Source organism: Vicia villosa, linkage group LG1 (assembly GCF_029867415.1).
Source record: "Vicia villosa cultivar HV-30 ecotype Madison, WI linkage group LG1, Vvil1.0, whole genome shotgun sequence".
NCBI lineage: Eukaryota > Viridiplantae > Streptophyta > Magnoliopsida > Fabales > Fabaceae > Vicia > Vicia villosa.
This window is the reverse complement of record NC_081180.1, coordinates 21,566,328-21,638,416: the sequence shown is the minus strand read 5'-3', so window position 1 is coordinate 21,638,416 and position 72,089 is coordinate 21,566,328. Positions and strand designations below refer to the sequence as shown.

Sequence of the window (72,089 nt, the reverse complement as noted above, 5' to 3'; positions counted from 1 at the left end):
TTTAAAATTCAAAAATGCAGTTTCAAACGCATTTCAAATACATTGAATTTATGCCTAAGTGACACACACCCTTATTTTGTCAAAAAAATATAGTTCAAAAATATAATTTTGGAAAGTATATTTTTCCGTAGGATGTGTTTTTCACAATATCCTAACTTGAAAAGTATTAATATTTGATAAAAGTTCAGAAACTTTCAAAAATTGAATAAAATTTAGATTATAAATCCTGGATTTCATTTATATTTTATCAACCACAATTCAAAAATCTGGCCTTGTATGTATCTAACATGCTGCCAGATTTGCCTGTTATTTTCAACTACTTAATTGTTCATATTTTACTAACTCGAAAGGTCATCAATTTAGGCAGCAAGAAACTTTTCCTTTGACAAATTTTCTGTTTGCTTCCAATCAAATCTAAAACAAGTAGGCGCGCAGTGTGGTATGGTGGTAACCGTTTTACAAGTAAAAAATCTACGAAAGTATATTTCAGGATTTGTTTTAAAAGTATATTTTTAGTTTTCTTTCTTCTTCTTCGTGAAATAAAGATGTGATTCACGTATGAAAGGATGTGGTATGTATAAAGTACATCTAAAAATACATTTTCAAATTTGAAGGCCGATTTCAAATTTTTATTGGACGACTCTCCACCACTTACGGTGGAAGGAGCAATTCCCTTCCAAAATTAGAATGAACTTTAATATAATTAGGAACCTCTTCTATCCAAACCATATAAGTAGGGATATGGAATTTCTCATTGCACCCTGATGGATTGGGGCGCACTTTGAAATCCCTAAAATATTCTTGGATTTATTTGGAGATAGATCTCCTAACACACCAAATACTATTTTTAAATAAAATTGAGTTCAGATATGCAACTTCGAATATTTATGAGGTTAATTCGAAGATATAAATCCAAAGTCACCTTTCCTCGTTAGTAAACCAAGCAATCACCCCATTTATGAAAAAATAGTTCAGAGATGCATCCGCGAATATTTCTGGAGTAAATTCGGAGATACATCTCCGAAGTCTTGCCTGCATGTTTCTTGTGTAAAAACATTGTACCGAGTTTGTAGTATTTTTAATCCAAAGTTATTTTAATTCGATTAACATTGCCATTATAAGTATCAAAGATTAATAAACATGGATATCATAGAATAGTGTAATGTGTTAATTAAAAAGAAAGACAATCATAGTACAAAAGTTATTCTCAAAGTATGAAAAAATATACAAAAACATCACAAAATACAATCAAATGCATAATCTACTGAGTATGCTTAATCCTAACATCCTGACTCCTCCTCTGCCTACGGTAACCCAATGAATTTCGTGTCTAGGTAAGAATGGAACATGTTAGGGAAATTGTGTCATCGTCATCTCTCTCGAATAGTCCAAACTCTATGCTCTTTCTTGTCATCCGCATAATGTTTTGACAAACCGACAACACATAAATGACATAGTCATCCATGATCTGCCCATTCTCCAGGATCTCCTCATGAGCATACTTAGGTGGATGTGCAAGAGCGTCTGGTGTCATGACAGGGTGTGACACATAATGGAACCAAGTCATGTAATCGTCCACATATGACCATTGAGTTATGGCTGGCATACTCTGATACTCCTCCGATACTAGATGACTCTCAAAATCTGCCATATTGTCATCCAGATGTCTGTAGACAATGGTATCAGGAGAAGCCTGAAATGGGGACCTTGGAATGATCTGCACATACCCAAACTGTCGTATATCTTCAAGCCAAATCATCACATACTAAATCACCAAAGGGAAAAATTGGAATTAGGGTTAGAAAACCCTAATCCAATTGAGTATAACAATTTATCAATTGAGACCAATGAAAGGAGGAAGATAAAGAGGGATTCAGCTACCATCTTGGATTGCTCTCTCTCTGAGAAAAGAAAAAGATAACAAAAAAAAAACGGCAGCGCCTTCTTCTCCACGAGAAGAAGAAAACACACTTCCTCACATATAAAACAACTCTCAAATTTCTTCTCAATTTCCCTTTCAATCTACGAACAACAACAAACTCAATCATAATATCAAGTTCAGAAGGAGAAGGAGAAGAAAAACATCTCCTCAAAGTCCTTATTATCGGCGAAACCATCGTCGAAAAATCGAATCAACTTTCAAGATACACTTGTAATGAGTTCAATCGTTATTCCAAAGCAACAACCAGAGTTGAATCTAAAACTCAAAGCTTAGAATTTGATTCTTTATGGCTCAGATTTGGGATGCCGCCAGTCAAGAACGATTTTGCATTATTACGTCGACATCCACACAAGTGCCATTGGTGCTCTCACTGTCTATGATATTAGCCGGAGAACTACCTTTGATAGCATCAGTAGATGGCTCAATGAACTCAAGAGTTGGTATATTCTTCCACTACTTCAATTTCTAGATTTAATCTTGTAGTTTACTCACTGCTATTTGATGCTTTTCATTTTGGATCCGTGTGAAGGTGCGTGAAACACAAGAAAAGGGATTTTGAATTGGGTTTCAAGGTTTAAAAACAATTTCTTCCCAAATTAAAACACGAGAACAAAAATAAATAACATAATCATTTTGATCTTGGTTCATTGTTAACAGATTTACTCTAGCCCACCCGCCAAAGTTATTTCGCCTTATCAACAAGGACTTAATCCACTATAACCTAATTGATTACAAAACCAAAATAAAGACTACCTGTCAATATTGCAAATCACAACAAAGACTAACTGTCAATGTCTTCTTGAGAATTCTGACTAAAGCCCTAGTCTCTCAAAGAACTATCAACTTCACTCGTTGAATACAAAGGTTTCATGTTTACAAAGTTGCTTCTTGAAAACATATTACACAAGCTTGAAATACAATCAAATAACACAAAAGTGTTAAGCAAGTATCGAACAAAAGCTCACTTGCTGCAAGTTAACGAACAAAAGTTCACTTGCTTACAAAATTATACAAAGAAATGATCAGAGTAATTTTATCAGCGTTGATCTCACGGCGGCGGAGGATGTTTTCAAGGGTGACGTTAAGGATCCGGAGAGTGATCCCGTCGTGCAAATGGAACGGTGCCGTAAACCTATAATCGGTGCTATTAAAGGATTTGCAGTTACTGCTGGATTCGAGATTGCGCTTGCTTGTGATATTTTGGTTGCTGCTAAGGGAGCTAAATTCATGGACACACATGCTAGGTTATTAACATTACTTTCCTTTTTTGTTTAGTTTTTTTTTTTTTTAAATTTAACCGTCATAATTTTTGGAGATTCTGTATAGGTTAGTCATGGTTTAATATAACAAAATATTTAGTAAAATTAGTAATAGTTTAATTGTAAAAAATTTGAGGCCATGTGCGGTAGCCTGAATTGCATACCCTCAAAGATGATCGTGATCATTGGTGTTATTTGTTACATGCAGATTTGGGATATTCCCATCGTGGGGTTTGTCTCAGAAGCTTTCACGCATTGTAGGAGTAAATAAAGCTCGGGAGGTTTCGCTTACAGCCACGCCTTTGACAGCAGAGGTAGCTGAAAAGTTGGGTTTGGTGAACCATGTTGTTGAGGAGGGTGAATTGATGAAGAAAAGCAAAGAAATTGCGGAAGCTATTGTGAAAAATAACCAAGACTTGGTGTTGAAGTACAAGTCAGTGATAAATGATGGCATTAAGCTTGATCTTGGCCATGCTCTTTCTCTTGAAAAGGTTAGTGCTATAGCATTTGTGTGTCTTAAATTGTATAATATGGATTCTGTTATGTTATATTATGGTATAGGTATAGTTTGATTCTTGTAGTCGTCCTTAATGAAATAGTAAGACTTGATAGTTGTTGTTATCTGGATTCAATTATTATGCATATCAAAACTTGCGGGTTGAGTGCCAAAGAAGTTTCAATTGCGTGCCGCCATTAATCATTCCATGTCAATTTTGTGAGCTTTATAATTGTACTTAGGCATTAGGCATTTGGCATATATACATTTGCATGAGGACTATATATATGCAAGTGTTACTTAAGCATAGTTGAAGTGGTTGATCTAGGATACTTACTGGAAGGAGGTTGAGAATGAGACCCAATGTTCGGGGGTCTTATGTTTTTAGAGTCTTTGGTTAGTTAAATACTTAAATATAATTCAATCTTGACAAAATAAATAGGGATCCTATTAATTATGATTTAGCTATGGCAGATCTATTACGAGCCTCTATTTTTCCACAATTTTATACTAAATCTATTTGAGGCTCTATTACGAGCCTCTATTTTTCCACAATTTTATACTAAATCTATTTGAGGCTCTGTGCTATAAATATAATTCATCTTGCACACCCTCAAACACGGCTCTCCCAATGTTCCAACCTGACAACCTATATAACATATTAACAACTAAGATTTGCTTGTAAAAAAACCTAGTTGATAAAAATGCAGGGAGCTTAGAACCAAATCTCAGTATCTATAGTTCACTGTGTATGTTGCAGTTGTAATGACTCTAGTAACAAGACTTGTAAGCATTGTTTTGCATATCTTCATCCTTAATTTTGCATTTGAATTTTGAATTGATGAGCAGTTCAAACCATGTTTATGTAATTTTGATGAGTTCTCTATTTGTGTACGGAATGCAGGAGAGGGGCCATGATCTATGAAGCACGGACACCCCCAAACCCGACTCTGACACTAACACATTGACATCAAAAATAATAATCTGAAAAAAAAAAAAAATAATAATAATAATAATAATCTGAAAAAATAATAAATTAAATGTAATCACAAGTGTCGGCGCAGATATCCAACACCGACACGTCTTTTTCAAAAGAGTCGGTGCTATATAGGCCATGATTATTATAATGGAATGACCAAGGAGCAATTCAAGAAAATGCAGGAATTCATAGCAGGAAGAAGTTCCAAGAAACAGTCCAAACTATAGGTCTTTATTTTCACCAATCTCTCAAACTGTAAAGTTACGTATTGTTTTGTTTCTCATTGTTGAGGTTTTATGAGTTAGCTGTAGTAAAAATCTGCACACACACACACTGTTTATTATAATGAATTATATCCCCAGATAAAAGTTCCTTAATATCAAACTAAATATCTTTAATTGGTTCATGTGTTTTTAATTCCTTTAAACACAATTTTTTTTTGTGTTTGCCCTCCTATGAGGACAATAATGAACAACTGCATTCTTTCAGGGCTAGGCGATGTTCACACTTTGGTGAAAAATCAAAACTATTTTAAAATTCCAAAATGCAGTTTCAAACGCATTTCAAATGAATTAAATTTATGCCTAAGTGACACACACCCTTATTTTGTCAAAAAATATAGATCAAAAATATAATTTTGGAAACTAAAATATATTTTCCGTAGGATGTGTTTTTCACAATATATCCTAACTTGAAAAGTATTAATTTTGAGGGTTGCTATGCTAACACCAAAAATATTTACACCCTATAAAATACAAAATTGCTATGTGTTTCTTTGTATAAAAAAAATAAAAAAATAATGATAAAAGATTTTAGAAAATCAAATGATAAAAGATTTTAGAAAATCAAAACCGTATAAGAATATGGTGTAGGTGTTACTTTTAGTGTAAAAGAAACATCTCATTAATATTTGATAAAAGTTCAGAAACTTTCAAAAATTTAATAAAATTTAGATTATAAATCCTGGATTTCATTTATATTTTATCAACCACAATTCAAAAATCTGGCTGGTATGTATCTAACATGCTGCCAGATTTGCCTATTATTTTCAACAACTTAATTGTTCATATTTTACTAATAGCATGTTTGGATTGACTTTTGAAAGAGTTAGAATCAATTTTAGAGATGTAGAATTGATTCTGGATGATTTTGAGATGTTTGTTTTATTAAAAGTAGAATTGATTATGCCTCCAGAATTGATTCTACTTCAAACTAGAATTTGTAGCTTCTATCTCCAAAATTGATTCTGGGTGATTTTTACTCTGAAATTTATTGTTTAAATCACTTTAACATATAGGTATCCAAATATAAATCAATCCTGTTAAAATCAATTCTACTAAACTCAATTCTGTTAGAATCAATTCTGTTCACCGTCAATCCAAACCCACTAAAAAGGTCATCAATTTTGTGTCATCGTCATCTCTCTCGAATAGTCCAGACTCTATGCTCTTTCTTGTCATCCGCATAATGTTTTGACAAACCGACAACACATCAATGACATGGTCATCCATGATCTGTCCATTCTCCAGGATCTCCTCATGAGCAGACCTAGGTGGATGTCCAAGAGCATCTCGTGTCATGACAGGGTGTGACACATAATGGAATCAAGTCATGTAATCGTCCACATATGACCATTGAGTTATGGATGACATACTCTGATAATCCTCCAGTACTAGATGACTCTCAAAATCTGCCATATTGTCATCCAGATGTCTGCAGACAATGGTATCAGGAGCAGCCTGAAATGAGGACCTTGAAATAATCTGCACATACCCAAACTGTCGTATATCTTCAAGCCAAATCATCACATACTAAATCATCAAAGGGAAAATTTGGAATTAGGGTTAGAAAACCCTAATCCAATTGAGTATAAAAGTTTATCAATTGAGACCAATGAAAGGAGGAAGATAAATAGGGAGTCAGCTACCATCTTGGATTGCGCTCTCTCTCTCTCTCTCTGAGAAAAGAAAAAGATAACAAACAAAAAAACGGAAGCGCCTTCTTCTCCATGAGAAGAAGAAAACACACTTCCTCACAAATAAAACAACTCTCAAATTTCTTCTCAATTTCCCTTTCAATCTACGAACAACAACAAACTCAATCATAATATCAAGTTCAGAAGGCGAAGGAGAAGAAAAACATCTCTTCAAAGTCCTCATTATCGGCAAAACCTGTAACACCCCTTTTATTCCCAAAACAGTTAACATATAACCAGAGAGAATAATCATGCATATAAACAAAAGGGCGTCACATCGACGTTTTCAAAAACTAAAAGCTTTTAAAAACCGACAGCATTCATCCACAAATTACAACACACCTGGTCATTTCAAATAACACCTCTCATTTAATCATAATTCATCCAGAATATGCATTCACAGCGGAAAAATACTAAAATACTCATGTATTCCATTAAATGATTCATGTCCCATACCATGATCATATCTCAATAATCATCTCAACATAAAATAAACCATAATCAAAATATTTTGCTTAAAAGCCTCTCAAACAACAAGTAGCCAAATAACAAGTTCTCAAGTCATAACATAATACATAACCAAATAGAAACATGAGTTCAACACGACTAGTCTACCCAGTGTTACATGACCAGAGCATTGACTCGCTACTTAATCATCAAACAAACTCGGAAGCTCTCCGACTAAATCTCGTACGGACTACTAATCGCCAGAACATGCATGTCGCCAAACGAGGGCAACATTAAAACATAAGGGTGAGAATACGAATCATTATGAAGAAAGTATAATAAGATACAATGATTCAATCAACAGTTATAGGAATTCATCACACTTATATAACCATGTAAATAATACTAACCAACATTTATTTCATATGTTACAAGCATACATCAAAACTCAAGGAGTATAATATTAAATTCCAATACTATATTCCCAAATAATACACATAACTATAATTATCACATAATCATATATTTTACCAAGTCATGTGTTCAAACATCACCAAATCCAATTATCACATCTCATGTACACATAACAATCACATAAATGCATATATTCAAACATCACATAACCTCAATGTGACTCAATGCAAAACATGTGACTCAATGCATGTGGTACCCAATGTGGACCCAAAAATCCACCGCTTCCAATTCATATAGAATCTAGCCACGCTTCAGATCCGGACAAGATCGAAGCCACCAAATGTAAACATATAGTTTACCGCTTTCCGAATTCACTCTAGAATCCAAGCCGCTTCCGATCCGGACAAGATCAAAGCCACTACGCATGTTTCCAATTAAGGATCAACGTAATATACGTCTATTTTCATTCAAGGATCACCGTCTAATACCATGTGAACCCACAGTTTCACTGCTTCCACAATAAAGCCGACTATGCCATGAATGAATGTACAATTACCAACCAATTATGCAATTAAGATCATCTCTACCATCTTAACATTCCGCATATCACAATTGAAGGATAGAAAAACACTTAGAAAGGGGGGGTTTGAATAAGTGTAGCTTTAAAAACTTGACAGATAAAAATAAATTGCACAGTTATTTTTATCCTGGTTCGTTGTTAACTAAACTACTCCAGTCCACCCCCGCAGAGATGATTTACCTCAACTGAGGATTTAATCCACTAATCGCACGGATTACAATGGTTTTCCACTTAGTCAGCAACTAAGTCTTCCAGAGTCTTCTGATCACACACTGATCACTCCAGGAATAACTGCTTAGATACCCTCTAAGACTTCTCTAGAGTATACTGATCCACACGATCACTCTAGTTACAACCTGCTTAGATCACTTCTAAGACTTCCTAGAGTATTCTGATCCACACGATCACTCTAGTTCCTTACAACTTAATGTAATCAATTCTAAGAGTATTACAAATGCTTCTTGAAAGCAATAATCACAAACTGTGATATTTCTCTTAATCGTTTAAGCTTAATCTCACTAATATATTACAACAGCAATGTAGTGAGCTTTGATGAAGATGAAGATTCTGAGCTTTGGATTTGAACAGAGTTTCAGCAAGTTAATAGGCGTTGTTTTGTTCAGGATCGTTAACCTTGCTTCTCATCAGAACTTCATATTTATAGGCGTTGGAGAAGATGACCGTTGAGTGCATTTAATGCTTTGCGTGTTCCGTACAGCATCGCATTTAATGTTATACGCTTTTGTCAACTACCTCGAGCCTTGTTCACGCTGTGTCTACTGACGTAGCCTTTAGTAGCTTTTAACGTTCCTTTTGTCAGTCAGCGTAGCTTGCCACTTGTACTTTCTTCTGATCTGATGTTTGTGAATACAACGTTTGAATATCATCAGAGTCAAACAGCTTGGTGCAAAGCATCTTCTGATCTTCTGACCTTGAAGTGCTTCTGAGCGTGATACCATCAGAACTTCAGTGCTTCTGTTCTCTTGTTCTTCTGATGCTTCCATAGACCCATGTTCTGATTCTGCTTCGACCATCTTCTGATGTCTTGCCAGACCATGTTCTGATGTTGCATGCTGAACCCTTTGAGACAAAGCTTCTGAGCGCTGAATTATGCGTACTCTTTATATATTTCCTGAAAAGGAAATTGCATTGGATTAGAGTACCATATAATCTTAAGCAAAATTCATATTATTGTTATCATCAAAACTAAGATAATTGATCAAAACAAATCTTGTTCTAACAATCTCCCCCTTTTTGATGATGACAAAAACATATATAAATGATATGAATTTGCGATCAGAAAGAACAGACGGCAAAAGACAAATTACACAGTTATAGCATAAGCATATGAATATGTCTCCCCCTGAGATTAACAATCTCCCCCTGAGATAAATAATCTCCCCCTGAAATAAATACTCGAAGAACTTTAATAAAAGACTTCCCTGATTATTTCGGTAGAGACGATCATATAAGCTTTTGTCTTCAGAGAATTCATAGCTTCTGACTTCTGCTTCCATAGGACAGCTTCAGAACTAGAATTTCCTTAGATCCTTAGAACACTCACAGCTTCTGATTTCTGCTTCCATTCAGGACAGCTTCAGAACTTGAATTTCTTTGATCTTCTGAACATTCACAGCTTCTGATTTCTGCTTCCATTCAGGACAGCTTCAGAACTTGAATTTCTTTGATCTTCAGAACATTCACAGCTTCTGATTTCTGCTTCCATCTAGGACAGCTTCAGAACTTGAGTTTTCTGGATCTTTAGGACATTCGCAGCTTCTGATTTCTGCTTCCCTCGGATAGCTTCAGAGCTTTGAATTTCTATCAATCATCACTTCATGCTAGATTTGTATCAGAACATTGTTGAATGTACCAGAGCATCATCAGAGCATCTCTACATCCTGAAATGTTACAGAACAAAAAACTAAACGACAAAAGTCAGCATGAACGAGTTAGAACATAAAATGTATATTCGAACACATAATATGTATCAGAGCTATAACATTATATGTATCAGAGCAAATAGAATTTTGTCAGATCAAATAGACAAATATGGATCAAATTCTATTATCAGTGCTTCTGATTTCTGAAGCTTGACAGCACTCAGCTTGCTTCAGTTTCCATGTTTGCTTTGAAGATTTTCTTCACTCCTTTATACCTGCAAAACACTTAAACCATATAGAACTTGCAGTTCTTGTTAGAAAATGTGTGGGAGCTTTACCCAGCAACTGATAGATTAATCAATTCATTTATCATTTATCTTCTCCCCCTTTTTGTCATAACATCAAAAAGAATATTTCAAAAAATTCAGATGATTAAAACGACAAATAAAATCACTGGAATGAAAAAAAAACAAAGAAACTTTTCATTGATAATCAAAAGATATTACAAAAGGTTCCTATGTTTAACAAGATGAGAAACATTCCTAGCAAATACATAAAAAGTCATCCCAAGAGGAAATGACTACAAAAATTAAAAACAGCACCCTAGCAGGACACGCTCGGTGTCAACCCATCAAGAATCCCTGTGGACTCTTGTCTTCCAGACTAGAACCTCCACTGTAGGAGAGATCCAAGTGACCAAAGAGGAAGAGAGGGACAGTTCACAGACAGAGAGCTAATGTTGCAAACGGGGCTTTCCCTTAACATAGAAGTTAAGAATATCATTCTTAACCTCCTCCCATAACTCAAGAAAGTCTTCTGTCTTTGGGTGAAAGTTGATAACATCATCAAAGAAGAGGTCTGACTTGAGAGGTATTAGGAGAGCCATCCCGAGATATGCAGAGATCTGTCGCCTTTGAGTCATAGATCTTCAACAGGCTAAGGGTGAACGCTAGGTTTGAGCTAGGATTTTAAAAAAATTGTTTGAGCAAGAGACGAAAACGGAAGAGAGAGAGAGAAAAAAACTTGATGAGGAATGCAAAGAGATAGAGAAAGAGAACACAGATAGAGTGTAAAAAAAATATGAGGGAAGGAGAAGCGTTTGAAGAGTATTTAAAAGGAAATAAAATGAAACGAATGATGAATAGCATTTAATGTTACGTGACATGAGGAGAGATAATAAAGACAAATGAGGTGACTAGCACAGTTACCTATGGTCGGTGTCCCTTCAACTGCACGCGCTCTTATCCATGAATAGTAACGACAGGTTTACCATCCCGAGATAAAACGTTACAGCTGTTTTGCTTTAAAAGAGGTTCTGAATCAACTTAGACAATGAAACGTTAGTAATAACCGAATCATAATTTCTAAAAGATTTCAATCAGAACTTCTGATTAGAAAATAATCCATTTTTATTTCAGAAGATACTCATACATAAGAACTTCTCATCTTCTCATTCTGGGCATAAATCCATACTGATGTTCTTCAGAATGAACTTAAACCTATCTTCAGCCAGGGGTTTTGTAAAGATATCAGCCCATTGATGGTCTGTATCAACAAAGTTTAAAGATATAACGCCCTTCTGAACATAGTCCCTTATGAAATGATGTTTAATCTCAATATGTTTAGCTTTTGAATGAAGAATAGGATTCTTAGATAAACATATAGCAGAAGTATTATCACAGAATATAGGAATGTTACTCTCAAATATCTGATAATCTTCTAACTGACTCTTCATCCAGAGCATCTGTGTACTACAACCAGCAGCAGCGACATATTCTGCTTCTGCTGTTGATAGAGCAATAGTTGCTTGCTTCTTGCTATACCAGGAGATTAAATGACTTCCAAGAAATTGGCAACTTCCTGAAGTACTTTTTCTTTCAATTCTGTCTCCAGCATAATCAGCATCGCAGAATCCTACTAAGTTGTATTCTTTAGATTTTCTGTAAACTAAGCCAACATTAGTAGTACCTTTCAGATACCTTAGAATTCTCTTAACAGCAGTTAAATGAGATTCTCTAGGATCTGATTGGAATCTAGCACACAAACAAACACTGAACAGAATGTCAGGTCTAGAAGCAGTCAAATATAGAAGAGATCCAATCATACCTCTGTATAACTTCTGATCTACCTTCTTACTTACCTCATCCTTACCTAGGATGCATGTTGGATGCATAGGAGTTTTGGCTTCTTTGCAGTCTAGAAGATTAAACTTCTTCAGAAGTTCCTTCACATACTTGGTTTGGTGAACATACGTTCCTTCTGATGTTTGATTTATTTGTATTCCAAGGAAATACTTGAGTTCTCCCATCATGCTCATTTCAAACTCAGCCTGCATAGACTCAGCAAACTCCTTTCCAAGTGTAGCATTAGATGTTCCAAAAATAATATCATCTACATATATTTGACAAATTAAAATATCCCTTTTAAAGGTTTTACAAAAGAGAGTAGTGTCCACTTTTCCTCTAGTGAAACCATTATCCAGAAGGAAAGAACTTAAGCGTTCATACCAAGCTCTGGGAGCTTGTTTCAATCCATATAACGATTTCTTTAATTTAAAAACATGATTAGGAGACATAGAGTCTTCGAAACCAGGAGGTTGATGGACATAAACTTCTTCATCTATATAACCATTTAAGAAGGCACTCTTAACATCCATTTGATAGAGAGTGATGTTATGTTGAGTGGCAAATGAAATTAATAGACGAATAGATTCTAACCTGGCCACTGGTGCAAAGGTTTCTGTATAGTCAATCCCTTCTTGCTGACTATAACCCTGAGCCACCAGTCTGGCTTTGTTCCTTACCACTTCACCTTTCTCACTGAGCTTGTTTCTGAAGACCCATTTTGTACCAATTATATTGAATCCATCTGGTCTAGGAACAAGATCCCAAACATCATTCCTTGTAAACTGATTTAGTTCTTCTTGCATAGCAATTATCCAGTCTGGATCTTCTAGAGCATGATCAACAGAAGTTGGCTCGATCAAAGATACAAGACCTAATTGACAGTCTGCATTGTTCTTAAGGAATGCTCTTGTTCTGATTGGATCATCCTTCTTTACAAGAATGACATCTTCTGAATGACCAGAAATGAGTCTGGATGATCTTCTGACAGATGGTTCTTCAGATATGCTTAGATTCTCCAGAGAAGCTGATACTTGATCTTCAGATTCTTTGCTTCTGAGAAGCTCTGCTTCTGATGCGTTGCTTCTTGGCTCAACAACTTCTGATATATCAATATCACAATCTGCAAAATTATCAAACTGCTTTGGTTTTTCAGAACCAAGCTTATCATCAAACCTGATATTGATTGATTCTTCTACAATCAATGTTTCAGTATTGTATACTCTGTAGCCTTTTGAGCGTTCAGAATATCCAAGAAGGAAACATTTTTGTGCTTTGGAATCAAACTTACCAAGATGATCTTTAGTGTTCAGAATAAAGCATACACATCCAAAAGGATGGAAATATGAAATGTTGGGCTTTCTATTCTTCCACAGTTCATAAGGAGTCTTATTTAGAATAGTTCTGATAGAGATTCTATTCTGAATATAGCATGCAGTGTTTATTGCTTCTGCCCAGAAATGCTTAGCCATATTGGTTTCATTGATCATGGTTCTGGCCATTTCTTGCAGAGTCCTATTCTTTCGTTCTACAACCCCATTTTGCTGTGGAGTTCTAGGACAAGAGAAATCATGGGCAATACCATTTTCTTTGAAGAATTCTTCAAAGGATCTATTCTCAAATTCACCACCATGATCACTTCTAACCTTTATGATTTTACACTCTTTTTCAGATTGAATCTGAATGCAGAAATCAAAGAACACTGAATGAGTCTCATCCTTGTGTTTCAAGAATTTTACCCATGTCCAGCGGCTATAATCATCTACGATGACTAATCCATATTTCTTCCCTCTGACGGATGCTGTTTTGACTGGGCCAAACAGATCAATGTGCAAGAGTTCTAATGGCCTTGAGGTAGAAACAACATTCTTGGACTTGAATGCAGGTTTGGAGAACTTGCCCTTCTGACATGCTTCACAAAGAGCATCTGATTTGAATTTCAGATTAGGGAGTCCTCTGACCAGATTCAGTTTGTTAATCTGAGAAATCTTTCTCAAACTAGCATGACCTAATCTTCTGTGCCAGACCCACTGCTCTTCAGAAACAGACATAAGACAAGTCACCTTCTGACTCATAAGATCTTGCAGATCTGTCTTATAAATGTTATTCTTCCTCTTGCCTGTAAATAGGATTGAGCCATCCTTCTGATTTACAGCCTTGCAAGACTCTTGATTAAAGATTATATCATAACCATTGTCACTCAATTGACTGATAGATAAGAGGTTATGTGTTAATCCTTCTACAAGAAGTACATTAGAAATGGAAGGAGAGTTACCAAACTTTATAGTTCCAGAGCCAATTATCTTGCCCTTCTGATCTCCTCCAAACTTGACTTCTCCTCCAGACTTAAGCACCAGGTCTTGGAACATAGACCTTCTTCCTGTCATGTGTCGTGAGCATCCAGAGTCCAGGTACCATGACATGTTGTGCTTTGTCCTTTTTGCAGTCAAGGATATCTGTAATAGGAATAATCTTATCCTTAGGTACCCACATCTTTTTGGGTCCTTTCTTGTTAGATTTTCTCAAGTTCTGATTGAACTTGGGTTTAACATTGTAAGCAATAGGAGGAACAGCATGATAATTTTTAATGTGAGTTTCATGATATTTCCTAGGTTGTGTTACATGCTTTTTGGTGTGTGCAATGTGAAAACTTTGAGCATGTGAGGTGTGCCTAATATCATGGGAGTGGCCATACTTGAACTGATCATACAATGGCTTGTATGTGAGTTTCATTTCATCAACAGGTTCAAGTTTGTATGGGGTTTCACCCTCAAAACCAATGCCGACTCTTTTGTTTCCAGACACAGCATATATCATAGAAGCTAGCTGACTTCTGCCAATACTTCTAGATAAGAACTTCCTGAAACTTAAATCATATTCTTTCAGAATATGGTTTAGACTGGGAGTGGATTGTTCTGAATCAGAAGGAGATCCAACATTATTGGATAATTTTAAAAGTTTTTCTTTTAATTCAGAATTTTCCAACTCAAGCTTCTTTGTTTCAAATTCAAATAGCTTTTTCAGCTTTTTGTATTTGAGACTGATCTGAGACTTGAGTTCCAGAAGTTCAGTTAGACCAGAAACTAACTCATCTCTAGTAAGTTCAGAAAATACCTCTTCAGAATCTGATTCTGATGTAGATTCTGATCCGTCATCTTCTGTCGCCATCAGCGCACAATTAGCCTGCTCATCTTCAGAGTCTGAATCATCTTCTGACTCATCCCAGGTTGCCATAAGACCTTTCTTCTTATGAAACTTCTTCTTGGGATTTTCCTTCTGAAGATTTGGACATTCATTCTTGAAGTGTCCAGGCTCATTGCATTCATAGCACATGACCTTCTTCTTGTCAAATCTTCTGTCATCAGAAGATTCTCCACGTTCAAATTTCTTTGAACTTCTGAAGCCTCTGAACTTCCTTTGCTTGGTCTTCCAGAGTTGATTTAGCCTTCTGGAGATCAAAGACAGTTCATCTTCTTCTTCAGATTCTGATTCTTCAGGATCTTCTTCTCTAGCCTGAAAAGCGTTAGTGCATTTCTTGATATTGGATTTTAATGCAATAGACTTACCTTTCTTTTGAGGCTCATTTGCGTCCAGCTCTATTTCATGACTTCTCAAGGCACTGATAAGCTCTTCCAGAGAAACTTCATTCAGATTCTTTGCAATCTTGAATGCAGTCACCATAGGACCCCATCTTCTGGGTAAGCTTCTGATGATCTTCTTTACGTGATCAGCCTTGGTGTATCCCTTGTCAAGAACTCTCAATCCAGCAGTAAGAGTTTGAAATCTTGAAAACATCTTTTCAATGTCTTCATCATCCTCCATCTTGAAGGCTTCATACTTCTGGATTAAAGCTAGAGCTTTAGTCTCCTTGACTTGAGCATTTCCTTCATGAGTCATTTTCAAGGACTCATATATGTCATAGGCCGTTTCCCTGTTAGATATCTTCTCATACTCAGCATGAGAGATAGCATTCAGCAAAACAGTTCTGCATTTATGATGATTTCTGAAAAGCTTTTTCTGATCATCATTCATTTCTTGCCTTGTCAGCTTTACGCCTCTGGCATTTACTGGATGTTTGTAACCATCCATCAGAAGATCCCATAGATCACCATCTAGACCAAGAAAGTAACTTTCCAGTTTATCTTTCCAGTATTCAAAGTTTTCACCATCAAATACCGGCGGTCTAGTATAACCATTGTTACCGTTATATTGCTCAGCAGAGCCAGATGTAGATGCAGGTGTAGACTTTTCACTTTCATCAACCATCTTTTACTGAAGCGTTTTTCTCTTCCTGAATCTTTTCTAAACACGGTTAAGTGCTTGCACCTTAGAACCGGCGCTCTGATGCCAATTGAAGGATAGAAAAACACTTAGAAAGGGGGGGTTTGAATAAGTGTAGCTTTAAAAACTTGACAGATAAAAATAAATTGCACAGTTATTTTTATCCTGGTTCGTTGTTAACTAAACTACTCCAGTCCACCCCCGCAGAGATGATTTACCTCAACTGAGGATTTAATCCACTAATCGCACGGATTACAATGGTTTTCCACTTAGTCAGCAACTAAGTCTTCCAGAGTCTTCTGATCACACACTGATCACTCCAGGAACAACTGCTTAGATACCCTCTAAGACTTCTCTAGAGTATACTGATCCACACGATCACTCTAGTTACAACCTGCTTAGATCACTTCTAAGACTTCCTAGAGTATTCTGATCCACACGATCACTCTAGTTCCTTACAACTTAATGTAATCAATTCTAAGAGTATTACAAATGCTTCTTGAAAGCAATAATCACAAACTGTGATATTTCTCTTAATCGTTTAAGCTTAATCTCACTAATATATTACAACAGCAATGTAGTGAGCTTTGATGAAGATGAAGATTTTGAGCTTTGGATTTGAACAGAGTTTCAGCAAGTTAATAGGCGTTGTTTTGTTCAGGATCGTTAACCTTGCTTCTCATCAGAACTTCATATTTATAGGCGTTGGAGAAGATGACCGTTGAGTGCATTTAATGCTTTGCGTGTTCCGTACAGCATCGCATTTAATGTTATACGCTTTTGTCAACTACCTCGAGCCTTGTTCACGCTGTGTCTACTGACGTAGCCTTTAGTAGCTTTTAACGTTCCTTTTGTCAGTCAGCGTAGCTTGCCACTTGTACTTTCTTCTGATCTGATGTTTGTGAATACAACGTTTGAATATCATCAGAGTCAAACAGCTTGGTGCAAAGCATCTTCTGATCTTCTGACCTTGAAGTGCTTCTGAGCGTGATACCATCAGAACTTCAGTGCTTCTGTTCTCTTGTTCTTCTGATGCTTCCATAGACCCATGTTCTGATTCTGCTTCGACCATCTTCTGATGTCTTGCCAGACCATGTTCTGATGTTGCATGCTGAACCCTTTGAGACAAAGCTTCTGAGCGCTGAATTATGCGTACTCTTTATATATTTCCTGAAAAGGAAATTGCATTGGATTAGAGTACCATATAATCTTAAGCAAAATTCATATTATTGTTATCATCAAAACTAAGATAATTGATCAGAACAAATCTTGACAATTTTATTGACAACTCTATTGATAACTCTATCGGAATTGAAACTAACTAGTTAACCAAATAACTCGATATTTATCTCTAACCCAAAACTCCTAAAAGTATTATACTTAATAATATTAATTATTAATAATCATATTATTATTATACTAATAAAATATATATATATATATATATATATATATATATATATATATATATATATATATATATATATATATATATATATATATATATATATATATATATATATATATATATATATATATATAGGGTTAATGAACTTTTAGTCCCTCCAAAATTTTCCTTTAAGAAATCGTCCCTTCAAAAATTTTCTTATGAACTATTGGTCCCTAACGTCAAATTTCGTAGCTAATCGGTGGCCAAAGTCGTAGCTAATCTCTAGCAAATTTGACGTTAGGGACCAATAGTTTAGACGAAAATTTTTTAAGAGACGATTTCTTAAAGAAAAATTTTAGAGGGACTAAAAACGAAATCTGCAATATTTAGAGGGACCAAAAAGTTCATTAACCCTATATATATATATATATATATATATATATATATATATATATATATATATATATATATATATATATATATATATATATATATATATATATATATATATATATATATATATATATATATATATATATATATATATATTATTTGTAAACATGAAACAATTTCTATCCCGCTACTGTACAAAACATTTTTCTCAATTGTCATTCTCAGTTCAACTATATACATATATGCCAATACAATACAAATAGGTATATAATAATGATACAGTATATATGCATACAATATTAGAAGTTCTCAGTGTATGTACACATGCACTTTCATTAATAACAATGAATTAATTCAATAAATTGATACAGGAACATCCTAAAACATTTATCAAGTATTTATGTTATATAATTGGTAAACTAGAAAGTGATTATAGTATCCAAAAGTACCAAAACGTAGCTACAGTATATACCAGAAGTCTTGAACCCACACGCTGAATTTTTCCTAACACCATCTAATTCATTCTATTCCTAAAATCAATTCTTCTATGCATATAATTTCATCACTATAAACTCTTATAATCATAACCCTTTGCTATATAGACAAAACACTAACATGTCAAAACCTAAAAATTGAAGAACAAAATCCCTAAATCATGTTAATCTACCCATTGACCCAATCATACTAACCCATAATAATAAGGATTCTCCCCCTTACCTCTTCAATTTCTTCAAACCTAGCTTTTCTCTTTATTCCTCTTTTGCTCCTCTTCTCCTCATTTCCTCTCTTCTCTTCTCTTGAAATGAACAAATGAATGATATCTCTACTCTCCCCTTACTAATTAATGTCTTAATGGGCTTAAGAAAATAACACCCAATTACTTCTATTTCTAATAAATAGGCCCAATTAGATATAATCTCTAATAACTCAATTAACTCATTAAACCAAATAAACATAATTATACACAAATTTAATTAATTAAATTAATTAATATATCACATAACAATTAAATAAATAATTAACACACAAATGAGCCTAATAAAATATACCCCTTATTACTCAATGTCTCATATTTCCGGTCTAATCTTAATTACTCGGAAAATTTCCAAAACGCTAAATATTAACTGATTAATATTTCTAATACTAAAAATATTAAAATTTTCGATATACAATACTTCAATTTCTAGATTTAATCTTGTAGTTTACTCACTGCTATTTGATGCTTTTCATTTTGGATCCGTCTGAAGGTGCGTGAAACACAAGAGAAGGGGTTTTGAATTGGGCTTCAAGGTTTAAAAACAATTTCTTCCCAAATCAAAACACGAGAACAAAAATAAATAACATAATTATTTTTATCCTGGTTCATTGTTAACAGATTAACTCTAGTCCACCCGCCAAAGTTATTTCGCCTTATCAACAAGGACTTAATCCACTATAACCTAATTGATTAAAAAACCAAAATAAAGACTACCTATCAATATTGCAAATCACAACAAAGACTAACTATCACTTGTTGTAAACCACAAAGACTAATTGTCAATGTCTTCTTGAGAATTCTGACTAAAGCCCTAGTCTCTCAAGGACATATCAACTTCACTCGTTGAATACAAAGGTTTCATGTTTACAAAGTTGCTTCTTGAAAACATATTACACAAGCTTGAAATACAATTAAATAACACAAAAGTGTAAAGCAAGTATCAAACAAAAGCTCACTTGCTGCAAGTTAACGAACAAAAGTTCACCTGCTTACAAAATTATACAAAGAAATGATCAGAGTAATTTTATCAGCGTTTCAACATTAGTTTTATAATCTCCCGAGTTGTTCAGAGTAACAACTTCATTTGAATTCTTCTTCTAAGTCTTCTTTTATAGCCGGCGAAGAGAAGTTCGTTGAAGGGTAATATTGGAATACGTAATATCAGCAGTATAGTTCCAACGGTCAGTGGGGAAATGGTAGACAATATTGTACAATAGTACTGATCTAGTGCCACCCTAAAAGAGTAGACACCACTTATTATTTTCTTACGTGAATCCAAATTTGATCTTGTATCTTCCAATCTTCGGAGACTTCAGATAATAGTTGTTGAAGCATGTTTAGAAGGATCAAAATATTGAGTCACCAAAACCTAAGTCTTCAGAGTCTTCGGAATTTGTTCAAACAAAACTTTGTTTTCAGAGTCTCCAGCACTTGATCTTTTGAAACTTTAGAACCCAAGTCTTCAGAACTTGTTCACTCAGAACTTTGTCTTTAAAACTTTAGCACTTGGTCTTCAAATCTTCAGAGCCTAAGTCATCAGAATCTTCATAATTTGTTCAATCAGAACCTTATCTTTAGAACTTCAGCACTTGGTCTTCAAAAGCTTTGTCTTTAGAATCTTCAGAACTTGTTCTTCTATAACCTTGTCTTCAAAATCTTCAAAACTTGGAAAACATAATATTAGAGCTAGGGGAGGCCCCAAAAGCTCTTTCATGAGAATCTCGATCAGAAGCTCTATTACTAACGTTCATCAGAACCGTTATAGAAGTATTCTCGAACTTGACTGAATCTATAAACACGCTTGTTTCTTCCATAGTCGAAATATGTTGTGTTCAGAACCTAATGACGTCACATGCATTTTCTTCAGAGTTAGAACCTGTTAGGAAAAGCTACACAAAAGACAAAAATTATTAGAGTACTAAATTGTTCTCTAAAATATCATGTAATGTTAACATTAAGATCTAAGGTCAGATGCATAAGCAAATCTTATTCTTACAGTGTCGTTTTTGCTTTAATTTGCTCCTTTATCATATCTTCAAACATCAGTAATTCTTCATGTTGCTTATTATGTAAGTTAATTTCTTGTATTGTGTGAAACTTTCTATTTCATTACGTTTAGGTGCATTATAATGAATGTGTATTGTTAGGTTATAGTATTTTTTTATCATTATTATTTTAAAATCTTGCCTTAATTATGATCTTCTCTAGTTAGGGTTATGTTAATTTGATTATGCTATGTGAAATTGATGGTTCAAATTATATTAATCCTAATTGGACAAGAATCTATTAATCTCACACTCTAAAGGAAAAGAAATGAATTAAGTGGAAAGATATAATGATAAAAATTAAACCTATATGTATCTTTTAGAAGAAAATTTGATTACATAGAAGTAGTTATCTCATATCTATTTGATTACATGGTTTGAAATTGTTGCCATAATCATGGTAGTTAAAGTTCCGATTTGAATGGTAAAATTCCACGATTTTTGCAATTATGCTTGCCCTTAGCAATTAAAAGTATATGCATAATCCTATTCTTGTGGAATGAGATTGAATTCACGATCCAATCTTTATCGATTTAGATTTCAATCCATATGTAGCTCTCGCATCTCTTTTCATTTATACACAACCTTTAAGAAACTTTAAGGTTAGATGCATTAATAATATCATATTCAAATAATTTCTTTTTCCTTGGATTAAAAAGAGAAGGGGTGGATCAACATCCACTAGCTCCTCAAGTAAACGGGTGGTTGGCGCATGCCTTATTGCTTCGAGTATTTGTATTTTGTCTGAAAAACAAATTAATCAAACTTGGATGAAAAAGGATTAATGAATGTACATCCATCTTATCCTCGAATAATCGAACGCGAGATGTACATGTTGTTTAAGGTCAATTATTCGTTTTACTTCGAATTTCATAATGTAAATTTGGATAAAAAGGATGATTAGATGCACATTTGTTTTGTCCTCGAATAATCGGACTCAAGATGTACATCTTTTTTTAAAGCCGAGTATTCATCTTCCATCGATTTTCTTAAATAAAACTTTGATTAAAAGGGATTATTGAATGTACATCTACTTTGTTCTCGAATAATCGGACGCAAGGTGTACACTTTTATTTTAGGTCGATTATTTTCTTCTATTTAAAATCTATTAATCAAAACTAGGATGTACATCCATCTTATCCTCAAATAATCAGACACAAGATGTACATATTATTTAGGTTGATTATTCATCTTCTGTCGAAGATATTTTATCTAAACCTTGGATGAAAAAGGGTGAGTGAATGTACATCCATCTTATCCTCGAACGCTCGTACGCAAAATGTACATCTTGTTTAAGGTCGGGTATTGGTCATCCACTTAAAAACAACTTCAACCAATAAAACTTACTTTTTTCCGCCTTGGGTGACGAAAACTTTTTCATAAATGAACAATGTTTTATCCATTCCTACGGATAGCACAAACAAATGCTTCAATCCTTCCATGCACGGAAAACAAGCAACGCTTAACCGCTTGAATGCGACCCAAACATCGTTTACTAAAATCAACCAAAAAAACAAATATTTGCTACCCAGAAATACATAGCTTTGAATTTTCCATCCCACTAGGAGATACATAGGAGCAAGATTTACAATCTTGTCAAGCACCCTAATAAAAAATCTAATTTGTCCCTTTTATAAATACGTCATATTAATTAGAATAAATTGAAAATACTTTAAGCTAACTCTCTTATACGTAAAACTAACTAAACATTTCTCGTTGAGTACAACAGATGTGCGGGGTGCTAATACCTTCCCCACGCATAACCGACTCCAGAACCTAAATTTGGTTGCGATGACCATATTTTTGTTCTTCAAGGGTTTTATCCACGCTTCCCTTTTAAAAATAAAACTTCGGTGACAACTCTTGTTGATTTTGACCTTTCGTTCACTCGGGTATTTTTTGTGTCCTGATAGTTGTCGACTCTGCTAGGGACCCTTGAGAGTCAAGCCTAGTTTAGTTAGCTATTCATTAGGTGTTAGAACTGTTTATTTGCTTTTTTCTGCTTTCTTTTATTCTTATGTTTCATTTTTATGGATGGTTTGTTCTGAATATCACTTTGGGTTGATCTTGTGTTTAAATTCGCTTACATACTTTTGAGTTAGGATCTACACCTGACCTTTGAGAAAAAAACGTAAGTTTAAGTTTGGTGGTTGCGTAGTATTGGCCTTCGGGATGTACATCTAGTTTAGTTAGTACGAAGACCCCACTTAGAGGAAATTCTTATAAAAAATATTGTCGTATAATGGCTCTGCCGTTACTATGAAAAAATTTAGATTAGAATCCATGACTCTAGGCACCCTTTCACAACCCTAAAGCCGACGTTTGTGAATGGTTTGGGTAGAATAACTTAGAAATATCCTATCATAAGTAACCTTCCTAAATAGGTTATTCTGTTATCCTGTTACCCATGTTATTCCATGTCCACGTCTCCTTGAGCCCACACATGACATAGTATTGCATTCATACATGACATTAGATTTTCATAAAAAAGTCATTTTCCATTACAATTTTTTTTCATGCATTTGCATTCATCAGCATGCATATTTTGTCGCAAAAAAACTCATTCCATTTTCCCATTCTCAGAAACACCAAACCATTAACAAAGCAAGCTGGTTCCCCGACAGTCATATGAAACATGCACTAATTCCAGGAGTAGAATGGAAGACTTCGAACGAGGATAGAAAATTCTTAAAGAAGATGTCGATGCACTCAAAGGCACAGTGAGTAAGATCCTAGAGGATTTGCAAGCAATAACATGTAAAATAGACAAGGAACATCATCCATAGTCGATTAAGCATGTAGAAATTGGCATTCCTTCATTCACGGAACATCAACACACTCATGAAGAGATCGTTCAGTTCCCACTGTATGGTCTACCCCGAGTTATACTCCACCTTTCAAAAATGTATCCACGATGGTCCATGTACTCAGCAGTCAATGCAGATCCTGGTAGTCACTGAAGCATATCATATTGTTCATTTGATACGCCAAGGGCCTTATGAAGATTATCTTCTTGCATACCATGTAGCTGGTCCCTAAAACACATATCCATAGTTGATAACAGAGGATGATGATGAATATGAGGAAAAGTATAAGTCTTAGAGAAAAGGTTAAGAGCCATTGAAGGATTAATGTATTCGGCCTAGGTGCTATAGACATGTGTTTGGTCCCTAATGTGATCATCCACCAAAATTCAATGAACAAAAATTTGAAAAGTACAAAGGCCTTAGTTGCCCAAAAAGTCACCTGGTAATGTATTGCAGAAAAGTGGTGGCTCAAGCTCATAATGATAAGCTGATGATTCATTATTTTCAAGATAGCTTAAGTGAGACATCGCTGAAGTGGTACATGAATCCAGTCATGGAGGGACCTGACAGAAGGCTTCTTGAAGCAGTATAAGTACAACATAAACATGGCTCTATGTCGCACCCCAATTTTTGACCTAGTCTTTTTCATATAATCATACCGCATTTCGTCTGCATGCAAATCATGGCATCGTTGCATATTTTAGAAAAAAATTGACTCTTTTATTAAAGTCAACAAAAATACCTTGTATTTTGTATATTTGTATATTTTTTTCATTAAGGTTAAGTATTTATTCAAAAATTTACTTTTAGACGGTAAATGTATATATGTGTTTATTACTATTATCATTTGTTTCTTTTGTAAATCTCAAAAAAAATTGTGTTCTAATTTATAATCTAACTTTGTTCATTTATCACAAGTAGTAGCATTATATATTAATTTTTAAGGTTTATTGTTGTCTTTAATTAGTTTTAAAATATATAAAAAAAAAAAAGAAGCAAAAGAAGAGATTCTTCATTAAACTCAAAAAATTGGTTTTATTCTCCATTTTTGTTGTAACACTTTATTATTATTAGTATTATTATTATTATTATTATTATTATTATTATTATTATTATTATTATTATTATTATCTTTATTATTATTTTATTATTATTATCTTTATTATCATTAGTATTATTATGATTTAATTTTTATTATCATTATTTATCCTTTTTCTGTAAAATGTACATAAAATATATATATAACACAAAAAAGAGTTTTTTACAATTGAGGCCCAATTTGTGTTTTTTTTCTTAAGCCCATTTTACACAAAAATAATACAGAAGTCAAACAAAAAACAACATATTTTGTCTCCTTTCTTCCTCTATCCCACGCCTATGTCCTCTGCATCCACCCACTATGCTGCACAACACTGCAAACCAAAACACTCCAAGCTGCTGCTCCAATCTTGCACCAAAAAGACCATGACAAAACCTGCACACAATAAAACAAGGACTCAGTATACCAAATTTGTTCAAATTTCCCCCCTAAATCAATTCTATCTCTCTATATAACAGAGGAGAAACGATTCATAAAAAGGGGAGCCACCTAGAAAAATCATAACCAAAGCTCTGCATAATTTCCAGAAAATTCCACCATCAACATACTACACACAAACTTCACTTAATCACTACAAAACTTCTGCCAAAATACCCTCCAAACACCGCAAAACCTCACGCAACCCACATAACGACAACACACTCAACCTCACAGCACCGTGTCGAACAACAACAACAAATGAAAGCGAGCTCAGAAGTACAGTGAAACTCAGAAGAAAGAGATTTGAGCAGAGTAAATAGTACTTACTTTTTTTTTTTTTTTGGTTTTATGCTTGCAACACCATGTAATATTCATGTAATTGCCTCTGAAAATCTTAATAGATGGAGATTAGGGTTATGTTGGGGATTTAGGGTTGCTGTGTGTTTGAACTTGTTGTTGTTTTTGCTTGAATAATCTTGTTGATTGATGCATTCGCGAGAGAGCTGACGCGAGTGCGAGAGTTGAGTTGAGAGAGAGGAACGGTGTCTTTGAATCCGCGAGAGGAACCGGGAGTGAGATATCGTGAGATCGCGAGAGATACAGAAGGGAGAGGAGGGATGATATGTTATCGTTGTGTTGTTCACGAATCGAGAGAGAACCCATCGAGAGATTGAGGGAGCGGTCGCGAGAAAGAAGGGGAAAAAGTTTTTTCACGTTTTTTTTCTGAAAGGAGGCGCTGAGAAACGATTTAGGGTTCTAAACCCAATTGTGAGGTTTAATTGGGTTTGGGCTTATGCCCGACCCGGTTCCGAACCTGGCTTAGAGCTCTAGTTGTTTTTTTTTTGTTTTGTTAGTTTTCATGGGCCTTAGATCACTATACGGGTTTACTACGCTCCTGGCCCATTAGGTTGTTTCTTTTATTCTTTCTAATCCTTTTTTCTTTAAATTTTTGTTACTAGTTTTTTCTTAGAAAAATTTTACATTCACAAAAAGATCAAAAATAATCTTTTTTTTAGATGTATGTTTAGGATCCATCCAAAATATTTTAAAAATGATACAAAAATAGCCTTTTTTTAATTAATTGAATCGAGTCTTGAGTTTTAATTGGAGAAGAAGGGTTTGTACGTACTTATACAAATTGTTCTTAAACATTTAGGCGATGGCCGTTAAGCCTTTGTTTGGATGTTTAGACTTCATTAAAGACTCTTTCAAACTCGATTTAATTCACCTTTTTTTAACAAAAAAAAACGCTTTTCTTTTAACATTCAAATCATTTTATCTATAATGGAAAGAAGAGTTTGTACGTACTTGTACAATTTGTTCTTTAAACATCTAGGCGATGGCCGTTAAGCCTTTGTTTGGATGTTTAAACTCCATTAAAGACTTCTAAAAACCCGATTTAGCAAATACTCTTTCAAGTATTTTAAGCGATGGCCGTTAAGCTTTTGTTTAAATACTTGAATCCAATTTAAAAATACTTCAAACTCAATCCATTTCTTTTACAAAACAATTTCAAATTCATCAAACCATCTTTCTCTCGCCTTAGCACGCATCCTTTTCATCACCTACGAGGGGGTTGTACGTACTTATACAATTTCCTCTTTCAAGCATTTAGACGATGGCCGTTAAGCTTTTGTTTAAATGTTTGATTTCTCTTAACAAACAAACTTTCAATTCATTCACACCCCTTTACATTCTAAAACACTTTTTTTCATAAAACGAGACACTTATTCAATTTCAATACGAACATACTTCCACATGTGAAGATCTAACATCTTCCACTCGAATGCGATGATGGCCAAAATCATGTCTTATCTTGATTTAGTTATCCATTCTTGTAGTGATATCATACCCATGTGCGCGTAGTATTTCCATTTGAATGCAATCGAGTACCTCTCGCTAAAATCAACCAACAAACATTTCGTGGTTTTTTGTCCCGAACTACGATTGCTCTGACTTTCCCATTGCACTAGGGAATACGTAGGCACAAGATACAAATGTCTTGGCGAGCACAATAATAAAAAACCTTTTTTTGTTCCTTACTTCTTTCCAACCTAATAAATAACGCAAGTAGATAATAAGCTAACAATAAATCACAAGAATAACTAAATGGGTCCCATCGAGTACGATGGAGGTGAGGGGTGCTAATACCTTCCCCTTGCTTAACCGACTCCCGAACCCTAATTTGGTTGCGATGACCATCTTATCCTTTCTTTTTTATTCGTGGGTTTTATCGATATTTTCCCTTTCCTTCTTGGAATAAATAAAGTTCGGTGGCGACTCTGTTGTACTTCGAATGCGTGAAAGCGCGTCGAGTCACATTTTTACCGCTACACTCTAGATAAAAGATAATCGCAAAACATGAACAAGAAGGATAAAAAATCTTTCAAGGAATAAGCCCAGTGGTGGATGGTGTTACAACCTACTTTTAAAATTTACGTTTAAACAGGATAGTCGCCACCCACTACTTGTTTTATCCTAATGAAAAGACAGAGAAAGTGGGAAACCCATAAAAATAAAATATATCTGGATAAGTAGGTAAATTAGGCAAAGAGAAGGTGTTAGACACCCTTTACCTCCCTGGATAAGTAGGTAAATGAGGTTTTAAAATTTTTATTGTGTTATCATATTTATCTATCAATATTGTCATATTAAACAAAACAAAAGAAGTTTTAAATAATGGTGGAAAATAAAATTGAAAATAAAAGCCGGCCTCATATCAAAGATTTAATCATTGGTCCAAAAGAAAAGAAAAACCAAAGGATTTTGGAAAAAACAAGATTTTGATAAATAAAAAAAGGGAGGCCTCATATTGAAATAATTGGCCGAAAATCGTAGAAAGTTTGAAAGGTTTGAAAAAAAGTGTGAATTGAAAAAATTGTGGTTATTTGTTGGTCTTTGTCTATTAAAGACAACAACAAGGTTTATGTTTAAGACAAAAACCCTGAAATAACCAAAAGTAAAAAAGAAAGTTTGTAAGAGAGAGATTGAAAAATTGTTGATCTTGAAAGTGTGTAGAGAAATTATAGGTTTTGTAGATGATCAATTAGGGTGAAGAGAGCCCTATTTATAGAACCAAAAATTAGGTTAAAATCCCAAAAAGGAAATAACTCACACCAAGGAAATCCCAAATTTTGATATTTTCAAAAAGGAAAGAAAATTAGTAACAAAAACCAAAAAATGTTAAATTGTGCGATGATGGGATTCAAACCCGTGACGTTATGCTTACAAGCTCTGCTCCCTTACCAATTGTAATATGTTATTTATTCGGAATAAAATGCCAATTGAAAGTATATGAAGTGTAAGTAAGTATTTACTATTTAAGAAATACAAATAATTTTAAATTAACTATTATAAATTTTTAAATAGACAAAATAAATTTAAAATGAATATCTATAAAACCCAAAATGTTAGTGTAAATAAACCAAAGAATTTTACGAAACCTAATTTTAAGATCATTTGACTTTTTGAAATGGGGTGGGCAAATTTTGGGTATGACAACTGCCCCTATTTTATCACTCTTCGATTGAAGGGTGCGAGAATACGTAGTTCTCACACATTCAAATTGGAGGGTCATTAAATAATGGAAGACCCCAAAATTTAACCAAAGACTTGAAAATATTTGAAAAACAGTTTGATGGTAAGTAAAAAATGTGAAAAGGGGCAATGATGACGCAGATAACTCATCAATGCCTGAGTAAAGCGAATGCAAACAGCCTAGATATGATGACGTGGATAACTCGTACATATAGTAGGTAACCAAAAGAAGACGACATGGATAACTCATCAACGCTTGGAGAAGAGTAATCGCAAATTTCACGTATTTACCACAACCTAGAGGGTAAACGTGAGTTTGAAAATAGATCTGAAAACAACTTGCTAACGCTTTGGGACTAACATGAATGGTTATGGTTTCATGTGTCTACTACAATCTAGGGAGTAGACGGTGCAGGTATCAACTTTGTTTATGTCAGGGTACTAACTAAACCATGTCGATTGAATTTGGAAAACAGTTGCTAATGCTTGGAGACTAACATCGAAGGCTGTATCGTAGATTTTGTACATTTATCGCTACCTAGAGGATAAATGACGTGGATATGAAATTTAGTATTGGAAATGGCGTCAGTTGTGTCTGTCCTCAACCAAGACTGGAATTTGATAATGGTGTTGGTTGTGTATGTTCTCAACCAAGACAAGTATTTGATAATGGTGTCGGTTGTGTCTGTTCTCAACTAAGAGTGGAATTTGATCATGGTGTCGATTATGTCTGTTCTCAACCAAGACTGGAATTTGATAACTGAAAGTGTGACTTTTGGAAATGTTTGAATTGGAACAGTTTGAATTTGAAAAATGAAAGTATAACGCCCAGAGGCGGGGAAACTTTGAGAATAACTTATTACCGCTCAGGGACTAACATAACAAGTTATATCGCAGATTTTACATATTTACCACAACCTAGGGGGTAGATAACACAAGTTTGACATATCTATCACTGCCAAGGGACTAATATGATGGTAAGGACGGTACCAATTCTATCTCTGCCAGGGGACTAAACGGATAGAAATGAATGTTTGAAAATAACTTATTGTTGCCTGGAGACTGGCGCAATAAGTTATAATGTATATTTTGTTGTGTTTACCACAACCTAGAGGGTATATAACCCAAGTTTGATAATTCCTTGACGCTTAGAGACTAACACAATGAATTATATCGCAGATTTTTGCACATCTACCACAACCTAGTGGGCAGATAACGCGGAGTTTGAAATTAAATAACTTATCGATGCTTCGAGACTAATGCAACAAGTTATATCACAAATTTTTGTATATTTACCATAACCTAGGGGTAAATAACACAAGTTTGATAATACATTGATGCTTAGAGACTAATACAACATATCATATCGTAGTTACTACGTACTTACCGCAACCCAGGGGGTAAATAACACAGATTAGATAATTCATTGTTGCTTTGAGACTGACACAATGAACTATAGAGTTCATTGCAGATTCTGCATACTTATCACAACCTTGAGGGATAAATATGACGAGTTTTGAAATTGTTTTTTTGGAACTTGAAGTTGATATAAAGGTAGTCTTTACCATACGGGACCGGGTTTTGGAATAATTCGCCAGACATGTACTGGACTTCGAAATGATTTATGAAACAAATATTAGTAAGGTTAGTGGCGTAAGTAATCTTACCGGATGATAAACATAATAAAACCATTAGCGTCGGTAAGGTTACCGGAAAGAAATCAAGGTAGTAAGATTACCAGCATCGATAAGGTTATCAGAAAACATCAATCAGGTGATTGGGAATATGAACACTCAGTAAGGTTACTGGAATCAGTAAGGTTACCAGAAAACATCAATCAGGTGACTAGGAATATGAACACTCAGTAAGGTTACTGGAATCGGTAACGTTACCGAGATACGTCAATCAGGTGATTGAGATGAATACTCAGTAAGGTTACTGGCATCAGTATGGTTACCGGAATAGGTCAATCAGGTAATTGGAAAGTGTGAGGTTGTTCATGACTTTTACGTAAGGCGGCTGATGAACACGTGAGGTTGCTCATGTTTATTGGGATGCCTATTATTGAAAGATTAATGGATGCATGAGTTTGCTCATGTTTGTAGGGTTTCCTACGATTGAATTTTGGAATAGATTGCCTATACCAAGGGATTTATAAGACGAGTGATGTTGTCTACCTTTGCCACAGGACTGAGAAGGTGACTTGATTGATATACCTCTGCTATGAGACTGGTAAGGTAAATTGATCAATCTACCTCTGCTTGAAGACTGATAAGGTAAGTGGGTTGATACCTCTGCTTGGAGACTGATAAGGTAAGTTGATCGATCTACCTCTACTTGAAGACTGATAAGGTAAGTGGGTTGATACCTCTGCTTGGATACTGATATGGTGAAATGATTTATACCTCTGCTTGGAGACTGATAATGTGAAATGTTTTGATATACCTTTGTTTGGAGACTGACAAGATGAAATGTTTGATACCTATGCTTGGAGACTGACAAGGTGAAATGATTTGATACCTCTGCTTGGAGACTGACAAGGTGAAACTATTGATATACCTTTTCTTGGAGACTGACAAGGTGAAACTATTGATATACCTCTGCTTGGAGATTGACAAGGTGAAATAATTTGATATACCTTTGCTTAGAGACTGACAAGGTGAATTAATTTGATACCTCTTCTTAGAGACAGACAAGGTTAAATGATTGATATACCTCTGCTTGGAGATTGATAAGGTGAATCTATTGGTATACCTTTTCCTGGAGACTGACAAGGTGAAATAATTTGATATACCTCTTCTTAGAGACTGACAAGGTGAATTAATTTGATACCTCTTCTTGGAGACTAATAAAGCTAGTTGACTTGATATGCTTTTGACTGATACCCTCGTGGTAGGTCGTGGATGGTTAAGACACAGAGAGGTTTATTATGTAACAAGGTTGCTTGTCACACGATGGTAGGATGTTATGCCGACATGATTTCACAAAGTTAAGACCTTTGATGAAACATATACTTTCAACAACACTTCTACCAAATGTTACATTGTTTTGCCCACAACAACACTTTTACCAAATGTTGCATTGTTTCGCCTACAACAACAGTTCAGAAGCGTTGCCTATTATGACTGTGTTCTGCAACACTTCACGAAGTGTTGCATATTTTCAAATTTAAAATACAAATTTCCTAATTCAACACTTTTCATAATGTTTCCTATTTGTGAATTCGAAAACAACATTCACATACATATTTTCTTGTCATTTTGAAATGCATCCATAATGATTAATTACAAATAAATTGGTATTAAAATGATTTAAATAATCTTTGTTTTATTGTATTATTATTGTTTTCTTGTATATGTTAGTGTTTGAATTGACAACAAAATTTGCATTAAAATGATTTAAATATTTTTAAGAATATAGTATGTGTTTGGTTAACAAAGTAAAAGTGTTTTTTTATAGTTTGACAATGTAAAAAGTCTTTTAAAAGAATATCAATCATAAATAACAGATGATGTATAATAATATTTAGTTTTTCATAATTGATATAACTTAGATGAATTTCAATACAATATAATCAAGCAGGAAGAAGTCAACCAAGTACTCTAAGTAAAGGAACTAAGAACATAATAATAGGAAACTTATTAAAACGGGACAACAAGAACATAAAGTTACTATATAATTGGGTAATAAGCTAGCATAGCGATGCCACATTGACCTTCGGTTTCATCACTTTCTCTGAGCACCCTCATGTAACCATTCTCGCCCCAGTTTTCACCCCAAGAGTTCTTAACCAACCAATACTTCATCCCTTCTTCACTTATCCCATAACCAACAATGGTAACTGCATGGTTCAAAGTGGTTCCACACGATCCTGAGTAAACCCCTTGCATGTATCTCTTAAATTCATCACCTACAGATATTGCAACTGATACTGGTTGTTGTGCCACAGCTTGTAGTAATTGTTGTTCATCATTGTGAGTTACAGTCGCATAACTATTTATTTGAGCTCCAACTTGTATCTGACCATTTAGTTGGCAAGTTTGATCAACTCCTTGGTAAGGATAATCAGTTTCTTTAAGAATACCTTGATTTTTTATTATAGATTCAAAGGCAGAGTTAATAGAACCACCATTACACCCGTTGTTTTGGTGATCACAGTCAACCAGTTGTTGCTCTGACAATGAGATCAAATCACCTGTTTTGATTTTAACAATACCTTCTACAGATGCCACAGTCGTAAAAGCCCAACAACATCCTACAATAGATTTAATTAATTAATTAATAATTATAATACTAATAATAATAATAATAATAATAATAATAATAATAATAATAATAATAATAATAATAATAATAATAATAATAATAATAATAATAATAATAGTAATAATAGAGTAATTATATATATAGTTACCACAATTGTGTTGATTCTTAACATTTGTGACCGCTCCTTGATGTCTCCAATCAAAGTTGGTTGGAACATCATCATTTGAGTTGAAGAGTATAGGAACCGACTCCATTTTGGAGGGAAAAACTTGACTTGGTATTTTGAGTCCAGTGTATGAAGCAATAAACTCTTCACTAGTTAAATCCGAATATGGATTTAAGCCAAGCTTGTAACTCTTGTTACTAGCATTGTTATGTTTCTCTATGTATTCTAAATTACTTTTAAATATTTGAAAACGTTTCTCCAACTCAGAACTGTTTGTGTATGTGCGTTCATACTTCATCATCCATTGTTGATGTGCTTCAACAATCGATGATGATTCATGCAGCTTTTGAGACATGGTTGGGTATGCACATGCCCAAAAGATAGTGATACAAACAGATATAAGATGTTTCATGTTTCTTGGTAGCTAGATATGGTAGTAGGAATGGAAGAGAATGTTTTGTGAAGAAGTTAACATTAGATACGGCTATTTATAGAATTTAACATAGCAGAAAGAAAATCATGTGTATAGTGAAAAATAAGTATAACAATAGACAATCACATGTCCTTGGCGAAAATCTCGGTATTGATTTGTAAAGGGTCCAACACGTTGGTCACTTTAAGGTTGACTTGTAAAGTTGAATAGCATTTCCTCTTAGAATGTTCCATCACTATCAACATATTTGAGCAGATAGTAATATTATAGAGAATCAAATACCAAACTCAACAATTTAACAATTTAATAGAGTTAGATACATTTACAATATTAATAATTTTATAAATCTATTTAAGAGTGCTATGAGAAATTATAGACAAATTTAATGATTTTTGACAGAAAATAAATGATATTCATTCATTCAAATCGATAGAGTACATCGTTGTAATACAAATTCAAAATCGCCAAAAACAAAAAGGATGAATCTGCGAACAAATCCACAACATCCATGTTAATAGCATAAAACGGCAAATTGCATATGCCTACAAATATTAATGTATTGACTGTATTGAGATGTCCGAAATATTCATGCTTCTGGATCTGTAGCGTTGACGGCACCAAAGTTATTGATTGGATTTGCACTAGATCGAAACTAATCTTTCAACCTGAAACAAATGAACACCGCACAAAAACGAAAAAACAAAATACCCGCACAAAGACGAGAAATCAAAATACACCACAAAAATATGGGAAATCAAAACAAACGATGATCCACGAAATCACAAAAAAGACAAAAAGAAAAGGTGTGAAAATCACTTATTTAAGTAATAGATAAACAAAAACGATTTGGAGGGATGATTTTGGATAAAATTGATCCTAAATCACCCCTCTTTGAGAGAGAGGGGAAAGAAAAAGAAGAAAAGTGACAGCTAAACAAATTTAATGATTTAATTCAATATAAAAGTTGATACACTTGTATTAATAATTAAACTTAGATGCACTATTTGTCTAAAAGTTGATACACTTCCTATTTTCCTATTTCTAAATCTGTCTTAACCAGCTTGCATTGTCCAACTCATTAACGTGTTTCTCTCTTTTTCTTGGCTTATTCGTTGGGTTATCCAACCATCAAGGAGTATGACTCAGAAAAATGTTTCCCAATAATTTATGGGTTTAATTGCTATTAATTACCTACAAATAGTTTTCATGACGACAACTAGAAAATAGAAGAGAATGTGGTTGATTTGTGTGTTAGAAATACAACGTGAGTTTTTATTAGGGAAAAAATTATAACATTTCATTAAAACACTTGTAAAAAAATCCGTGTGTACGTACGGATTTTAGTCGGGTATACGTACTTTTTTTTAATAGATATAAACCGTCGTTTATAAAAATATTTATATTATTAATACACTTATTCAATTATAAAAATATTTGTATACATAGTAGACTTTTTTTAATTTATAGAAATATTTGTATCAACAATAAACTTTTTTCTCATTTATAAAACTATTTGTATCAACGATAAAACTATTTTTATTTATACAATTTTTTATCAATATTAAACTTTTTTCGTTAACAAAAATATTTGTATGAACAATTTTTTTTTTTCAGTTTATAAAAATATTAGTATATGTTAGGGGCAACTAGAGGGGGTCAACGAGGGAGCATATTACACTTGAGACACACTGTGTGAGACACATCACTTCTCCACCTAAAACCTTAAGGTAATAGGTGTGTGGATTCTCTCACTTGTAAAATGTTCATTCTTCTCTTTTCTTACCAATGTGAGACTTCTTCCTCACATTTGATTCTCAACACTCCCTCTCAAGTGTGAGTCAAGACACAATGCTCCCCCTCATGTGAAAGCTCTCTCTTCCACATTCACTTGTATCCATTGACTTTCTTCAACTACAAGTAAGTCGGTTCATTTCTCGAACCAAAGGCCCATGATACCACTGTTAGGGGCAACTCGAGGGGATCAATGAGGGAGCATATTACACTTGGGAGACACTTTGTGTGAGACACACCACTTCTACACCTAAAACCTTAAGGTAATAGGTGTGTGAGTTCTCTCACTTATAAAGTGTTAATTCTTCCCTTTTCTAACCAATGTGAAACTTCTTCCTCACACTTGATTCTCAATAGTATCAACAATATATTTTTTCCCATTTATAAAAATATTTGTATCAGCAATACACTTTTCCTATTTATAAATATATTTGTATTAACAATAAAAAATTTTACGTTTGCAAAATATTCATATCAACAATAGACTTTTTCCCGTTTATAAAAATAATTATATCAACAATGCACTTTTTGTTGGAAATCCACTGAAACCTATGATGAATTTCTACCAATCTTGATGAACAAGATTGATATCAACAATAATAACGATGAACAATATAAAAGAAAGAAAGAAAATGATTATGCAGAATTTCTCTCTGCCCACAAACTGTGGAAAACTTTATTATTCACTTGCAACTGCAAATTCTGTGAATACAACTCAATTGACTTGATTACAAAAGTAGGGGTTACTCCTTTTATTTATAGATTTAGGTTAGCTAACTCTCTAAGCCAAAAGTTCAAAACTATAAAAGCCCAAAATACCTATTTAAGAACTAAACCAAATCTAATCTATTTTAGACCTAAATCAATCTATCTAATTTAGATCTAAATCAAATATGTGTGTAAGAAACTGTTTCCACACTTCTAAATCAAATCAAATCTTTTCGACATAAGGAATTACAATTTAACACACCACATAATTCATTATGTCTAAGTTATCTATGCTCATTATAGCTCTTAGTCTTCTGAACACTTCAACTTGCACTCCCTTCGTCATGATATCTGGAATCTGATTGTCAGTTCTGCAGTGTTCCAAGTTCATCTTCCCATTTGCTATCTGCTCTCGAAGATAGTGGAACCTCATTTAAATGTGCTTGCTTCGGCCAGGTGCTATCGGGTTCTTTGCCAGATTGATAGCTGACATGCTGTCGATCTTCATGGTAATTGCTGTATGATCTTTACCTGTGATTTCTTCAACCAAGTTCACCATCCATGTTACTTGACGTGCACAAAGAGAAGCATCTATGTACTCTGCTTCCCATGATGATAATACCACTACTGGCTCCTTTCTCGAACTCCAAGCAATTGGTGGACTACCTAGCATGAACACATAACTAGCTGTGGATTTTTGATCCTCAGCATGACTACACCAACTTGAATCAGTGTATCCTACTAACTTGCATTCTTTTCCTTTATCATATGCATGAAACAGAATGCCATATTCAAGAGTTCCTTTGAGATACCTTAGTATCCTCTTCGCCGCTTCTAGAGGTGATACCTTTGGCTTCTGAATGAATCTACTTACCATACCTACACTGTATGCTAAGTCAGGCCTCTTGTGACAAAGGTATCTTAATGACCCAATAAGCCTTCTGTATTGGGTTGGGTCAACATTATCTTCATCTACATCTTTTGACAGTTGTAGTCTTAGCTCTGCAGGTGTGGAAGTCGAGTTGCGTTCTTTCATCTCAAATCTCTTGAGAATTTCTCTTGCATATCTTCTTTGATGCATCATCAAACCTCTACTACTCTGGTAGAATTTGATGCCAATGAAGTATGAAATGTCGCCCAGATCATATATTTCGAACTCCTTGCTAAGATCTCTTTTGAAGTCTCCGATCTCTTTCTTGCACCTACCTGTTATCAAAAAATCATCGATATAGAGACATAGTATAAGCAATTCACTCTTTCTTCTTATTACATATACTCCATGCTCAGTTGTGCACTTCACAAACTCGTTCTTCCTTAGGAAACTATCGATCTTCTTATTCCAAGCTCTTGGAGCTTGCTTTAGTCTGTACATGGCTTTATGCAACATGTACACCTTTCTTTCTTTGCCATGTTTCACAAACTCAGTTGGTTGTGAAACATAGACTTCTTTGTCTAAGGGTCCATTCAGGAATACACATTTAACATCCATCTAACACATGTGCCAATTGTTCATGGTTTCCAGACCAACAACCAGACTGATTTTTTCGATTCTAGCAACAGGTGCGAAAACTTCATCGAAATCTATTCCTTCCTTCTGGAGAAATCCTTTCGCCACGAGCCTTGCTTTGTGTCGAGTTATTTCCCCTCTGGGATTCATCTTCACTTTTTATACCCACTTGACATCAATTTTCTTTTTTCCTTAAGGCAATTCGACAAGTGACCAAGTATTATTGTCTTCGATGGATTTTACTTCTTCGTTCATTGCTTTCACCCACTTCAGATCCTTCAATGCTTCAGTAGCATTGAATGGTTAGATATCTACATGGAAAGCATAATGTATTAGCTCACCTTAATTATCAACCACATCATCTGTTGTAATCACACAATCTTGCAACCTTGCAGGCATGTGTCTTGTTCTCTGAGGTCTACTTAGGCCTACATCACTTTTGACTTCTTCTCTTTCGACTTCAGTGGATGGTTCTTCGCAAAAGATTCTCACTGAGTCCTTCTTGACATTCTCAGTCCAATCCCATTCTTTAAGCTCATCTATGATCACATCTCTTCTGATCACTACTTGCTTGTTCACTGGGTCAAATAACGTGTATCCTCCAGTCAAATGATATCCTATTAGGATCATCTGAATCAATGTTTTCTTCTCAACTGATCTGGAACATGTCTATGTGCTATAGATCCAAATACTTTCATATGACTTAAGCTAAGTTTAACACCAGCTAACATTCTTCAAGAGTAATTCCTTCTAGCTTCTTTGTCGGACATCTGTTCAAAATGTATGTTGTCGTCGACACGGCTTCACCCCAAAATTCTCTAGGTAAATACTTGCCATTCAACATACTTCTCACCATATTCATGATGGTTCGATTCTTTCTTTATGAAATTCCATTTTGCTGTGGAGTGTAGGGTGGCGCCACCTCATGCACAATCCTTTCTTTTTCACACAATGCATCGAAATCTTTCAACACATACTCTCCACCACCATCATTTCTCAAAACTTTGAGCTATCGACCCTAGATTTAAACTTAGAAAATATCTCGGTCACTTCACTTTTCTTCTTGATCAGATAAGTCCTCAGTTTTTGACTGAAATCATCTATGAATATGACAAAGTATCTATTACCTCATGTTGAATCCACCTGGATTGAACCACATACATTAGAGTATATGACTTCAAGGATTGCCTTCGACTTTCTTTCTGCATCCTTACTGAAGTTGTTCTTGTGTTGTTTCGCCTGCACACATTCCCCAAACACTTCTCTTGGCATGTCGATCTCTGATAACCCTGGAACCATATTTATTTTTTTCAAATCTCTAATGTCATTGAAGTTGAAATGGCCTAGTATAGTGTCATATCCATTCATCTCTGCTAGCTGCAGTTGCTAGGCACTCGTGCTCCATCACGTTGAGTTCAATTTTGAAGGTTCTATTCTGAGACATAGGAGCCTTCAAGAATAACCTCTCACTTGAGTCGACAACTCTCATCATCTTGTCTTCGATCGACACCTTGTAATTCTTTTCGACCAACTGCCAAATGATGAGCAAGTTGCTCTTCATGCTTGGTATGTACAACACATTAGAAATTACTGCCATTTTTCCATCTTTCCTCATAATTAGAACGTCTTCAATACCTTCATTTGTTAGAGTATTGTCATTTGCGAATTTTACCATGTTCTTCATTGAGGGCTTTATGTTGACAAACCAATCTTTTCTTCCTGACATGTGTGATGAGCATCATGATTTCAAGTACCATTGGTCCATTGAGGGCTTTATTTTTTAATATTTGACGAATAAAAAACATTTATAATTTGTGTAAGATTTATTACAATAATTATTTGTTTAAGATTTATGAGAGATATGGTAAGATTGTGATAATGCATATGAGAGATATGGTAAAATTGTGATAATGTATATTTTGAGGATATTGATCAGTATGCATTAAATGCATTTCAGCATACCAGAGATAATATAATAAAGAAATTGTTCCAAACCAAAGCAAATGAAGAGGTGCAGTTGAAATTTTGAAAAACTAAAGATGTGGACGAATGTGGAAGCAGCATGGCAATATGTGCAGTTGAAACTTTAATTGAATTATAAGAAAATCTATAATTCAATTAAAATTTCAACTTTTTTCTTTTAGTTTCAAAAACAATTTATAATGATTTTCAAATTACACTCTTGTAAATTAAATAATAAAATAAAAAATCAAATTTAACACTTTCCTCAAAGATTTTTTTTCACAAATAAATTTTTTAAAAATATTCAAATTTTAAACTTAAACTAAATTAAAAGAAGTTGCTTTTTGAAGACACAATTGATTCATTGTAATGGACTAATGGTAATAATAATAAAAGGCCACATGATAATAATGGTAATAGTAATAATAATTAAAAGCTATTAAATAATTATTATTATTATTATTATTATAATAATGATTAAAAGTTATTGAGTGTAAAAAAGGTAGTCTCGATGATGCACATGCTCAGTGTATGGAGTGGACTTGTGTTTCGCTTTGTTCATCGGTAGAAAGCCGAAAGCATAAGAGGAAAAGAAACATATGTGCTGACTTTTTACAGGAAAAAATGAACAAAGTCAAATGTTACCTTTATGCATTTTGTTGATAAAATAAACATCACCTTTAACTTGTTACATCCATCACAATAAAGTAAACTATTATCAGAGCATCTGCAAAATGTTTTTCAAAATCCATAAATTCAATGATGATAGAAAAAATCCGAGCATAAGAAAGGCAAGTTTGAAAGGCATACATAGTTGAAGAGATATTTGTTTAAGACAAATAAGAAAACATGTTGGTTGAAAACTTAGTTTGGAAAGATAATTAAGACCACTTGTATTCATAGTTTGTGGATACAGTTTGGTATTGAAACTAACCTTAAGTTAGATTGTAAAATATAGAACTATCTTACTTGCACAAAGAATTTGAGGGAGAGGATATGTAGTTGTTGTATTTATGTTTAAATAGCAATTATAGACATTACAAAAGATACAAACTATGAAAAAAAAAAAAAGACAATATAGTAACATTCTCAATGGTTAAAACATAAATAGCTGAAAACCAAAACATTCACTATAACTCATCTAAAAACAATATACTCTCACAACAACAAAATTAGTTTGAAAGAAGAGAGTGAAATAACTCATCTAAAAATATAACACTCCAACACTAATTTCACCTAATAATTAGAGAGACACGTGAATCATTTTCGAGACTTTAATAAAAGTTATTTAGATTTTATTATTATCATTTCCTAAAATAAGTATTTAGGAAAAGTAAATAGAATTTAATTTTTCTAAACAATCAAAACAAATTGATCCGGAGAGTGATCGGAATCAGAAAGTAGGTCAGAGACGTCTGCACAGTATTGATAATGAGGGGGTGAGTTGTACTTGCAAGACACACCGACGAGCAAGTAGAAGCACATATACGTGAGAATGTTTCAAGGGTTTGAAATTGTGTTACCTGACCCTCTCAAATGATGATTAATTATTATTAATTGCAACAATATTTGTATTAAAATGATTTAAATAGTCTTTGTTTTATTGTATTATTATTGTTTTCTTGTATATTTTGTGTTTGAAATGAACCTATTCATGTACTTTGGTGTTAAAAATAATATAGTTTATGTTTGGTTGACAAAGGAAAAGTGTTTTTTTTATAGTTTTTACATTGTAAAAAGTTCTTAAAAAGAATATCAGTCATAAATAACACATGATGTATAATAATATTTAGTTTTTCATAATTGATATAAATCAGATAAATTTCAATGCAATATAATCAAGCAAGAAGAAGCCAACCAAGTGCTCTTAGGAAAGGAACTAAGAACATAATAATAGAAAACTTATTATAATGGCATAACAAGAACTGACATTGTAAAAACAATAAAAAATTACTATATAATTGGGTAATAAGCCAGATTAGCAATGCCACATTGAACTCCAATTTCATCCTGCACTGAGAGTGGACGTGACAGACAGAATACAAATTCAGCCATGGAGTTCAGATCTGAACTCCGATTTTCTCACTCTCAGCATCCAAAATCGACCCACAATACATCATACATATCATAACATATTCATAGTATATGATTTCATCAATTTTCATATTAAAACCCCTTTTTCACCAAAATCATGTTCATCCTAAAACTTTCAAAAGTTAATCAATGGATGAAAACATCAACAACGCCAAAATAGAAAAAACACACCTCATCGTGCACATAAATTCATCGTCAATACATCCAACAATATTATAACAACACCTAACACCTAATTGAGGTTAAGGACTCCTCTACCCTGTCTCTCATGTATATACCCTTTATGAAGGTTATTCTCCCCCTTACCTTGGATTTCCAACAAGCAAGCAAGCTCCCTAATCAAATTTGGTTCTTTCCTCCTTGAGCCCTAGACTTGTTCTTCACACATTTACCTCTTTCTCCAAAACTTCTATGTCCACGTTCTAATCCCAAAAACTCTCTAATGATCCATTTTTATTAGAAACCTAATATCTTCTAATTTGTTATCTCCACAATATCCTCACTTATTCTCATCTACTAACTCTAATTTCTTCTATTTTTCTTACTTATTAATTAATTTCATTATTTTAATGATCTAAAATATTATTTAAGTTCTATTTGTTTCTAATTACTCTACCAACCCACCAAACTCTTCCTACACCCTTCCATGACCCTCCCACATACTCATACAAGAATCACAATTTATTTATTTAATTAAATAAATTGCAATAAGATATTATTATTTTAATTATTAAATAATTCTAAATAAAAACTATCAACTTCTAGTTACTCTCTACACTCCCTTTTCAAGGTCACACATCCTACCACCTAAATTAATTTAATTATCACCATATAATAATTAAATAAACACATAAATTCATAAATAATATAAATAAATAAGATACTCAAGATTGGAGTATTACACCGGGCAAGCATTAACCACCCTAAATTGTTATAAATCTACTAAGGCCTCTGAGTATCTCCTACCTTTGTAAGGATACCATGCGCACATATACTTTTTTACCGGTACAACTGTAATTTTATCTCCAAGAAAATTTGCTTCCATTTTACTTTTCAATATTGTCATGATAATTCTCATTGTTGAAAAAGATCTTTCACTAGTGGTTGTGGATACATGGAGGTTCATGACAAGGCATAGTGGTATATCAATCAAGTCATTTTTTTCTTATTTTTAGTTGCAACCAAAGATGAACATAAGTCTTGAATAGTCGATAAATTGATCAAAATCAATGCTTGACGAGTGTCAATAATAAAATGTCGAAGTTGAAATTGTAAATTAATCCTCTCATGCTCATAAAATCTACGAGATAATATTTTTCAACTAGAATGAAAATAATATAAAATTTATAAGACTTGAAATTATCTTTGGGAGCCAAAGCACAACTTAGAGTTAACAAATCAATCGCTTGCTCACTAAATTTATTATTCAAATTTTGTAATTGTTTGTCAATGGTAGTGAAAAATATTTCAACTCCATCAAGATCGAGAATCTCAATATCATATTTTTCACAGAAGACTTCACACAAGTAAACAATTTACCCCCAACCATTTTATCTCAATTCCTGAATAAGAGCTTTTGTTGTACAAAACCAATGCATAATATTAACTACATCATAATATTATTGTTGTAAGGCTTGACATAGAATATTTGTCAAGGCCTACGGTGGTGGTGGATGACGAGCCTTTTTTGTTCTAGTTTTGTCGTCGTTTGTGAATTGTGCATGGTGATGGACAACGTCAACGGAAATACTGAGAAAATTTTGAAGTTCATAAGGTGTAAAATGGAAAGAATAAGATGTCGCACTATTGAGAAAAAGAAAGTGGCAACATTGAGAAAGAGAGAGAAGTTTTTCACATCGCAAATAAAGAAAAGAAGAAAATTTCGGATTTAATTAATAACTCTTAAAGTTAAGGTGGATATTTTAATAATTTTACATATATGAACAAATATACAAAAATTGAGGTGTTGTGGCCTCCTTATCACAACCCGGCAGAATGAAGAGAGCCATGGTCGATAACAGATATGTTATATTATAAATGAACTAGAATGGTATGCAAATCTCTTATTTTTTTAGCGTGTCAAAGATATGTTTTAAATAAGGTAGACTGTAATTGATATCTTTGAGTCTGCAAAGCGGTTCTAAGGCAATTATGTGCTTGTGGTTATGCCATTGTCTGGTTTTAGTGCAAGACTAGGTCTATGTTGGTGTACTGGTATGTAGGAGGTCTTTTCCGTAGTTTAGATGCATGTCTGTTGCTTGCATGGTGTAGTAGGTTTTATAGGATATTTGAGCAATTTTTGAGTTGTATTTGAAATTTTGAGGCTAATATTTGTATTAAAATGGATTAGATAATATTTGTTCTATTGTATGATTATTCCTTTATTGTATATTATGTGTTTGAATTGAACCTATTCATGTACTTTGATGTTAAAAAAATATAGTTTGTGTTTGGTTGACAAAGTAAAAGTGTTTTTTTATAGTTTGATGATGTAAAACCTTTTTAAAAAGAATATCAATCACATATAACACATAATATATAATAATGTTTATTTTTCCTTAATTGATATAACTAAGATGAATTTCAATACAATACAATTAATTAAGAAGAAGCCAATCAAGTGTTTCAGGGAAAGGAACTAACGTAATAGTAGAAAACTTATTATACCGGCACAACAAGAACCGACACTGTAAAAGTAATGTAAAATTATTATATAGTCGGGTAATAAGCTTGCTTAGCAATGCCACATTGACCTCCAATTTCATCACTTTCTCTGAGCACCCTCATGTAACCATTCTCACCCCAATTTTCACCCCAAGAATTCTTAACCAACCAATACTTCATCCCTTCTTCACTTATACCATAACCAACTATTGTAACTGCATGGTTCAGAGTGGTTCCACACGATCCTGAATAAACCCCTTGCATGTATCTCTTAAATTCTTCACCTACAGAGATTGAAGCTGATATTGGTTGTTGTGTCACAGCTTGTAGTAGTTGTTGTTCATCATTGGGAGCTACAGCTGCATAACTATTTATTTGAGCTCCAACTTGTATTTGACCATTTAGTTGGCAAGTTTGATCAACTCCTTTGTAAGGATAATCAGTTTCTTTAAAAATGCCTTGCTCTTTTATTATAGTTTCGAAGGCAGAGCTAATATAACCTTCGTTGCACCCGTGGCTTTTTTGATCACAGTCAACCAGTTGTTGCTCAGACAATGAGATCAAATCACCTGTTTTGATTTTAACAATACCTTCTACGGCCGCCACAGCTGTAAAGGCCCAACAACATTCTACAATAGATTGATTTAATTAATTAATTAATAATAATAATAATAGTGAACGGAGTAATTATATATAAACTTACCACAACTTTGTTGATCCTTAACATATGTGACCGCTCCTTGTTGTCTCCAGTCAAAGTTAGTTGGAACATCATCATTTAAGTTGAAGAGGATTGGAACAGGCTCCATTTTAGAGGAAGAAACTTGACTTGGTATTTTAAGTCCAGTGTATGAAGCAATAAACTCTTCGCTAGTTAAATCAGAATATGGATTTAAGCCAAGTGTATAACTCTTGTTACCAGCATTGTTATGTTTCTTTATGTATTCTAAATTATTTTTAAATATCTGAAAACGTTTTTCCATCTCAGAAATGTTAGTGTAGGTGCGCTCATACTTCATCATCCATTGTTGATGTGCTTCAACAACCGATGATGATTCATTCAGCTTTTGAGACATGGTTGGGTATGCACATACCCAAAAGACTATGATACAAACACTAATAAGATGTTTCATGTTTTTTTGGTAGCTAGATGCAGCAGTAATAGTAGTAGAAGAAGAGAATGTTTTGTGAATAAGTTAACGTTAGATACGGCTATTTATAGAATTTAACATAATTTAAAGGAAATTATGTGTGTGGAAAAAATTAGTATAACAACAAATAACAACATGTTATTGGCGAAAATTATGTGTAACGAATGGTCCAACACGTTGGTTAGTTTAAGGTTGACAAGTAAACTTAAATATCACATCCTCTTAGATTGTTCCATCACAAAACTCAGTTACTGGTAAATGATGAAATATATAGACCAACTTAACAATTTAATAGAGTTAGATATATTTATAATATTAAAAATTATATAAATTTATTTAAGACACTACCGAATTATAAATATTTATTACACTTATAATAATAATTAGACTAAAATGTACTAGTATTTATTTATCCATTTCTTCCTGTCATAATTATAAACAAACTTTTTCTTTTTAAATATATTGAATAATAAATGTATCTGATTTTTTATGTAGATCAGATATATTTATTATTCAATAAACCTAAAAAAATAAAATTATTTTAAGTCCGTCTTAGGCGGTGTGCCTTGCCCACCAAAGTAACGTGTTTCTCTCTTTTATTTTTTTTTGGCTCAATGTGTTTTTCTTCTTTGTTCGGCGTATCCAACAATCAAGCAATATGAGTCACAAAAATATTATCCTACAATTAGTTGGTTTAATTGGTACTATTAATTATCTACAAATAGTTTGGGATGACGACTACCGAGATATAAAAAAATATAAAAAAGTGTCTTTAATTTCTGTGTTAGAAGAATGTGTATTTTTTTAAATGGAAAAATTATAATCTCATTGATACAACATGGTATTTACCAAAATTAGGAAATTAAATAGAGAATGGGTCAAATCCTACTTGCTTGTCTCTTAATAAACTTAATACACCACTTTTGTAACTAAGTCAAAGAGTGGTGTATGATAAATTTGGCTGAAACTAATCAAATTATATATTGTGTTAACTATCTAAGAGTTCCATCTCTTATTATGAGAAGGACATTAAACATCATCCACACAAAACTGATTTTGAAAATTAAATTTATGAGGTATTGGGATAAGAATAGAATTGTCACAACGCCACTTCTTATTAAAAAAAAAAAAAAACAGATATTTTAACCAGTGGCGGAGTCAGAAATTTTAGGTAATTTGAACAAAAATAAGTAATTGGACTGAGTCATTGGTTATTCATCTGTTTTAGTTTTACACCATATTTTTACTAATTTTGATTATAGTTTTGTTTAAAAATCAACTATTAAATTGAAAGAAATACAAAATGTAGGGGTTGAACCCGACGCATGCCCAAACTAGCTTGGCTATAGAACCGCGCTTGATTTTAACCATCATCTCCTATTAACCATTTGTTTCCTTCTTTTAAAATAAACTATTTGAACTACAAATACTATGCCACTGTAAATTAGGATTATGCCTTAGCTTTGAAGTGGAAAAAAAAAATCGATATGTATAGAAAGTAGTGCACTTTGAATGAACGAGAGACAAAAGTGTTATGTTATATGTCATCATGTTTACCAAGAAGAGCAAGGTTGAAAGTAATGATATTTTTAAAGTCCAAGAATATTATTACTTAATACTTTAAGGAAAATTCTTTGCCCACCTCCCAACCTTCTATGTCACCTCTGGTGAAAAATCACATATATTCTTGACTTCGGAAATGCATTTCCGAAATGCAAGAAAAATGTGTTTTCGGAGATGCATCTCCGAAAGCGCATTTTTTTTTAAAAAATTGACTTATTTTGGAAATGCATTTCCGAAAACACCATTTCGGAAGTTCATTTCCGAAATATTGCGCGTTTTGCAGATTAAGCAAAGCAGCCCCCCTCCCCCATTCATTTACCCTAATTCAACATCAAACACAACCCTAGAGAAATTTTGTGCAAACACTTCCAAGGCTACATCAAAGGCTCTAATAACCTTGCTATACTACAATCAAAAGCCCTTCAATCTCTTCAATCGGTAAGCATTTCGAGTTTTAGATCTATGATTAAAATTCATATTAGGGTGTTTACAAATAGCAAAAAATGTATTAGGTTAGGTTGGTACTGATATTTAGGTTGTTTATAATGATTAAACATAGTTTTGAAGTTTGTTTTTGGGGTCTGCCATGGAAGTTGCAGAAAACTTTCTCGCAGGGGGTTTCGGAAGTTCATTTCCGAAAACACCTCCATTCCCAGTTTCGGAAATGAACTTCCGAATTGTATCATAAGTGCAATTTTTTTTAGTTCTTTATGTTGTCTCGCATATTAATCGATTTCAATTGTTTTCAGGTACATGTCAGGCAATCAAGCACACATCAGATAGGGTAAAGAGACCCAGACTGCGTCGGCTAGACGCGAGCGGGCGGCGACGCAGCTGGCGTCGACACAGGGACGGGGGCAGGGCCGGGGACGACGTGTGCGAGTTCCCGTGGAGATGGACGAGGGTACCTCTACATCTGGATCGAGGAGTCGTCTGGCTCGGGTATCTTCTTCCCGCCAGCGAGAGGAGGAGGAGGAGGAGGAGGTGGCAGTGCCATACCACGAGGCGGAGGAGGTACCGGATGTTGACCCTCCACTCGGGGAGGAGGATGAGCAGGAGGAGGGCTACCCGGGAGGGCACAGTGACACTTCCGTGCTGCTTACCTACCGTGAGCACGTCGCTCGGCGTATCTGGGAGGGAGAGGTATTTTTTATAATTTGCCCGACTACATTATTTAACCGTTTATAATTTAGACGTTTATTCAATATTTTCTTAACGGTCTATTTAACATACTTTTTTATTTGTTTTTTTGTAACAGGAGAGAGAGTCGTTGAAAATGGTGAACCACGCCCTGAAGGTTTTCAGTCTGTTTAAACCGACTGCCGAGTGGTTTAACGACGCGGTGAGAGCTTCAGGGCTTAGTGGGCTCTGCATGACGGGGTATTCCACCATCAGCCACGGCATGCAGGGGGCCTTTGTGGAGCGGTGGCACAAGGAGACGTCTTCTTTCCACTTACCGGTTGGGGAGATGACGATCACCTTGCATGATATGCAGTGTCTTCTCCACCTGCCGATCAGGGGGGCGCTGTTGCACCACTCCCGGATCCAGAGGATCGAAGCCAGTGAGTGGATGGCGCTCTATTTGGGTATGGAGCCCGAAGTTGCTGACTATGAGTGCATCACGACATCTGGGCCTCATATCCGGTACACCACACTGAGCACTTATTTTGAGCACCACCTGGTGGCGGCGGCCGAAGCCGAAGATGCGGGTGACGACCTATTTACACATTATCAGCGTGGCTGCGCTCTCTGGTGCTGGTACATGCATGTGGTAGGCGCTGCGATCTTTGTGGACAAGAGTGCGAGGTACGTCGACGTGACCTACCTCCGCTACTTCATGGGCTTGACCACCGTTCACCAGTGGAACTGGGGGGGGCAGCTACTCTGGCATACCTATACCAGAAGCTGAATGAGGCCTCCAACTGGAGGACGAGGCAGTTGACCGGATCCTACACACTACTTACGGTACGTTTCATTTTAATTGTTTCGTATTTATTTATGTTTCGTATTTATTTTTAATACATTATCGTGTTTGTGTTTCAGAGCTGGATCATCTCTTACTTCTCCCGCATCCACGACTTCCACATTGATCCTGAGTACGATGATGTCATGCCTAGGGCCGCCAGATACGTTCTCCAGAGGGGGAACAATGCAGCGGGACCATACCGTGGGTACCTGGACCGCACGTTGCATGATGACGTCACTTGGAGGCCATTCAACGACTACACTCATATTGTCCCCTTTGACGACATATCTTTATATTCTAGCTGGTTGGCATGCGGGACCAGCACCATGGTTCGGTATCTCCCTGAGCGGTGCATGCGGCAGTTCGGATTTGTGCAGATGATACTCAGGTCACCTTTTGAGGTTGCTCCCGACACAGTGACCCGAGTGCAGCTCACTGCCATATTTGAGGATTGGGAGCATCATGTGGTACCGGAGGAGTATCGTCGCATTCGGGTCACCCAGGACTGGCACAATGTGGAGGGATACGTCACATGATTCTATCGGGTGTCACATCCTCTGTTGACACCCGACGCTCCCGGCGCTCCTAGGCCAGCACACGAGGAGATCTTGGAGAACCAGCAGGCCGAGGATGACCACGCCATTGATCTCCTGCCGATCTGCCAGCGGATAGAGATGCTTGGGCGGGACGCGTTGGATCGAGGTGTCGTTCATCAGGGCGGTCGAGAGGCAGTCGCCGTGATGGAGATGATCGTCACTGATGCGGGCCGTGCGGCGGCATACAGGCGGCAGAGGAGGTCCCAGGGAGAGAGGGTTAGGCATACCCAGTAGTGGTCGGTTTTTTTTTTTTTTGTTTTCGGATTGTATCTTTCGCACACTATTATTATTTGGATTTGGATCGGCTTGTATATATTACTATTTTTATCATGTTAGTATTTTCTGTTTATATGTCGCTTATTTTATTTGCCGTCTTCCTTTAATTAAAAATACGATACTGTTTCCAAAAACATAAAAAAAAATACAGTTTCTGCATAATTCGGAAGTTCATTTCCGAAACCCCCCCAAATCTGAAAAAAGGTGTTTTCGGAAGTGCATCTCCGAAAACACCCCCCATTTGGTGTTTTCGGAGATGCACTTCCGAAGTCTGAAAAATTTTTAAAAAAAAAATACTTCGGAAATGCATTTCCGAAGCAGGGGTAAAGTGGGGTTTTCGCTGGGGGTGATCCCCATAGGGAGGTAGGTAAAGAAATTTCCTACTTTAAATGTATTTGTATTCCTCCTATTTGATCTAAAATGAAACTTTAATTTCTTTTATTTTAGAATTTTTGAGATCTTTTAATACTTTCATTTTTAAAGATGTGACGTAACATGACATAACTCATATAATATTTTAATTTAAATATATAAACATTTCATTTTTATAATGTTAAAAATTTTATGAATACATCTTATCATCAGCACCAAAAAGTACATAAAAAAGAGAAAGAAATGAGTAAGATTTGAGTTTTTCTTTAAACAATTTTCGGCTTGTTTTTCTTGGATTCTTTTATTCACGTCATTATATATAACAAATAAGCACGGCATTATTTATGGCTTAAAATGGAGACAAGAATGCAAATTTTTTCATGGTAAGACAAACTAAAGGCGCCAAACAAATTCTATCCAGAAGCTTAAAGACGAAAATAGTTATTGGTGGCGAGGTTGTGAATACTGCAAAAGGATTCTTGTCAGTTATTTTTTCAGAGATTTTTTTCTCTACATTTTCTACCAACATGGAGGATGTTTGTTCTGTTGTGAGGGGGAAATTGAGTCTGGATCATTTTAGTTGGTGTGCAGCTAGCAAGAGTAAGGTCAAGGTTGCGCTGGATCAAATGAATACTCTTAAAGCCCCTAGTTCCGACGGGTTACCGGCTTTTTTCTTTTAAAAGTTCTAGCACATGGTGGATAAAGATGTTAGTAACCTGGTGAAATCACACAACTGGAGAACATCAAATCAATGAAGTCGCCATCGATTATATATTTGTCTCACGAGAAGGGAAAGGAAAACACCGAAGAAAACCTAAAAGGGGAAAAGCAAGGTCTCACGAACAAGAGAAAGGGTAAGGATATCGGTTACGCAAGGGAAAGGTATTAGCACCCCTCACGTCTGTCGTACTCGACGGGATCCACTCTTGTTCGTCTAAATTAAAGGTGTGGAAAACTAAAAGTCTAAAGAAAAAGCATGCAAAAGAAAATATGAGGAAAAGAAGGAAATATTTGTGCTCGTTTAGGCCCCGCGATCTAATGCCTACGTATCATTTTTGAGTAGTCAGAGTTGTCGTAGTTCGGCGCAAAAGTTTTAATTGGTTTGTGTTTTTTAAATGAACAATGTTAAACGTCGTATTCTACTGCTGCTTGACCTTTGGAGACTTACACAATTGTCGTAGAAAGGAATTAACATGTTCTTAAAGGGGAAACGAAAATTGAATTGATTGGTGTTTTTGGTGTAGATAATTGTGAACTAATCTTAATGCAATGATGCTCACTTTTCTCTACTTTTTTAAAGTTTGAGATTTGAATCACACAAAAGACTATGTATGAAAGAAGAGCAAGTTTAGGGAATGCATCGCTCATTCTTTTTCATTGCTTAAGGCTCGTACTAGTGTGATTCAAATCAATATTTATTGAGTATTTTAAGAAGATTTTTTTTAGGTGTTTTTTTATGGGGAAAGTTTGGGATTAGAACCACACAAAAGACTATGAATGAAAGAGAAACAAGTTTAGGGAATACACCCGCCCATTCCTTTTCATTGCTTAAGGCTCGTAGTAGTGCGATTCTAATAATTATTTATTAGATATTTTAAAAGGTTGAAAAGAAAAAGAATGCAACATGAGAAAGACTAAACTAACATAAATAACAAGTGAAAATAAATGAAATAACCATCCAATCAATTAACTAAAAATTGATTAAAATAATTAATAAAGTTAAGAAAAATCAATTAATAAGACTAATCAATTTTAATTAACAAAGATTAACTAATTAAAGTAATATTTAATTAATTGATTAAAAATTCAAAGTGTATGTAAATAAAATCAAGTAAAAGAGTTTAAAATCCTAATTATATATATTTTTGGATTTTTAATATTAATAGAAAATATAATTAATGAAAATATTTTTGTGTTTTTGCTTTTATAATATAATGAGTCTTCAAGAAATAAGGAAAACGACAAATATTAAAAGAATACAAAAACACGTAAAGAAAATAGTAAAAACAATAAAAATGGAGTGAAAAGAACAAAATTAGAGAGGTGCAATTAAAGAAAAGTATTGGGCTAACGGGAGAAAGGCCCAAAAACAAATTGAAACAAACACCAGGAATGGGGTGTACGCGCTGGAGGGTGGTGAATTTGCAAAGGAGGCGCTGAGCCATGATGTCACAGGCCCAAGATTCGTTTAAAGCAACAGCAAAATGGGTGGTACGGCTGGTAAAGTGTACCGAATGGGTTTAATGAATAGCCCAAAGTAACATTTTCTATTAAAAAAAAAAAATTCTTTGTAAACTCATATGGGGTGAAAATCCCTGCTGAAAATCTCAAAATACCGTTTGGAGATGCATCTCCGAAGACATTTTCACATTTTCAATTATTTCGGAGATGCATCTCCGAAATCACCCATTTTAGGTGTTTTCGAATATGCATCTCCGAAATCACTTATTTTCCAATTTAAACGTTGGATTTAAAATGTCAGGTGTTTTTTCGGAGATGCATCTCCGAAAAAATCTTTCATATACCATATTCTCTCCTTCACTATTTCATTCATTTTCCTCTAAACAAAACTCAAACCCTCTTCAAAACCGCAATCATTTTCAATCCATTTTCTTCTCCAAATCAAATTTCAAGTGGTTCATCATACCAAAGAGAACATAGAAAGCTACAATTTGAGGTAAAGTTTCTTTATTTCATCTCTTATGCCACTGCATTTATGCTGATTTGTTGTTGAAGAAATTGTGTCAGTTCGGAAATGCACTTCCGAAATATACCACCTAACATTTTCGGAAGTGCACTTCTGAAATAATCTCTGTTGCAGAATTTTAGAAAACAGTTTTAACAGCATGTTTGTTTTGTGCATATGGTTGTGTGTTGTTGTTCTTCCATACACGCATTGGACAAACTAATTTTACTAACCTTGAGCAAAACATTTTTCCACTTTTGAAATCTATCTCATATAATGTTGTTGTTGTTGTTGTTGTTGTTTTTTTCACCTCTTACAAGGGCGTTGTTATATTCTGGAATGACTTCTCAATGTTGTCAGTTAAAGAAAATATTTTACAATTTACTGCTTTCTTTGGTTGAAAATATTGAGAAATTTATTCCTAATCATAATGGTAATATATTGTAAGCAAATAGCAATGTTGTTGTTTCATAAAACAAGATCTTGAAAAAATTATTTTGAATACAGTCCTTTGTTTGAATATTGTAACATAAAAAAAATTGATGAATGGTAAAAAATTGAAAAAGGAAAGAATACATGTTATTTCACCATTTTTTTACAATAGAAATAATTTATTACCTCAATTGATTTAGATACCAAGGGTAAAAGTCCTTATTTTATTATATTTTTTATTTAAAAAAGAAATAACCTTTTACCTCGTTTTAATTAAGAACCAATGGGAAAAGAAACTCAGTTTTGTCTATAGCAAATTGTTGTCCTCCATTCATAAAGTACCAACACATAAGATGTTGTCAACACATCAATCAACAAGAAACCCTCTTCATCCAACCAGAATACGAGCACCACAACTATATATCTTGGACGCTACATTGTGAAACTCAACATTGATAATGAAAGCATTTGTATTGAAAACAGTGAAACTTAAAGAAGCTTGGAAAAAATCTCTAAGATGGATTGCAAGAGTAGAAAAAAATTGGTGCAAATTTTAACTAAAATTTTATTTTTTTTATCTAACATTTTTTTTTATTTTACATCAGAAACAAATGCATGAAAAAACAATTGAAAATATATTGCATGCAAAAAACATTGAACTTGAAAAGCAATCAGCGTGCAACAAAATCAGCATTTCTTCTTCTCCAAGATTGATAGTGATGATGATGAATCAGATTAAAAAATCGTCAATAATTTGTAATTGTGGATTGACATGAAAATGATGTATAATTAAAAACTTTATATATATATATATATATATATATATATATATATATATATATATATATATATCCCCTCGGGTATTTTAAAAGTCGAGAGGTAAAGTAGTGTGTTTAAAAAAAATGAATATGCAACTGTTGAGGATCGAACCCACTACTGGCTCAGTTGCAAGTAGACTGAGGCGAAAAGTGACGACTTTCTATGACACATTTCTTTATGTCGCCCATAAAACCGAGGTAACAATTCTTTCCCAACTGAGGTAAAATAGGTTATTCGTATGAAACTTGACCATCCCCTTTTGACTCCCTATTCACACTTTTATAGACTGAGACATGTCACTCTCCATGCATTCATGAATCGTGTGAGTAATCTAGGAAATGGGCGACATAATAAAGAAATGCGTAGGGTAGCCCATTTTGACAGCTCTACGACTAACATGCATACCATAACTACAACATTTTACTTCAGACATATAATAACTAGTTGACAATGCAAACTGCATAAACATTTAGAATAATTAATAATTTGTATAAAATTTATTTATAAATGAAAATACAAATTAATATATACTTATGAAAGGTAAAACAATCCCAAATAACATTCTTTGTTATCATCAACCAACTTGTTTTATATGTACGTCTTGATATTATTTGCTACTATATCATGAAAGTTAATGTTAAATGGATCTAAGAAACAATACTTTCTTAATTTCCTTTCAACACACATCTCATGCATGAACCTAATTAAAAGTTAATGTAAAAGTCAAATCTTTATGTTAAAGTATGAGAACAATGAATATGAATTGAAATCATCGTAAAAATTATACTTACGAGCACCACAATTATAGTACGGTTATGTCCAGCCAATCATCTGCCTTCAAAAATTCCATAACACAACTCTTAGGAAGTATATAAGCTTATTTTGGTTCATGTTTTAATGTAATAAACCCACAGATGTCTAGAATATACTCTATCATCCTTGATAGTCTGTGAGTGTTATCTAGTTAAGGTGGTGTGGTCTCAATATTATGTTGTGGCACAAAACAACTATCTTTTGTGCTTTCACTACCCATAATAACTTTCACAACTACTTTCCCAGGTATGTCCAACTGATCTAAAATTGAGTGGTTGAGTACACCTACATATCAATTTATGCATCATAAAAACAACTGAAATACAATACAAAAATTAAAATACACAAACAATAACAACGACATTCAACACAATTTTTTAAACTTATACTTATACCTCAATTACATCGCGGATACAGTTATCTCGGTCAACCTCATCCAACCTCTCTTGCTCCTCCTGGACCCTCTTCCGTACCTCCTGCAACAACCTCTCTCGCTCATTCTGATGCACCCTCCCATGTTCCTCTTGAGTTAACTCATCCATCACCTCCTGAGTCCACTTCTTCTGCTCCTGTTCTAATACCTCCCCTAAATTTTCAGCAACTATCTCTTTAATTTCTCTCTCATGGTTTACTTTGTTAATTGATTGTGATGGTCCAAAATATAACCTCAAGTCTACGCCTCTTCCAAGACCACAAACACGCCCAATATGTTCCTCGGTTCCAATCACTTCTTTCAAGATGTCATGACGATCTTGTGGAGCGAATATACCAACTTTGGATTGTCAACTAGTACATCCTACAACATATATAAAAGTCCATCTTTACCGAATTAAATTAACTAAAATAAGTAATGTTAAAAACGTATCTACTTACAAGCTTTTCATCCACTTCGCGTGTAGCCTCTAATATGCACTTCATACATGGTCTTTGACGCGCCATCTTCCATTTCTCATGGCTTGATGGTAGAGATGGATTGTGATCAAGGCTTCTAGAAGGATCTCTCAGCTCTAGTTCCCTTTATTTTCTTTTTTCATTGATAATTTTATGTTCAAGTTTATCATATCCTCCAAGAGACAATCTATGTGGATAGATATTTCTATCTCTATTCTCCTTTCTTTTTTGGCTCTTAGCCAGGAAATCAGAAGTAGCACAAGACTTTACAAAATCCTCCCAAATTATTGTAACAATAAATGGATACTTCATGTATGAAGGCTCTTTTGTTATCACTTGGATGTTTAATATAATCACGTGTGAGTTGTGTCTTAAAATAAATCATCTACAGTTATAAAATAAATGATAAAATAGCAGTCTACTCAGAAATAAATGATCATCTATAGTTATAAAATAAACCAAAAAAAATAAATGATCATCTATGGTTATAAAATAAATCATAAAATTCATAATAAATACCATAATATCGATCTATATGTTATCTTTAAATCTACCGTCAATGTAGTACCAAATACCAATTATATATCAAAATACTCACTTTGCTTCTACCTTGTAATGTAATGTAACCCCTAAAATCATCAGTATTTCACCATAAGCCTTACTGGTTCTTACATCAAAATTAATCGGGAAGCGAACATCGCTTTCACGGGCTTTTTCCACCTTGGTCAACATCATGGAACCTATAATTTTTATTTTACTTTTTGTATTAACAGAGGTTGTAGTAAATGTTGTATGAGAGGTGCTTTTCGAATCGACATGAACTTCAAAGCATGAACTTCATCCAACATGAAAAACAACACTTCAGTGATAAACAACATTTCATCCAACATGAACTTCATACTAAGTAGAAATATAGTTCTTACTAAGCAAAACAACAAGTTATGATGAATCATTTAAAGAAAAATAATGTTTCTAGTTAATACATATAACACCATTTCTATTTTGTAAGAATTGTAGATAGTACATTTAAGTGATACTACCATTTCTATGAATATTTACTAAAACTAACACCATTTCAATAATAAACAACATCTCAGTGGTGAGTTACGTACCTCAAACGTGATGACATAGCTTCAGCGAGTAAGGTTGGAAGAGTTGAGTTGGAAGAGTTGAGTTTGAAGAGTTGATGTTGAAAAGAGATGATGTTCGAGTTGATGTTGGAAGAGTTTTTATGAAAACCACCTAGGATTTTTGTGAAGAGAATGACGATGAAGTTAGACTGTTAATAGGTAAATAAAAAGATAAAGTCTATATCTATAAAATATTCATGCAAAAGTTCATACACATTGGTTTTAAGGCAAAATCAAGGTAATAAATTAATTAAAGAGTTTTAAAAAAATAGAAAAGCGCCATAACGCCATATTTTGTAAATTCATTTAAAAAAATATCACGTCGGCTTTTAGACATAACTGATGGAGTAGATTAATTAATAAATAAAAGTAATATAAAATAAAAAAATAAAAAGGCATTTGAAAATATTGATGCACAAGATATTATCCATCGGTTGTGTCATGCAGCCAAGGATAATACAAATTTAAAATGAAAATAAAATTAATAGGAAAAAACACTACTACATTTTTGGCCTACGGCCACGCTAAAATTTTCCACAGCTCAGAAACTGTGGCCACATATATGATTTGGCCAGGGTTTTCAAAGCGTAGAATTATGTTATAAAATATTGAATCCGGAATATGAAACTGTGGCCTTTCCTTTAATTGCCACGGTTAGACAACTGCAGATATTTTTAGCCGCAAAAGGAAAACCGCGACCTTATAATTTTGACTACAAACTATGGCCCAAGCCTAAAAAATTTTACCCCGCCAGATTTTCCCTCTTTTCGTTTCCCTCAAACTTTTCGTTTCCCTCCTTTTATTATTATTATTATTATTATTATTATTATTATTGTTATTATTATTATATTAAAAATTAAATAAAAACTAATTAATTAAAATAAAAGAAGAGACCCAAGTATAACTTCAAGCAAAGAAAAGGAAACCAAAATCTAGCGTAAAACCCTAATCCCAATCGTTCAACCTTCAAATAAACCTGGAAACAAAATCCAACATTCTTCGATTCCATTATCGTCTAAACCTAGACTTGTGAGATTTAACTCCTTCTCCTCCAAATCGAATCGTAACCTTAGACCCTCATTCATCATTGGAGGCGAAGAACGAGCAAGTTGCAGAGTTTTGGTGTGCGAAGTCTAATCGAGGTAGCAAATTCAATTCAAGCAACACAATCTCCATTTCTCACTCTCTCGTAGCTTAAAATTGGAGGGAACAAGCGAAAAGAAAAGCCGAAGCGCATGGCGGTTCCGGCCAATCCAGTCGTCGAAGAAGAAGAAAAGCACGAAGGTCCCACACATCATCCTACTACACCGTCACGCGAGGTTACCATCAAAGCCTCTGCTTAATTTCAAACTCTAGTTTCGTTTCATTGCTATAACCTATGAATCCATCTTTATTTCAGTAACCGCAACTAACAATTATCTCTATTACTTTTAAATAAGTGCTTCTGGTAACTGCAAATCGAAACACGATTGCAATATTTGGCGCTTTTTTATTTGTTGAAATTCTTAATGGGTGATTGTTTTGAAATTGCTGATGCAGTAATGTTTTGAAATTATTAACCTAATTTCAGTGATAAGCCTGTTGGATTGGGGGTTAGGTCAAGACGTTACACTTTGTTGGCGGAAGATGGGGTTGTTAAGCTTTTCAATTTGGAAGAAGGTGGTGCTCTTACTTTCAGTGGTGCTGATGATATCCTTGAAGTTCTCTGAAATTTTTGGGTTGTAACGTGAGTTTCTTGTTTCTTCAATCGGTTTAGGTTGATGCACTTTGATAGTTTTGGTTTGATTAATAATAACGTGGATTTGATTTAAACTAATTAGTGTTGTTTTATGTAATCTGGTGAGGTTCTTCGCCTTGCAAGTGAAATACGTGGAGAAGTTCACGTCCATGATGAGGTCTTGCACGCTACAACTCTGCAGCTACCTGAGGTAAATGAAGCTAATTTATTTCTCGATATTGTTAGAGCCTTTACTTAATGAGAGACTTAAAGTGTGTTCTGTTTTGGTTGTTGATCATATATTCGAACACGATCGTTGTCATCTGTTAATCATGTCGAAGAACACTGATGGTCAAGTCATCAAGCTACCTAAACCGTGGCCTAAAAAAGCCACGGTTGTCAAAAAGGCGTGGTCTATACCAAAAAACCGTGGACTTTACTTTAGGTCACGGCCGCATACTCCACAGTTGGATTTCCGTGGCCAAACCGTGGCCTCAGCGTTACACCACAGTTATTTTGCATATAGCCTCGGTTTCCTGGGCGTGGCAGGAGACCTTTTTTTTGGTAGTGAAAAACATTTGAAAATATTAACTTTGTGAATCAAAATAAATAAATAAATAAATGGAAAAGGAAAAAGTGTCATGTGGGAAATAATGACCCTTAATCAATTGAAAAATAAAAATAAAACATAAAATGCAATATCTGGGATTCAAAGCGAGGTCCTTGGTAGTTATATTCTCTCGGTTTTGGGCAAAACCGAGGGTATATGTTGTATATTTAAAAATAAAATAAAATTAAATATGATGCTCCTAGGACATATACCTCGATTTCTGGTTGGTCGAAGTGAAAACTTTGTCATAAAATATATTATTTGTAGTAGTGAAGACAAATTATTGAATAAATAATAAAACTTATTAAAACGAAAAATATACTGTATATAAAAATATAGGGATGCTATAGTTTTTGCGAGTGTGTTTGTCTGTGTATACTCTAATATTAAGAGAGATACACAAATATTTACAACAGCGATCCTAATAAAATAAAATAAATAAAATAAAAGCACTTGATGCATCAAGTCTAACCACTTTTTTTTATTAAGGCATATTCCTTGATGATGTTTAAAATACTTGATCTTGTTGAGTCAATCATCAAAACTTGTTCTAACATGGAACCACAACATTGTGTGATACGAAGAACCTACTAGATCAAATGAATCTTCATTCTAACCACTACGACACGATAATGATGGTCAGTGTTGAATATCGTCATTTGTTAGTTGACGATGATTGACATATCAAATTACTAACACAAAACTTTAAAATGACAATGACGTGAGAATTATGTTCTCAATATTTCACCAATATAGTGGCAAGATCAGACCGATTAAGTTAGATGTTACCTTAGTTATATTTATTTGTATCATCTATTCAAGCTTGATTACTCTCATGACATTTTGATGAGATCGTGACGTGCATAGTTGAATCTGATGAAGAAGTAACTAGTTTGTACAACCTATGATATTGTTTTAATTTAATTGATGTTTTTAATTATTTACAATATTTTGTTGATATATGACATCTAAGAGGTTGGGTTCATCTAATTTAATGGAGCACTTCAATTTATTGTGTTTGTTTATAAGTTCAACAATTTTAAATTCTAAAATTTGAATGCCTCAAGGCCAAAGTATGTATTTGAGAGATTTAAAAATCACGGTAATAATTCATAGTAGACTGAAGTTACACATATTAACCTCTCAGAATCACGATGAAAAAGACAATCAACATTAGACACTAAACCTCTTTTTAATGTAATGAAGAAGAACACATAAAATGTTGAGTTTTCTAAACAAAATTTAGTCTCAACAGAAAAATGTCATTATTTTATAGTTATTAAAAAATTATTCATAGTTACTAAAAATGATTCATAGTTATTAAAATTAACAAATTATTTTATCAAACAACAAACAAGTCATTATCAACACAATACATATTTTATTTTTAATCAACAATTGCCTTTATTTGAAAGACAATGTCAATTTTTTTCCTTTCTCTTTCTCACGGGTCTTTTTTTCTTTTTACTGTATCAAACCAATTCACCTGTATGGATGCACGGGTATATTATTAGTCTACTATAAATATAAAAATTTTGATTACCACCAAACTTACACCATAACTATATATTAAATTAATTAAAAAAAATTTAGTGTCTTTAATTGCCATTTTAGTAAGTTGATCTTTTAGTCTACTTACCTAAAATAATTACGATTTTTATTTATTTTTTATTCAATATTATTATGTCATTATTACTTCAATGTCATTATTACTTCAATAGATGGTAATACGATGATTAAACTTCAAATATAGATACAAAGCATACATGTAATATTTATTTTTCTCAATTAATTCAAAAAATAGGAACTCAATATCATTGATAATCTTTTGCATCCTTTCCACAAACTCTTAATAGATATATTTCTTGTCTCCTTTATCCATCGTTTCATCCTTCAATTTATCTGTTAAAGGCACATGCTTTCCATCTATATGAATTTTTTATCATCATTTTTTATTTGCAATTGAAAAGGTACATGTTTTGTATTATATTTAAAAACAATCATTTTGTATTTGCTGCCATTGGTTCCACTCTACATATCTATAAGTTTTAATACATATAACATATATCCTAGTTCATGTTTTCAACTTTCAATTTCTAAGTTGCGATTTCTAAGATTTAATGTATAGATTAAACAACTTTTTAACTTTCGATTTCTAAGTTTCATCCATAATTTTCCCCTTTCTTTGCAATTGTAGAAAAGTGTCCCTTGATTTCTATCACCGTTTTTGAATTGCAACACAAAAAATTTATAATTCAGTTATATAATTTAGTTATATAACTCTGTTATAATTTCTATCATCGTTTTCGATTTTTAACTCATAAGGGTCATGGTTCTGTTATATAACTTAGTTATAATATTCAGTTTCAAATATGCATATGCACATTTTCAATTCTGTATATGAATTGTCTATCGTCAATTTGTTTGCTATTTGCAGAAAAAATATCTTAAAAATTTGACTGCACGAAGGATATCAATGACTCAAAGGAAACATGGCAGCTTGTTGTTCATGTTCTTGATAAATGAAGTGTTGTGAATATACATTAATATATATTTTTTAATAATAATAATTTTTAAAAATCTAATTCTAATGTTACAATAATAATATCTATAAATTTTATTTATTTGTGATGTTCTTTTAAAAATATATGTAATATATTAACTATAATTAAAAACACTATTAAAGTATAATAAATGATATTAAAATTTTAATTTATCAAAAAATGTTAGTATTTTTTATGATATAATATTAGTATTTATACTAAAAAAAATGATACAAATAGTTGTTTTTGATAAATAAGTGAATACACAAATTTGTATGAAAAAGTACACAACTAATTTAAATACGAGAGATATGTGTGTCACTTAAAAATTAGTTAGTAAAATATTTTTACAATTTATAAGGGTGGCAAACATGCTCCCCCCCCCCCCCCCCTCGAATTCAGGCCTGCTTAATAAAATCATGCAAAAAAAAAAAAATAAGGCTGGGTGGAGCTAATATAGTATACTGTGCAGGTCTAAAATCTTTGCTTATCTCGCTAAATAAGAGTGTGGGACGAGGTGGAGCCAACAAACACTGCTCCCTAAAGCTCAACACGAACAAAAATTCATGTCTGCCCCAAGAAAATAGACGGGACAAGCATAATATGGGGTGCGAGCCTAAAATCTAGGCTTAAACCGTGAGAAATGCAGGCAAAACTCATACATACACACATGTTTTTTTTATAATCAAATAAGGTATATTAAAAAAAGCACAAAGGGTGCTAACCCACGATTACAAAAGAGAGGAGCCAAAACCACTCCCGCAAAAAACTCCCACCCGACAAACCCACCCAAACTAACATCAAAAACACAAAGTCGGATTCACACACCAATCAACCCAAAGAATGGATTCTCTAGCATTGTAGGAAGAGAGAAACCATTCCCAAGCCACTAGTTTCACCATCCCAAGCGCATCAAAATTACTCAACAAGACTCTATTAAAAGTAACATCATTTCTACAATTCCAAACCCCCCAACAAAAAGTCATCCCAAAAAGCCACCTAGTATTTATTTTAAATTCGGTTCTACAAATAGACTCCAAAAAACAAAGACGATCAAAAAGATTATCCGAAAAGGATACGACATCAAGGCGAAGCCAATCACAAAACTTAGTCCACCAATGAAGAGATACCGGACAAAAAGCAAAGAGATGTTCCACATTCTCCTTCTCCAAACCACATAACGGGCACAACAAAAGTAACATATCCACCAAAATCTTCCTTAGCGCCAAATTAACCTTAGTGGGAATTCTATTTAACAAAAGTCTCCAACCAAAAATTAAAACCTTACTAGGAATTTTAGTTTTCGAAAACCCATTCAAGGCCTTCAAAAGATTGTCATCGAAACTCGAACCCCGCGCATTTCTTTCCAAAACCATAAGGTAAGCGCCCTTCACCGAAAAACCCGACGAATTCCTCCACCAAATGAAAGAATCATCCAAACCAATTGTTGACGTGTTCCCACCTAAAACTGGAAAAAGAGACTCCACATTTTCACCATATACCTCCCCACCAAAGGACTCGATAAAATTGACGCGCCAAACCCACAAACCAAAAATCCAAAAACCATTGTCACTCACTTTTGAACAAAAGGGATCGGCGAAACGAAAAATAGACGGGAACTGGTCACAAAGAGGAGTACCCCCCAACCACCTATCTAACTAAAAATCTCTAAGATCACCATTACCAAGTTTGCTCGTAATAGAAGATGGAAATCAAATCTCCAAAGGTCTGTCTCCCCCCGAGCCAATCAAACAAATATCCTTCCACCAAAGGGAGACCTTGTTTCTTTTATGAATCACCGAATTTGAAAGCATTGCTCTTGTTATGTCACCGTACTTGCAACAAAGAAGGTTAGTCCATAAAATTATAGTTTATTCTCTTCTCTGGTATTTTTCTGGTGTTCATGTTCCTTGCTCAACAACGATATTAAACATATTTTTGTTATGTGTATTTTTGAACAAGTTGTTGTATAATCTCCAAGTTCTCTTTACTCTTTGTACTAAATATTTTAAATTTTTTTTTTTAAAAATTTTGATATATTTTAAGTATGTTCTAGTCTATTAATTATGAATATATTTATTCACAATTTTTATAAGCATGAATTCTTTACTAATTTCTAACTAGTAAGATACTCGTGCTTCCGCACGGGTAAATTTATTTGATATTGTATAAAATTTAATTAGATACGTATACATTTAAAATGAATGGTTTAATTATAAATGAAAAGTAATCATATAAATTCAATTATATTAAATAATCCTATAAAAAAAAGAATATGTAAGATGGAGATGATAAAAAATGAAATATTAACATTTAAAAATAAAAATTGTCAGTTTGGTCAATTTCTTAGTATTAGCCAATGTTTTAAAAATCAGATCGGATCGGTCGGTCGGATCGGTTGAACCGGGAACCGGCCAGGTAACCGATCTGGTTCAATTGTTAGAGCGCCTATGTCATCAAACCATTGTGAATGGAAAAAACCGGTAAAAACGGTTAAAACCGGCGGTTTTCCTAAACGGGCGGTTTAAATGCTTTTTATTTTTCTTTATTTTTTTTCAAAAATCAAAATGACTTTTTCTCATTATTTTAATAAAAAAAAAACCTGATAGTCAATATTGTGTGACGTTCCTCTTCTTCTATTGCACATGTTTTTCAATTTTCATCTCTAAGAAACTTAAAGCAACTGCACTTTATTTGGAAGCATTAAACCATCACAAATTTTTTACTAAGGCATCAACTGTATTGTATTGTCTGCCACACTCTTTGTCTATAGAATCTTAATCCTTAAAAATGAGTTTTTAAAAGGAGTTTATCTTCCCTTTACAAAGCAATAAAATGGAGATGTTAAGCAAGGATGGTTATCATAGTCAAATTGCTAGAAGATAATAAGATCTTTAAGCTTATTAATAGAGGAATGATATTTATTTTTTTGGGGTAAAAGTGGTTTTTACTTATACAATTTTGTTATTTTAATTTATTATTATATCTATATTGATAAGGTCTCTAGTTATTTTGTTATGTGTGATATATATGATTAAAATTTGAATTTAAATTATGAATTTTTGAAATTATGATATGATATATACTAAAAATTTTAGTGATACTTATATTTTTTTTAGACCAAATCATTCGGTTCGACGATTTTATATCTATATAATTTTGTTATAGTGACCGGTCTATTAATTGAATTATCCGGTTTAATCATGCGGTTCAACCAGTAATCCAATCGTTCGACCAATAAACCTGTGATCCAGTACTCTCGCCGATTTAATGACCGGTCCGATTTTTAAAACACGATATTAGCCTAGATGTAAAAAAATAGTTCTTGTCAATAAAGGAGTTATTAAGGGCATTAAGGGAAAACCTCATTCACAATTCAGACCCACTGAAGTTCCGGCGGGTGGACTACTTGTTTTCTCATTCTAACGGCGACCCAAGCAGTAACCACAGTCACACTGAGCTTCAGCGACGACAACAACAACGATTCCTGAACCGAGTCAACTCATCAATCTGACTCGGCGAGGCATGGCGCCTCGTTCGATCATCCTCATCATACTGAATTTCCTTCTCTTGACTCAGTCCGAGTCAGCACCGCAAGCCTTCAAACGAGAACCAGGTCACCCTCAGTGGCACCACGGCGCCTTCCACGACGTCAGAGATACGGTCCGATCCGACATTCGCCGCATGCTCCATTCTCGAGCTGAGGTCATTTTCGATTTCCTTCAACACAATCCGATTATTAATTCACAATTTCGAAGAATCACTCACTCATTGTACTGTTTTTATGCTTTTTTAGGTTCCGTTTCAAGTTCCGTTGGAAGTGAATGTGGTTTTGATCGGGTTTAATGGTGATGGAGGCTATAGATACACGGTTGATGCGCATAAATTGGAAGAGCTTCTGAAAACTAGCTTTCCAACTCATAGACCTTCTTGTTTGGAGACTGAGGAGCTTCTTGATATTGAACACCATTTGGTTTATAATGCATTTTCTGTAAGATGCTCTTTTGTATTCTATTTGATTTGTTTCTGTATCTGTTATCCCAATTTTCTTGTTTAAACCCTTGTTGAGATTTATGCCTTGATCAGATTGGTTATGTGAATTTCATCATAAACCCTTGCTAAGATTGATGCCTTGGTGGTTCTCTCATTACTTACATGCTTACGGCTTACCCTAATCAATTTTTTTTATTCATCATGAAAATGGTTTTAAAAGTGAAATGCAGCTCACAAGCTTGTGCTTGGTAACCATTAGCCTAATAGCTATAACTTTGCCGAGTCTGCTGGTTTGGGAAGGAGTGACCTTTGAGTTCTGATCACCATTAATGGTTTGGGAAGTATATTAGCATAAATCTTGTTTGCGAAGTAATTTAATAGCGCATTAGTTAAAAGGGCATATAGAGCCTGTTTGGTTTGATTTATTTTAGTTTATCCACTGGCATAAATATTTTGAGTCCGTAATACAAAACGATGGAAAAATAGAATGGGGTCTAAACTATTGAATTCAAGTTGGGTGGCTGAAATGGAGGGGCTTTAAGGGTTTTATGTGACACAAAGGTACCACTCAAGCTGAAGGAAATTTTTTTATCAGAATGCGGTAAGATCTAAGATGTTGCACGGGACAAAATGTTGGTGGTTAAGAATCAACCCACGAATAAAGTTAATGTAGTAGTGATGAGAATGTTGTGTTGGATGTATGGTAATACTAGACAAGATAAGATTAAAAATGACAATATTAGAGAGTGTTGGGGTATCACATATAGTAGAAACTGTGGTGGAAAATAGACTTAGATGATTTGGGCATGTAAAGAGAAGACCTGTAGATTCTGTGGTAAGAGTATATCAGATGAAAGAATTCAAACAGCTAGAGGTAGATGAAGACCTAGAAAAACTATAAGATAAGTTTTTAAGAAAGATCTCAAGATTAACGATTTGACTAGAAAATAATGGCGAAAGTTGTTTCATGTAGCCGACCCCCACTTAATAGGATAAGGCTTTGTTGTTGTTGTTGTTGTTTTATCCATCGGCATAAACACTTGTGAGATAGTTTGGGAGAACTCGTGGAAACGGCTTTGCAGCTTATATTCATAAGCTTGATAGCTTCTGAAAATAACCTACAACTTGTATGAAAACAATTTGACTTTATTTTGTTTTTTGTTGTAGAAATAGCTTATACATATACGTTTATATGATAAACACTTATGCTATAGCCTATAAGCACTTAATTAAGGTGTTTATCCAAACAAGACTCTTTTTCTTTCACTCATAACCGCTTAAGGATATCCTTGTTGCTTTCTTAAACTGTCTATTATTATAAAATAAAAGGATTAGAACCAAAGGTAAAGAGTTTCGTAATATCCATGGTTCTTTAGTCTTGACACAAATAGTTAAAAGTTTTAGAATACCTAGAGGAATGAACCGCAAGCTTTAGTTTAGATGAACCTGTCTTTTTTAAGGAATTACCAATGGACTGTGTATCAAAATCAAATATTACTTTGAAGTCCAAATTAATCAAGCCTTTGTTCTTTTAATAGTTTTTGTACACGGACTACAATCAGCTTTTTACATATGTCATCTGTGTAAATGCCAGTTTTGTCTGAAATCTGAAAATTTCTAATAATTTATATTGAAATCTTATCATAGGCTGGACAGCCTGAACTAATAGCACTTGAGAAAGCATTGAAAGAGGCAATGGTTCCTGCAGGGAAAGCAAGGGAGGTAACTGTTTCCTTGCATATTACTTTCTGCTTTTTTCAGTTATAAAAAGCTAATAGCTATAGCCTCCATCTTGAGATATGATTCTAACGTTTTTTTACAAATCCCAGTCTGACTTTGGAAGGGAGGTGCCTTTATTTGAAGTTGAAGCAACAGCTGTGGAGCCAATATTTCAAAAGCTGTACTCCTACATATTTGACATGGATAGTGTGGGATCTTCTGTCACAGAAGCGGATAAACCAGTGCCAAGTGCAATATTTATTGTAAATTTTGACAAGGTATAACCACTATTCAATATGTTTAGTAGTGAAATGTAAATTACCTGGTTTTATGTCCTACATTTAGTTAATAATTAACTTTATACTGACTGGTTGTAAGTTATCAGTCATAAAATAATTGGTACACTTGTTTTCAGTAACAACCAAGGGAGGAAAAATTAGTGACTGATTGCTTGAGTTCTTCATTTTTCCTGTTTATTATTATATTTCACTACTATAGTATGTCAGTTTCTTTTACTGCTAATTTAAAATGTATTGCAGGTGAGACTAGATCCTAGAAATAAGGAAATAGATCTTGATGCTTTAATGTATGGAAAAATGCCTGATCTTACTGAGGAAGATATGAAAAAACAAGAAGGAGATTACATTTATCGTTATCGCTATGATGGTGGAGGAGCAACTCAAGTTTGGCTGAGCTCGGGCAGGTAAGAAGGGCTTTTTTGACCTAACTTTGCTGTTAAACTTCAGTTTCTTTTGTCAAATAGGAGGTTCTTTACTGGGAAAAATTAGTCTCAACACATTTTTGTGTCTAACATTTACAAGCAAATTATCAGCCTTTCTTCTTTTTGTTTGTTCAGATTTGTGGTGATTGACCTTTCAGCAGGGCCCTGTACTTATGGTAAGATTGAAGCTGAAGAGGGAAGTGTCAGTTCTAGAACCCTGCCAAGATTACGTAATGCTGTTCACCTAAGTAGCACAACTTCTTATCGATCAAGCAATGATATTTTTCTTGGACAGCTTGCTTCTTTGGTATCAACCACGGTGGAACATGTTATAGCACCTGATGTTAGGTAATGTATTGTCATCTGTTACTATAATCATATAACAAAGAAGCATTGTTTCACTATAGTTGGGTTTGCTAGTTGCTACAAGGGTTCATTGGACACTCTAACAACTGCAGTTTCTGTGAAACCTTTTACAGTGAGGTCTTTTATAATAGTTTTCTCCTCAAGTTTTCTTAGGTCTTTTGTGGGTCTCCAATGAATGGAGAGGTAACTTCCAATAAAGTTCTACCTCACAAAATGAAAAATGAAAGAGGGTTGTGTAAATGATTTGATAAATATGAGAGGAGTTTGTTTTGCTAAATTCTAAGAATCTGGAAACATGGCAGCAAGATATTGGAGAAAAGGGTGCTGGAATCATTGAGGGTGACATAAATATTAGAGGAAAGGAGGGTTGTGGTAGAAGATTGTATTATGGGATCTAGATACCTTAACTGTGAAACTTGTGGTACAACGTGATTCCTTATTTTTCACCTTAGAACCATTGCTAACTAATCCCTTCTTTTATGCATACAGTTTTTAATACTTAATGTTAGTTAGGTGGTCAGTTTAGCATATAACATGCTAGTAATAAGAGAACTTGAATAATTAATTGACAAACTCATATCTTTTGAATCTATACTAATTATACTTTTAATTGATATGTTCAGATTTGAAACTGTTGATCTTACTTCAAGATTGCTTATACCAATAATTGTCTTGCAAAATCACAATCGATACAATATTGTGCAAAAGGGTCATAATTACAGTATAAACATCGACGAAATTAAGGCAGAGGTTTGTGATTTCCTATGGAGTTGGTTACCAATTATTTTGTCTCGGGGTTTGAAAATTGTCTGGTGCAGTTACTACAATCAATATTTTCTGCAATTTAGCATGAACAGCATGCAAGTGTAATAGTTTATTTTTTCTTCAGGTGAAAAAATTGCTTCATGATGAACAAGAAGTAGTAATTATTGGGGGTACTCATTCATTACATCACCATGAGAAGCTGTCAATCGCAGTTTCAAAAGCCATGCGTGGACATTCATTGCAGGAAACGAAGAATGATGGTCGTTTCCATGTTCATACCAAGACTTATCTGGATGGGGCTATTTTAAAAGAAGTGGGTGCTATCTAGTTTCATAAGTCTTCCATTTTTAATTTCTCATAATTTTACATGGGCAATATGGTCTTTCCCTTTTCACTGGATAGTTCAGTTGAGAAATTTTGACTAATTTTAAGTTTTGAATCCTTTAATTAGATAAACAAAATTGAATACTTTGTGAGCTTGGTGTTGCTCATACACCGTTTTAGTCTTTTTGAAGAGCTGCATAATTGATTACCCGTAAATATGTTTGCAATCTGCATTTTAAATGCTAAATATCAATTTGTTGTTATTTTTTTAATTTCTTTATGGTCTTGCAACCACATTTCAACAGGAAATGGAACGTTCTGCTGATGTGCTTGCTGCTGGATTGCTTGAAATGGCTGACCCATCTCTTTCAAGTAAATATTTCTTCCGTCAGAATTGGATGGATGAATCTGAGGGATCAACTGATTCAATACTTAAGCATAAGCCTATGTGGTCATCATATAACTTGAAACATAGCAAGAAAAGGAGGAAGAATGTAAAGAAGCAAGGAGATATTCAAACAACTTTTGGAACAAGAGTAATTCCTATGTACGTACATCACTATTTATTGCCTAGATGCATGTTGAAAATACAACTTTAACATCAGAATATCTTTGCATTTGTGTTTTTCTTTAAGGTGAAATCTTTGCATTTGTATTTATTTATTTATAGGTTTGTTAAAACGAGTAAGAAGTGACTCAATTTTTTTTGAACTGCTCAGTTAAGCTAATTAGGACCCTTGAAATTTATAGCAAACTAAGACAATATTGGTAAGTTAGTTGTTAGATTAGATACTATGGGGGCTATTTGGGCACTTGGTGACCTTTTTCAATATGAAAATGAATAACTTGAAGACGAAAAGACAAACTAGCCAAAAGAAAACCAAACAACTGCCAAGGATGTCAGTTGTGTATTTCAACAGTTTAATACAACACTTGTGTTTTTCTTTAAGGTGAAATCTTTGCATTTGTATTTATTTATTTATAGGTTTGTTAAAACGAGTAAGAAGTGACTCAATTTTTTTTGAACTGCTCAGTTAAGCTAATTAGGACCCTTGAAATTTATAGCAAACTAAGACAATATTGGTAAGTTAGTTGTTAGATTAGATACTATGGGGGCTATTTGGGCACTTGGTGACCTTTTTCAATATGAAAATGAATAACTTGAAGACGAAAAGACAAACTAGCCAAAAGAAAACCAAACAACTGCCAAGGATGTCAGTTGTGTATTTCAACAGTTTAATACAACACTTGTGTTTTTCTTTAAGGTGAAATCTTTGCATTTGTATTTATTTATTTATAGGTTTGTTAAAACGAGTAAGAAGTGACTCAATTTTTTTTGAACTGCTCAGTTAAGCTAATTAGGACCCTTGAAATTTATAGCAAACTAAGACAATATTGGTAAGTTAGTTGTTAGATTAGATACTATGGGGGCTATTTGGGCACTTGGTGACCTTTTTCAATATGAAAATGAATAACTTGAAGACGAAAAGACAAACTAGCCAAAAGAAAACCAAACAACTGCCAAGGATGTCAGTTGTGTATTTCAACAGTTTAATAGATCATAGTTTACAAACTCTAGGAATTGGACTTTTGCAAAAAAAAAAAGTTTAAGAATGTTGGCGATATTTGAAAAGGTATTATTTCTAAGTAGGGTGTCACTTCGGTTGAAATACTAGGATATAAGGTGCATTATATTGCTACAAGAAAAAAAATTATTAGCATTAGTATTATTTTTATTTCAAAACCAGTTGAATATCAAATTTTGAAATGCTATGCTTTTTATCATGCAGTTTCGTGCTATCATTGGCTGATGTGGAACCAAATCTCATGATGGAGGATGAAAGTATGGTGTGGACAAGCAATGACGTTGTAATTGTGCTTGAACATCAAAATGAAAAGATTCCTTTGAGGTGGGTGAATATGATATGGATATCCACTACTTGTGAGTTGAAGATTGATGCATATTATTATTATTGTAGACATTGTGGCATGTAGATGATAGAGCAAAGGTTGTAGTTTGTTTATGAGTGATTGCTAATTGCGAACCTAATATGCTTATTGTAGACTTTGGAAACTCTAGTTTTTCTATACAGAAACTCGACCAATTTTGTCCATTGAATCTTCATATCTCATTTCAAGACAATGACATATGCCTTCCCTTCTCCCTACACAAAAAAGAAGACGCCACTGCATTCTGATTATGTTTTTAAATGTCTCT

The 72,089-nt window shown here is 33.9% G+C and overlaps 5 protein-coding genes and 2 long non-coding RNA genes across 9 annotated transcripts in view; 4 read left to right on the top strand and 3 right to left on the bottom strand.

Moving 5' to 3' along the window:
- The window catches only part of LOC131630891 (probable enoyl-CoA hydratase 1, peroxisomal), a 7,183-nt gene extending 2,101 nt beyond the window's left edge, over positions 1-5,082 (top strand). The window contains exon 4 of the transcript XR_009292546.1: positions 4,968-5,082. The gene's annotated coding sequence lies outside the window, so the exon portion shown is untranslated. The remainder of the gene's footprint in view (positions 1-4,967) is intronic.
- On the top strand, positions 2,229-4,613 carry LOC131660832 (probable enoyl-CoA hydratase 1, peroxisomal). Its single transcript, XM_058930215.1, has 3 exons — positions 2,229-2,378; positions 2,903-3,186; positions 3,410-4,613. Exons 1-3 carry the CDS (start codon positions 2,229-2,231, stop codon positions 3,771-3,773), a joined length of 798 nt encoding a protein of 265 aa, XP_058786198.1. The 3' UTR covers positions 3,774-4,613.
- Positions 5,083-32,346: 27,264 nt separating the features above from the next.
- Positions 32,347-33,702, bottom strand: LOC131602387 (zingipain-2-like). Its single transcript, XM_058874479.1, has 2 exons — positions 33,242-33,702; positions 32,347-33,082 (listed from the first exon to the last, which is right to left on the bottom strand). The coding sequence occupies exons 1-2, from the start codon at positions 33,669-33,671 to the stop codon at positions 32,499-32,501; spliced, it is 1,014 nt and encodes a 337-aa protein (XP_058730462.1). The 5' UTR covers positions 33,672-33,702; the 3' UTR covers positions 32,347-32,498.
- A 10,599-nt stretch (positions 33,703-44,301) lies between these two features.
- LOC131602379 (zingipain-2-like) lies at positions 44,302-45,591 on the bottom strand. The gene is made up of 2 exons (XM_058874471.1): positions 45,122-45,591; positions 44,302-45,047 (listed from the first exon to the last, which is right to left on the bottom strand). The coding sequence occupies exons 1-2, from the start codon at positions 45,549-45,551 to the stop codon at positions 44,464-44,466; spliced, it is 1,014 nt and encodes a 337-aa protein (XP_058730454.1). The 5' UTR covers positions 45,552-45,591; the 3' UTR covers positions 44,302-44,463.
- An 8,564-nt stretch (positions 45,592-54,155) lies between these two features.
- On the bottom strand, positions 54,156-57,369 carry LOC131602370 (uncharacterized). 2 transcript variants are annotated; one of them, XR_009284066.1, is made up of 6 exons: positions 57,096-57,369; positions 56,593-56,818; positions 55,966-56,368; positions 55,488-55,888; positions 55,071-55,377; positions 54,156-54,979 (listed from the first exon to the last, which is right to left on the bottom strand). It is a non-coding gene; the product is annotated as an uncharacterized LOC131602370 (long non-coding RNA). The 2 variants fall into 2 exon arrangements; XR_009284065.1 differs by having other exon boundaries at positions 56,582-56,818; positions 57,096-57,368.
- Positions 57,370-58,037: 668 nt separating this feature from the next.
- On the top strand, positions 58,038-59,156 carry LOC131602360 (uncharacterized). 2 transcript variants are annotated; one of them, XR_009284063.1, is made up of 3 exons: positions 58,038-58,432; positions 58,684-58,839; positions 58,958-59,156. It is a non-coding gene; the product is annotated as an uncharacterized LOC131602360 (long non-coding RNA). The 2 variants fall into 2 exon arrangements; XR_009284064.1 differs by lacking the exon at positions 58,958-59,156 and adding an exon at positions 58,934-58,951.
- A 6,187-nt stretch (positions 59,157-65,343) lies between these two features.
- Positions 65,344-72,089, top strand: part of LOC131630884 (uncharacterized) — an 8,319-nt gene continuing 1,573 nt past the window's right edge. The window contains exons 1-10 of the mRNA XM_058901625.1: positions 65,344-65,688; positions 65,780-65,974; positions 67,624-67,698; positions 67,806-67,973; positions 68,235-68,398; positions 68,552-68,764; positions 69,406-69,532; positions 69,672-69,860; positions 70,177-70,418; positions 71,662-71,781. Coding sequence (XP_058757608.1) covers positions 65,509-65,688; positions 65,780-65,974; positions 67,624-67,698; positions 67,806-67,973; positions 68,235-68,398; positions 68,552-68,764; positions 69,406-69,532; positions 69,672-69,860; positions 70,177-70,418; positions 71,662-71,781 — 1,673 coding nt within the window. The 5' untranslated portion in view covers positions 65,344-65,508. The remainder of the gene's footprint in view (positions 65,689-65,779; positions 65,975-67,623; positions 67,699-67,805; positions 67,974-68,234; positions 68,399-68,551; positions 68,765-69,405; positions 69,533-69,671; positions 69,861-70,176; positions 70,419-71,661; positions 71,782-72,089) is intronic.

Bases quoted from the DNA above. Each gene is read 5' to 3' on its own strand.
- LOC131602379 (XM_058874471.1), bottom strand. From the start codon at position 45,551: ATGAAACATCTTATTAGTGTTTGTATCATAGTCTTTTGGGTATGTGCA. The intron at 45,048-45,121 runs GTAAGTTTATAT...AATCTATTGTAG, and splicing joins TAAGGATCAACAAAGTTGTG to AATGTTGTTGGGCCTTTACA.
- LOC131602387 (XM_058874479.1), bottom strand. From the start codon at position 33,671: ATGAAACATCTTATATCTGTTTGTATCACTATCTTTTGGGCATGTGCA. The intron at 33,083-33,241 runs GTAACTATATAT...AATCTATTGTAG, and splicing joins TAAGAATCAACACAATTGTG to GATGTTGTTGGGCTTTTACG.
- LOC131660832 (XM_058930215.1), top strand. From the start codon at position 2,229: ATGGCTCAGATTTGGGATGCCGCCAGTCAAGAACGATTTTGCATTATT. The intron at 2,379-2,902 runs GTTGGTATATTC...ATCGAACAAAAG, and splicing joins ATGGCTCAATGAACTCAAGA to CTCACTTGCTGCAAGTTAAC. The intron at 3,187-3,409 runs GTTATTAACATT...TGTTACATGCAG, and splicing joins TTCATGGACACACATGCTAG to ATTTGGGATATTCCCATCGT.